Below are 72,089 nucleotides of genomic sequence, written 5' to 3' on the forward strand. Positions count from 1 at the left end.
CACACAGGCAAGGGCAGCCTAAAGCAGATCTGAAATGTGTAAAAGTTTGTTCATTTCTGAAACAAGGAAAGGGAAATGAAGAAACCACGTTGAAATGCAAATGTTGAGCAACCTGGCAAGAAGTGGTTGCTGGAATTTATAGGTCAGACTTAATGGAACTGACAAGGACGCTGCCAGAGTGTAACTTCAGGAGATAAGCATTTCTCTCCAAACTAAACAAAAAACCTGACAACAACAGTGGCATTTTGGATGCTACATTGACACAAGTTTTGGCTATGGTAAAGTGGGTGCTTTGAGCTAAAATTTTCTCTGGAAAAAATTAAATTTTTCACTCAAGTAAGGGTTGGGGACTGTCCTGCATTTTTTACTTTCTCTTCTGCAGGCCCTGAACCACATTCTTAAGAATTTTCATCTGTAGAGAGGAGATCGCACAAGTATTGGAGGACAGAAAAGGAGGCAAACCAAGGAAGACAGAAGTGGATCTACAGGATTTCAGCAGAACAAAATAAACGAAAAAATGGAGAACCCAGAAGTTTTTTCCTGTGCTGTTCTGCCACTAGTGGAAGGTGTAGGTATGGAGGAAGTAAATTGTAAAGGGCTTCTACAGCTCACAGCGTGAAGGGTGGAAGAGAAGTGAGTGGAAGCAAGCCAGAGTACACAGAGGCCATGTCCCTGCTGGAGCAGGGCTCCTCTGTGGTGTGTCACTGGATCAGGGAGACTCCAGCAACTGCCCTTGTGCAGGGATGGCACAGATGGTGCCACCTGCAATCTCCTGGTCCAGTGACAAATTGGAATCCCTCAGCTTATGTTCTTTCTTTTGAGTGGGAAACATCTGTAGTCAGCGGAGTGCTGGCAGCTCCTACACCACTCCTTGTACTCAGAGATGTGTGCCCTGGCACAAAGCAACAGCTGTGAAATCACCATACTTGTCTTTCTACTCAGACTTGTGCAACACTTGTCCTGCCTGGCCAGTGTTGAGGCTCATGGGGCAGGGAGCCCAGATGGCCACATTCCTCCCAGATACACACAGCAGAAACTGGGGGGTGGATGAAGCCAAGCATCCAAACAACCTGCCCCAGTGCACTCTCCTACATGAACTGCTGGGAAATCAGCTGCTACAGATCATAGAATCACAGAATCATAGAATCAATTGGGTTGGAAAAGACCTCCGAGATCATCAAGTCCAACCCTTGGTCCAACTCCAGTCCCTTTACCAGATCATGGCACTCAGTGCCACATCCAATCTCAGTTTCAAAACCTCCAGGGATGGGGAATCCACCCCCTCTCTGGGCAGCCCATTACAATGCTTGATTACTCTCTCTGGAAAGAATTTTTTTCTGATACCAGAAAAAAATCTGATCAGTGTGTGACAGGCAGAAGGTGGGGCTGCCTAAACCCAGGAACAGATGAGTGGTGCTCTGAAAGTGTGGAGATTCTGAGAGTTGTCTGTAACAAAATGATAAGAAATTATTTTTTAGAATAGGTCAAAAATCCATGCTAAACTGCATATGTATTCTATCATGGTCAAGGACAGCATTTACAATATAAATCCCACCCTTAAACAGGGACTTGCCTTGCTACTGTGCTTTCAGAGCTTAAAGAGATTCTTCTGTTGCTGAAGAGTGGACTCACACTAAAGGACCCTGGCAATCAAATCTAGTATTGCCATTGGTGTCACCCATCACCAAAAATATATAGCTAAATTCCTGGCATCATAAAATAATTAAAATGTTTCATAAGGGAAACAAAATTCACAGTTGCACAAAATTATAAAGGCAGTCAAATTCCACTTAATTATGCTTCAGTGCCTGAATTTATGATGACAAATTTGCATGCTCTTAATCTAGTGAGCACATGCCTTTCATTAGGCCATGGGGATAGAGCAGTGGCAAAGATTAATTCACAGTAATTTAGCTGGTGTCTTATAGCCAGAGCAGCAAAGTCACTGACTTGAACAATTTCAGTGCTGATCAACCTCCTGATCAACCCCTCTGTTTTAATTCCTTCTTTACAATGTCATGGTCAAAGCATCCAAGAAATTGATATAAAAAAATCTGCTGCAATACCTCAGTGATCAATGAGAGCATTGGGAACAGTGCAGAGCTGAATGGGAGCTCCAACCACACCCTACAGTAGCTGATCCATCAAAATCTTGACTATGATACAGCATTAGCTTGGAAAGAAAAAAGGCAGCTCTCAATGATTTCTGTCACTTTTAGTCTCTGCTGTAGCAAAGCAAAACAAAACAAAAGAGGAACAAATACATTGATGCTGTGAGAGAGACCATAAACAGGACTCCAAGCCAAGTTAATGTGGGATAAGATAAAAAGGTACATTCTTTAATGTCCAGGCTTAGGGCTTTTAGGAATACATGATGACATCTTTGTGCATCCCCCCCCAGAACACTGGTTTCCATGGCTTTTATAATATGATCCTTCCAATCATTACTTTACACATTTCTCAGTCCAGCCCCAGTCCCACCCCTGTGCCATCCCCCAGGATTTGGGCTGGGGTCACTGGGACCCTCTGTTCTTCATTTTCCTCTTCCTCGGGCTTTGGAGTTCTTCCAGTGTTCTTAGACTCAAGGTTGTTGGCTTATGTTTGGTCTTGTTCTGCAGGCCTTTCTGATAATCTTCAGCTTTTCTGCCTTGAAGAGAGCCTAAATAGCTAAAAGTATTTGAGCTACTAATCTGTGGTAGGGGTTAGGATTTATAAACAATGAACTTAGGCTGCCAGAATACTGGCACATTAAATCTACATTTGCTACAGTTACAAATACCTCTAAAATCTATAAAAATGAAAATCAGAAACCTCTTTGGCATCAACATAGAAACAGCTGTACCAATTATTTTACACGGACCTATCCCGATACTTCTGCTGTCTGACAGAGCCAAGAGGAGGCAGCCACACTCCACTGCCAGTGCCTCCTGTAGTGGAGCTGCAAACTCTGGAGCACCTCTGACTGAGGCAGCCATCCCAGGAAAATCATCAGCTCTCCAAAGAGGTGAGACTGTGTAACCTCTGCCACACTGGTGAATGTGCAGCTTTCCCCTCTGGAAATCTCGGGGAGCTGTGCCCTATGTTATGAATGTTCTTGGGAGCAGGGAGGCTCTGCTTCATGGCTGAATGTGGTTGTATTTTCCAGGGAAACCTGGTCATATGGTCATAGCTTTGGGTAACCTGACAGGAAAATGTGCTGGAAAAAGGAAGTGCCATCAGCTGTCAGTCATGCAGAGAAGCAGATGGGGTGAGGAGGCTTAAGTGGAAACAGCAAAAACTAAGACAAGCTTTCTCTATATATGAATTGGTCTTGATCTCTTTCCTGCACATTTGAACATACACACACAATGTTATATTGGTCTTTACAAATGAAACGTTGGAAGAAGTTTCCTCCCCCCATTAAAAGCACAGCTTTTAATAAAAAATGAAAATATCTTTAAATTCTTTCCATATTTTAAAGGAGACTTTAAAAACGGTATGTTCAATATTTTGTAAACAAATGAGGATTTATGATCTTAGAAGATGAAGAGGAATACATCCATCTAAAAAAATGTCCAGTAAAATCATCTGCAGGAAAACTGTGCCTATACCACTAACATCCCAAAGGTGATGCTGACTAGCACAAGCTGGCTGTGATATGTGTTCCTTCTGGAGAAAATAAAAAATAATCATCAAAAATAAGCACAAGCTAATTAGGAAAATAAGCATCATGTGCACAAATAGCACAATGGGAGCATAATGGCCTCAGTGTCAACCTGCAACACAGTGGTCAGTTTAATTTTGCCTTTGTCCCTTAACTACTGTGTTTTATCCAAGGCAATGGGAGAGACAGCACTAAAGGGAATACAGAGGGAGCCACAGGGGCCAGGCATGATATAGAAAGGAATGGGAGTCCCCAGCCCAGTGCTGCCTCCTCACGCCCTCCATGGCCCAAACGGCTGCAGAAAGCCTGAAACTTGAGAAAGTGGTTTCAGAGCAGAGCTCACCCCAAGTCTGTCTCCCCTGCAATCCCAGGGCAGAGCCAGAGTCTCCTGTTCTCCGGTGGAGCAGCTGAACTGCCAGACAAACTGCTCCATCCCGGGAACATCGCTTGGGAAAGTAGCCTCTGACATGTTGCAATAGGACTCCTGAGTCATGAGTCCAGCTTCCTGTCTTGAGCAGACTGTCCAGATTTTAACACCACAAACTGCATTTTAGTTCCTTTAGTTCATTACACTTCTCTGCTTTTCTCTTCCTCTTTTTTCCTTCTTTTTCCCCCCCCTTCTTTTCTTTCCCTGTAAACCCAGAGGTTCCCAGCTATATCAACACAGGAATCACCTTCGTTTCTTCTTTCCACCCTGATTTGGCCACTTCCACACCACAGACCTTATCCTTAACAAATCCCACAGCTGCTGAAATATTCAGATTGTTGGCAGTGGTGAAATGAGTCCTACTTGACATCATTTCCAGTCTTGTGTAGAAGTCATCGGTTACTGTAGCCTAAATTAACTATTTGGCAGAGGAGTGAAAAATCTAAAGCCTTTAAATACTATTTCCTGCCAAATTCCTTTATGAATTTCCCTGTGACATGCAGCATAACCTTAGCTGGAAAATAAACACATTTGCATTCTGAACTTCATTTTTTTCCTCCTCGAGCTCTTCTTCTCAGGTCTCTGTTAAAATGTGGTTTTGGTCATGTTTCTGTTTTTTCCAAAGCTTTGTAGCCTCTGCACTCCTTCCTTCCAAAAGTTCTTTATGATCTGCATCTCTTGCAAGCATTGGAGTAGCACAAATAGACAAAAATATTCTGGTGGAATGATGTATTACTACATAAAGTGCCTCATTTTCGTGATACCTGATGTGAAACTGTGTGTTATTAAGCCAGAAATCAACATTCCAGGCCTTGGATTCTCCTATGAACTGCAAAAAATAAAAAATAATTATTTTAAAATCTACAAATCAGGGATCTAGAAAAGACAAAGACATAGGAAACAACTGAAGCAACCAGGTTGCAGAGATGGCAGGTTGTTTAAGACCTTCCAGTGTAAAAAAAACCCACTTAGGCTGTGACTGGTCAGCTCTGGGATATCTCCATGGCTGTTGTGAAAGCAGTGGCTTGGTGAGATGTTGGCTGCAGTGTGAAAGATCCATTTCTCACCCCATCAAAATCAGACCAACGGCACAACTGGCCTGCTTTGCCACAGCACTGACCCAGCTGCCCATAGCACAAATTATTCATCATCTCATAGAATTATAGGATAATTTAGGTTGGAAAAGACCTTTAATGTCACCAAGTCCAACTGTTAACCCAGCACTGCTGAGTCCACCACTAAACTATGTTCCCAAGTGCCACATCTATACATCTTTTAAACAGCTCCAGGGATGGTGATTCCACCACTTCCAAGCCTATTCCAGTACTTGGCAACCCTTTCCATAAAGAAATTTTTCCTAATATCCAATTGAAACCTCCCCTGGCACAATTTGAAATAATTTCCTCTTGTTCTGCCATTTGTTGCCTGGGAGAAGGGACCAACCCACACTTGGCTACAACCTCCATTCAAGGAGTTGTAGAGAGCAACAAGGTCTTCACTGAGCCTCCTTTCCTCAAGGCTAAACATCCCCAGCTCCCTCAGCTGCTCCTTGTGGCATTTGTGTTCCAAGCTCCATTGCCTGGACATGTTCCAGCCCCTCAATTTTGTAATTTGCATCTGTAATTGAATGTACCATTGCACATGGAGTCCCCCTACCAGGAGAGGGGGGCAATCTCAGCTGTCCTTGCCTCAGTTTTTGGCTCCCAGGACAGCCTGAACCCTCCCTGGCAGCCCCTCTGCTGCCTGCACACCCAGGGAATGTGGGAGCAAGGCTGCTGAGCCTTGTTAGTGAATGTGGATTAGAGTAAACACTGAATAAAGTGCCATCGTATGTTTGGGATCCAGAGAAGAAAATTTCCCAAGATTGCAAAGTTTTCTTTTATACCACAGGGATGAAAAAGAAAATCAGTTTGTAGCCATATAATCAAGTTCTCCTTGAGAGCAGTGAGGCTGCCAGGAACATGAGCTGTGAGGAACATCTGCTCCACCCTGGGAAATTCCCACTACCAGGCAATTTCTGGGTGCAGGATAAGCCTATGCAATGGGTATGTGCTGGGGGGCAGTGCTGGACCACATCTTGTGTTCCATGTGAGTTCTCCCTGTTGGGAGAATAAAATTTCTGCTGTATCCAACACTGGAACATTGGAAGAATTTTTTAGTGCCAAGATACCAGGAAAACAATTTTTCATGTCAGAAACAAATTTATAAAGATAATTTCTGAAATGCAACAAAGGCCCTCAGATCAAAGTCTGTGAAATGCTGATTTTGGCAAAGGAGCACTGATGGTCAGAACAGAGAGGGATGGAGGAAGGACCATGCACAGGGGAAACACATCCTCAGGGCAGACAAGGAAAATGGAAGCATACAAAATCTTGGGTTTGAAATACTGAAAATATTCCTTCTGAAGGGATACTTCTCTGTCCCTACTGCAGTGCCAGAGAGCAAGTAACTGTGATATATTAAATAGTTATGTGAAAAATACTTATTTTCATTTTCTTATGGATCCGGGTATGTCCCAAGTAACTATGTGGTTATAAGTAGTCGTAGTAACTGAAAACCTACTACAAATTTTAGGAAAATATGTGTAATGCAGAGAAAGCTATGCTGGAGGATATTTTTCCCCAGAGAAATCAGCACTTCATTTAAAAGAACATTTCCACTGTCATAAGAATTGCAGTTTAAAAAACCTGAGAAAAAACAACAACCCCCCCACACACACACACTTGCTAAAGGTAAAATTAGATTTGTTCTATCAAATGATCTGTGGCAATAGAAGAGTGGAGGAGGAGGAGGAAATGCCATATTTGCTAAAAGCTTGTTTTTAACTCCTGATCTATGGAGGAAAACAACCCAGAGCTGTGCAGGGAGCAGGGCTGGAGGAAGCTGTGAGCCAGACAATAGCACAGACTGCTAAAAACAGAGTCTTATTTAGAGCTGGAAACTGGAGTTCTGACAGCACAGTTTTCGTAATTGCATATCCAAAATTAGAGGTCAGAAATTACCAGTATGGGCAGAGTTGGTACAACTGGATCCCAGCTATTATTTGCCTTTTTGTTTCTAAGGCTTCCACATCAGCTTCTGCTAAGACTTCAAGGTGCAAGAATGAATTGCAGACAAGGGAAAATAAATAATGACCAAATTTCTCTGTGCAAAACATTACCAAAGCAGACAAGCACAGCCACGTTTGGGATAGGGCTGCAATGCCCAGCAGGTTGGTTCACCTAAAGTAGAAATTTTGTGTGTGTGTGTATGTTAAGTATCCTTCCACCACTGAAAACCAAAGGGTTAAACACATCTTCCTTTCCCCCTGAGTTCAAAGCCACAATTTTATTTAAAGAAAAAGTATATATAATCATTCCCACAGTCAAAACATTTACAGTGTTCAAGAGGACTCTGTCCAGCTCTGTGTCCAGGCCTGTTCTTGCCAAGACAAGTCTTCTCCTGTGCTCCTTCTGGTGCCAGCCAGGAACAGACTCCCTGGGACATCTCTCCCTCAAGAGGACACATGAATTAATTTTCCAGGGCTGGCCTGTTCCTGCACAGCTCTCGAGTGTCATTTCATCAGCTTTAACCTGCCCTCTGCCAGTCCCTGCACCAGGCTGAGCCCCAGTGTTTTAGCACATGGGACACCCTGGCAAAGATTTGGAATGAGATGGAGGAGGTTACTTTTATTTATTTATTTACTTACTTATTTGAATGCTTGTGCAATTCAAATAGGGAGGAAAGTTTGGAAAAGCATGAATAATTAGAGTAGGATTTTGATCTCTTTCCTTAAAAAAACAGGTATGGAAAGCACTGAAGCAAAACAATGATGCAAGGAGAACATTTCTGTTCCCTCCCAGTTGCAGGTTGCAGAGAGGTTGTCCCAGCACCTGGACTGGGAGAGAGGCTGTGATTAAAAGAGGGAAGAAGCAGCCAGGGACTGTCCCTCTCTCCATCATGGAGGATTCTGAGCACCTCTGGGCCAGTCTGTGCTGCACTCCTCCATCCAGGTCCCTCCACTTCTCCCTCACTTCAGGATTGGTCTTCGGAGGAGCTGTGGCTGGGTGGTTTTTGTTGCTGTTCTTTTTGCAAAAGAAAGAAACAAGATGCTTCCAAAATCACAGCTTAAGAGCTGCTGCCCGATTGTGGCCCTAACTCTGCCCAAAGGGACTGGAGCACACAAACAAGCTGGGGAAAGGGCAGTTTTTATCTTGGATGCATATGAATATCACCTCATGCTCACACCTTTCTGCAGCTGACATAATCTCTGCAGTGCACCCCAAAGTGAGGATCTCCAAGAGCTTCCCTCCCTGGGGATACTGGGAGGACTTGTGAGTTTAGGCAAAAACATGTAACTTTGAGGTGCAAGCACCCAGGTTTATAACAGCATTTTACAGCGTGATTGCCTCCAATGGATCTGGGTTTGGAGGCCACTGCCAGCCCTATGTTTCTGATGGAATGCAAAGCAGAACCTTTTGTTTTACTCTTTTATAGCTGTACAAGAAATGGCATCTTCTGCAACACACAGAGTGAATCTCAGGTCTCCCTCCCATAGGCCATGAGGAAGAAGAAACACTCATTTCTGCAGGACACATCAGTTCATTGAGGTCTCCAATCCCCCAGGGAGAAGGTGAAGAGCAGCAACAGTGCCACTGCCCACAAATACCCTGCACAGTGTAGGGCTGGACAGTACTTTGTGTTATGAAAGAAAAGAGGACTCTCTGGAAATACTCTGGTCTGGATGACCTCTGTGACTTTCTGCTGATGTCTGCCCTGAGGCAGTTCTAAAAATTAAAAAGATGGAGCAGTACTGCTGCTGCTTCACTAAACTGGTCCAAAAACTTTCATCTGCCCACAGGACAGGTAAATGTGCACAACAAAACCCACATGGCTGATGGATCACCTCAGCCTTCAGTCTGGAGTCACTACCCAACCTTGAACGCCACTGATGTTTCAAGGTTGTATCATCTGAAGTAAATGACACAAACTGGAATAATCCTTTTCCATTCCAGGATGGCCAGGCTGTGCTATTTGCATGCTGCAAACAACAGCATGTTTGAAGAAAAGGTTGATTCCTTCAGACTTAAATCCTTCCCTGTTTGAGCAGGTGGCTCTTGGAGAAGAGCTGCACATGGATGGTACCACATTGTGCTAAGCTGTTCAGCAAGCAAGAGGTGGGCAGTGTGTGGGCAAACTTTGTCTTTTTAAAGCACCCACTTGCAACAAAACAAAGCAGAAAAACAAACGCAGAAGTGTGCAGAGAAAAGCAACTTAAAAATCTGATTCCAGGACTACCAAGCATGCTTTCAAAGCTAAGACAAACTCAAGCTGACTATGATCAGTTATGCATCAACTTGAGCACCTGGGGCATAGAACAGCATTCATTTATTTCTAAAGCTTGCCCTGGTCCCTGTGTGTGAGACGCCATGTGAGGAAAGGCTCTACCCAGCACAACAGTTGCTCCCATGGTAAATTCCAGCCCACAGAAATCAAAATGAATGTATTGTTTCCAAGCATCCAGAGCTACACTGAATGTGTATATTATGCCTGTACATTCAGCATGGAGCTCCGAGGGGTGAGGGACTGCACCTGCACTGTGACATGAGAGGGAAGGACCCAGCCCGGGCCCTTGGCACAAACACAGCCCTGAGATCAGCTCAGCTGGTTAGAGCATGGCACCAGTAACACCAAGGCTGTGAATTTGATCCCTCTATGGGCCATTCACTTCAGAGCTGGACTTGATGATCTCTGTGTGTGCCAACTCCGAATATTCTGTGCGTGACCCCTGACTGACTCAGCCCACACATCTCTACAGCCCTGAGCCAATTCAGCTTGTGGAGAGCTCTGTGAGAGATTGAAATGTTAATGGTTAATGACTCAAAACAATCACCCATTTGTGGAGGCATCGGGTGCTTTACTGGGGACAGGTTTTCACTCCTCGAGAAGGAGGAGGTGAGTTTTTGGGTGTGTGGTGGCAAAGCCTCTGGTCTGTATAAAACAGAGGGGGTGAACACCCACCACTGGTGGCTACAAGCTGGGCTTTGGGCCAGGTAAGGAGCACACCCTGCAGAGACAGGATGGTGCTGTTTATCATGTCAGTTGTCCTCCCTTACACCTCCCTACCCAGGGAAGGTCACGTTCAAACAGGATATTCACATTCACACACAGGCCTGAAGGTGTCCATCTCTCTGAAGGGGCATAACTGGTTTAACTTACACTGAGGTGAGAGGCAGCTGTCATGGTTTAGATGGTGTCATAAACCATCAAAGACCCCCTAAGTGACCCCAGATTCATTTCTGGGGCCATCCACCAGAGGAACGAATCCTAAAGTGTTGGAACAGATCTACAGTATATAACTCCCACCCGAGGAGAGTTTGGGTGTTCCCACCTGAGCCTGAACGTGTATTAACCCATCAGACTTTGAGTTTTGAGGGCTCCTCCTACTCCCAATGTATTAAGACTGAGACCATCACTTCAACCAACAGACATCAAAATTGCAACAATCAGGTCTCTTCACAGGATCCATGGCTGGTGGTATCTTTCTACTCTTATCCTTTCTTTCTCTTGCTTTCTTTCTTTTCCCTTTTACATATATGCATTTTTATGCTTTTATATATTACAATGGATAATAAACAAAACGGCTACATACCTCCTTTCCATTGCACCCAAATTGTTCCAAAACAAACCCTACACACATATTTGTATATGTATATGTATATTTCTAAACACTGGTCACCCAGTGTCGCTTCACTCTAATCCACCCCAAGGGATCTATTAACAAGATCCCAGGTTACCTTTGCCTTCAGGGGTGGGTCTTAACCAGCTCACTGGAGCAGTCCCGCAGAGAGCTGGGGAGCTTGCCATCCTCCCATTTTTATTTAGCAGGGCAAAGCACACCCAAACGGAGCCCACCCTTCAGAGACTCCTGCCAAGCAGAAAATTCCATAGCAGGATCACTGTGGGCCCCCCAGAGCTGCCTAGAACAAGCAAAGGTCTGCAGTTGTTTCCCCAGCCAAGTCCTGCATCGCTGCTGGAGCCCTGCGGTGGTGGAGAACACGAGAGGGGATTTTCCATGGCAGCAGCTGTTGGGAGAGCTGCTCGTATGGTGTCCTGACACCTTAGCTGAGAGCTGAAGTGGAAAACTTGAACCCGAGAGTGCAGAGTAGGTGCAAAGGGTAGAGCTGGGTTCAGAATACAGGTTAGGTCTCAGCCATGAGCTGGCAGCTCTCCACTGGGCACTGAGGTGACAGCTAAGCAGGACTCGTGACTGAGCTGGGCTCAACCAGCTGCTTCAGTGGCAGGGAGGATGTCTCAGTAGCATTTGAAGTTACACTTCCATTCCACACAGTACAGTTATAAAAACATTTTAACATAACTCAATCCCTAGGAACCAGTCAGCTTTCTAGGCTGTCCCAATAGGTACATATCCATTTTACCTTTTTTTGTCTTCAAGCTCATTGACAACACAAGTATACAAACATCTCTTTTCTTTGCATTTTCCTTGTCCTTTTGATGGGAGGGTAAAGGGTAAATGGAATTATACCAGATGTAGTCTGTCCTGCTCGCTGATGTTTACACAGATAAGCAAGTCAAAGTGTTGGCTCTTACTTCATAGCACCAGTGTGTGATAATCACAGTGTCATTCAGAGTTGTGGAGTAGCTTCTGTGGTGGTACATACACAGTGAGCAATGGGGCTTCTCAGCTGTGCATGGAAATCACAATGTGTTCGAGATTACAGCATGTCAGAAAAAAGAGACCCGATAACGAGAGTAAGGGGGAGAGGAGTGGCTGGAGAGCAGTTCTGCAGAACGGGATCTGGGAGTGCTGATGGGCAGCAGCTCATGGTGAGTCATCAGTGACAAGTGCTTCACGGCCACAGGGCTGGTTTCCAGAGAGTGGAGTAGGACTCCTCCTTTATTTTTGATCAGCTGCAGAGACCTTTAGACATCCACCAGGGACGCACATCCCCAGGTGCTGCAGAGGAGAGGGAAGGAACCCCTTCTTGCCTGAACCCCTTGTGCCCTGGGAGCTCCTTGCCCTAAAATGGGGGATGAATGTCAGCAAAACCTTTCCCCACCTCAGAACAGCCTATTCACTCACTCCTTTTTTATAGTTTTTGACAAGCTCCTCCCTCCAGACTCTGCTCTCCAAAAGAGAGTCCCAGGTGCAGATGGAACTTCCCCTGCTCCCATAGTTTCAGCCTCAGTAATGGCCTTCCAAAGCCATGTTGTGGTGGGGGATCATGGAAGGAGTAAAATCAGTCCATGACAAGCCTAAAACAGACTATTCCCCCTTGTGGAGTCATATCCCACATAGAAGAGACACATTTTCCTGCAGCACCTGCTGATGGTTGTCACTCCTGGCTGTGCATCCAGCAGTGTGAGGGGATGGTCCTCACACCTCCCAAAGGGCTCTGCCTCCATCGCCTCCAGAGGCCACTCTGAACTCCATTTCTAGGGGCAGGAATTCAGTCTGTCCAGGCCCAAGCTGCCAGAGCTTTCCGTATCCGTGCTGCTCTGCAGCTTCCAGCCAACGGAGTACAACCCTGGCCCACTCACCATCTTATCTTCCAGAGCAGCAACTGGATGTTTCCTGTCAAACTTAGTAACAGGGCTCATTTCCCAAAGAAGTTAATTACTGCTCTGGAAGGACATGAGGGACTGGGAGTACACGGGGAGAGCGTCACACAGTGAGGAGGCAGCACAGCACCTGCTTTCGGGGCATTGAGTGCTGCTGGGGCCAAAGTTAAGTCTTAAAAAGGTTCCCCAAAAATAATGATCTACCTGCTGAAAGCTAAACCACCAGCAGCTGTTGGAGCATCTCCAGAAAAGAAGGTGATTTAATCTAAATGTGAAAGTCTCAATTATCTTGGTATTACGGGGTCACACAGTGACAGCTTCGTAATTACAGTCTACGTGCTATGTACAGTTAATACCATTCAATTACAAGTTAGTTTACTGAAATACATTACCTTAAAAACACTAGGAATTTTGTGGTAGATGGAAAATTTGGGCCAGGGGAACAACTATAACCACTTGAGCTAAAATAATCAGTGTAGCACAACTACTGAAGTGACACCTTTAACAGATAAATCATAAATCTGATTAAAATGACCCAAATATTCTCCTAGTAGTCTATTTTTCATACAGAAGATTTTGCCTTAAAATGCCTGCTAACCACATTCAGTTGACAGATGAAACTCTTAGAGACAAACTGTGGCTCGTAAAGAAAAACAGCTTCTGGTTTTATGGAGCTTTGTTTTGTCTCAGCAGTTTATTATCAGAACTTGCTTACTGCAGCCTTTGCAAACTCAGTTAAATATTTGCAGTCTCAAAGGCAACCTGTGGGACCCTCAAACGTGCAAGGTTAACAAGTAATCTAAACTTAGTTTCAAATCAACCCCCCGACCTGAAACCTCACCTTGTCCGAGTGTTTGCAGGACTCAAAAGGGCTTCTCCCCTCTTTTCCATACTGAGGAAACCTTTAACAGGATCAGTATTTATTACCTGGAAAGCCTGTGGTTGCCATCTGGGATGCATTTTTGGATACCTAAAATGTATTCCCATCTGGCTAACTATCCACATGCCAGAGCTGTGGATCAGTTCAGAACTGCTATTTTTTCTCTGTATAATTCAATTGTCTCATCCTTGTCCCACAGGTGGGCTGATGAGAAACCCAGAAATACTCTAGAAATACTGCAGGATGTGGAGTCACTGCAGCACATTCAGTGAAATAAATGCACAAACAAATCTGTCATAAGGATGAAAATCTACAAACATTCCCAATGCAGCAGGTGGATACATCAACTGGCCATCAGAAAAATGGACTGAACACATGGAAAATTAAACTTAAGAATGCAGTTGTAAATACACACGAAAAATTAAAACTGCACTTGTAAATGCATACAGTCATTGCCTTGAAAGTAGTGTCTCTGGTCAGTGGTAAATGCTTCCTTTTATAGAGTAGCATTTTCCTTAAGAATTTAATTATTTAGGAGAAAGGTTTAGAATGTGGTATTAGGAGTAGTGTGTGTAACATAAAATAAAATTCGATCTTCCCATCACCTCGGGTTTGGAGTGTCACTCCATAATCCTCTGTCAGCACAAACATGTTTTGTTTTCTCTGCCCTGTGAGGAGGCCTCACCCCTCCCTTTTACTTTCAGGCTATCAGCACAGGGGATCCTTTTCCCACCACCACACTCCCCTGCTCCTCAGCACAAAGGGCAGCAGGTACTTTCCTGTGTGTCAAAAATCTGCTCTTAGGCACAGGAATGCTCAGACTGTGAATCCAAACCAGCATAACAGCCAACCCTTTTCAGACATACAAGTATCATCTGTTAATTTTAAAACATCACTTTAGTTGTGAAAAGAGAGAAATACAGACTCTTTCCAACTGAGTAGCACCAGGAACATTTAAAAACTGCAGGTTTTCACTGTGGTTTTGTATTTCAGAAGCAGAACCTGCATAACCATCAGTGAAATACATACAGGTGAGAGAAGCAGTGATACAGAATCCACACCCAAAAACACAGGTTCAAGACTGAAATCTAAAGTGGGCACCAACATAAGATGCTTTCTGATGGCAAGAGCTTTGAAAGAGACTCATTCAGAGAGAAAAAAGCACTGTGATAATTGGAGGGGCAATGGGGAAGCTTAAAGACAGCAAGGCAGACTGGAATACATCCACCAGGAGATATTTAAAATTAGTTTAAAGCATTGTTCAGCTGAGCAGGGAGCTGACAGAGTGCTGCAGAGGGAGTGAGGCACCACAGGAGAAAGCCACTCTTGCAGGAAGTCAGGAAACTTGAACTTGATAAAAATTTGAGAATACTGATCCATGAGGACAAATGGTTACATGACTGAGTAATTCCTAAAAATGGAAATTTTATTCAATTAGAAAAGCCTTCAGTGATCACTGACAAAGTTATCTATACACATCCAATTCAAAATGTTAAATGTTAGGTTGTCTCTTTTTCCTCTCCAATTTTGTGGTATGCAGTTCCAGCTCCTACCTTACCTGCCTCTACAAATAAGAATCTGTTATTCCAGATTCCATGACAGACAAAAACGTTATTTCTTCCACTAAACTGTGCTTTTGGGACATAACAGATGTAGTTCCTTGTGACTGTAAGAAATGAAGCACTGAAGTAATTACTGATTATTTGTATAACAAGGAAAATGAACAAACTCTGTTCTACTCTGACTTGGAACAAATCATATCTACAGAATAAATAAATAAATAAGGGTTTGTTTGGGGTTTTAAGCTATGATCTCGTGTGTGTGTGGAAGAAAGATCACATACAGAGATGGTCAAGTGAACACAAGATCTGGCCAGTGGCTGCAGTGGAGAGGAATAAATGTTAAGATTATACAACATCCAGTTTAAGATTTTTTAATCCAGTTTATTAAATATTGCTTTTTGGGGACATGTTTACAACAAGCCCAAATAAATTGTTTAAGGATTCAAAGCAGTCATATTAAAATACAGTTTCAATATAAAGTTTGTCACAGTTTTACAGTATTCAAAAATGACAGACCTGCCTTAAAAAAAGACTATTACACCAAAACATAAGAAAAAACAGAAAAACAAACAAGTTTGGCATTTTCATAATCTTTATAGTATAAAACAGAATATTAAATCTATTACCAGCAAGCTGATACTTCAATCTATTACCTAGTCTGAAGTGTCTCCCATTAAAACACACTATACAACAGCACTATACAAAAGTTGTGGTGATACTCATGTGATGAAAGTGCATCCCTGAAAGTTTGCCAGTTTATATTTAGCTCTTAGAAAAAAAGGTAAAATTAAAACGTCCTCTTTTAACTGAAGGCTTTATTTTTATTTTTTTAATTTTTTTTTTGCTGTTTTGTCTCACTTTCAGCCTTCTTTTAAAAGTGTCTAGGGACGCCCCCCAGGGGGCAGCGTAAGATTAACCATCAAATCACGAACGGCTGCAAATATTGTGCATTCACCTGGAACAGGGAAAAGAGACAGGTTAGCACCGCGTCCCGGACAGCCCTTCCTCGCTCTGGAACAGGGAAAAAGAGACAGGTTAGCCCCGCCCCCGACAGCCCTTCTTTGCCCTGACACACCCCGGGACCCCGCAGGGCAGGGGCTGGGGGTGCCCCACACGCGGTGGCTGTGATTCCGAAATCCCAGCTAGCCACCTCCAAGGACGTCAGGATTTGCTGAAGTAGCTCTGACTTTCCCAGCATGACCACTCTGGTTGGTCATGAAATTTCAGTAAGCTCTGAACTTGCCATTGCTTTTGAGTATTAGATTGAATTGAGGCAAGAATTTAGCTCAGTCCGAATTTTTCTGTAGGCTATTAATTAAATCCACCACATCTTGCAAAGAAAACAACCAAACTTTTTCAAGTTTTATTTCTATTGATTATGAGCAGAAACTACACATTTCAAAAGTCAAGTCAGACTTGACTTCCAGCTCAAGTCTGAAACAGCTGGAAGATGTTTTCTGTCCTTAGCCTAGTCTTGGAAATGTTACTAATTCCAAGATTGGGCAGAAGTCAGAAATCTGTTTCAACCAAATTGCTCTGGCTCTACCCTTGACATCTAAACTGCAAAATAAAATACAGAGCAAGTGGACTGTTGTTTCCAACAGCTGAGATCTAATATAGAGAGGAAAAACCAGCCACAGCTACCTCAAGTTCTGAATACCAGCACTTGTTGACAAAAACCACACACATTCTGAATAGCTTAAAGAAGTTAAAACTGACAGAAGCGAAAGGGTTTGATTAGAACAACAAAAGGTGAAGTATCAGACAGCTGTGATTTTCATCTACTGTTTCCTGGTAAAAGAATACAATTAATAGCCACTACCATACCCTGGTCACTGTGAGCTGAATTTTTCCTGCACATTGCAAGACACATCAATTAGAAAGCATTGAATTTTGCTGCTGAAGGAGCAACAGTGTGAGCAAAGATGTAAGAGCAGAGCCTGTTGGGTTGCATTAATCTTAACTGCCAAACTAGGGATTCCCAGGATTATTCTGGGCAAGTCATTATCATATCAAAGCTACAAATCTGGGCTAAACAGCATCCACTGGATCAATGAAAATCAGACTGAAAAATGTGGAGTTGTGAAGTACTTCAATAAACACCACGAGTCTCTTGAGCTCCACTCTAAGGGTCACCTCCAGCATCCTTAGGGACTTTAATTTCCTTATCAGATTGATGTCTGTTATATACTGCAGGTTGTAGACTTACAGCTCAAGTTTAAACCTATTATCCCAGGGCATTGATTCCATCTCAGTCCATACAATTATTTTCCCAAAGTTAAGTATTTTCTTCCATGGAGGCATAGGTAAAGTGACCTCAGAAAGACAGTGTACTCACAAAGAGCCAACATTTTACTGTTAAACACAGCAGAATGTGTTTGCCCACAGATCTGAAAAGAAAACTCTTCCAAGAGAACTTACTTTTCAGGCACTACCATTTTATTAAGAGGAAAATTAAGCTGAATACAAAACACTTTCTCACAAAGAGAGAAAGGTAAAAAAGATACAGCCAGAATGAGGCAACACTGATTCCAGGTTACAACAGAAGTGCCAGTAATATCGTACGTGCATGATGGGAGGCCCTGGTCCTTCCTGACTCCAACAGTGAAAAATTCCCTTAACCAAGCGGATTGCAATCAGTGCAGCAGAAGAGCTAACAGGTAGGAAAATCCTGGACACAGCACAATAGGATCAGAAGAGAAAGCATATACATCTGGGTTCTCCCGGGTACTGCTCCTATAGAAGAAGTCTCCCAGCTATCTACTTTCACCTGTTGGCTCCCCTATCAGCTTTCAATGGCCAAGAAAAGAAAGTATCTTATTCTCTTTTATCAGCTACCATAATGTATGTTTTGACAATAAGGACACAGGAAATTGCATTTCAAGTGTCCTCATGAAAGATCCTACTTTGGCTGGGTGGATGTGGAAATAAATAAATAAATCCATAGAGACTCATTCTTTCTTTTAGAAGTCAGAGGAAGGACTACAAAAAATGTCCTCTGCTGAACCAGCTGCATTCTTACTTTCCTGGATAAGGTCCTGCTTGGGGCCACAAGCTCTTTTCCTATGCGTTTTTCCCCCTGTCTATACCCTGCTCCCTGTACTGCATTCCCAAACCGCTTCAAAACTTGCACAACAAACAAAAATTGTCCATTCTGATCTATCTAATGACCATCAGAAAACATCTCACCTGGGGATCTCAAGAGCAGCTTTGACAGTTACTTGCTATGCTGTGGTACTGTGTGGAGGGTTTACTTTAAAACACAACTTAGTGCAATAACAAAAAGCAAAGCAAATATCTCCCCTTCACCATGCCAGGGGAACTCGGTGGGGAGCACCTTGCAAAAGCAACACCTGAAGTTTAGTTAACATATTTTGAAATGAAAGTGCTATACAAACAACAGCTCTGCACCACATACAGAACTCCTACAGGGAACCCTACATGCCCTCAAGGCTATTTTCTCTCCTATTTACCTACACTATTACTATATGTTAAACAGAAAAAGCTTGTTAATTTAAATCCCATCACAATTTTCAGAAATGTATGCATACCCACACCAATTTAAGATAAACATTGCTCATGTTCTAGCCATCGAAATAATCCATCAAGCAGAGTTGAAGATACCACATAATGACAAGATGAATAATGATACAGAACAGAAGTAAGAGTCAGCCTCTGGATTCACAACTTCAACCTATTCACTGGGTTATTGGAAAAAATTTGTTCTTCAGTAGAACTGAAAGTTATTGTTCTTATGAGTCATCTGTGTATTAGGACCCCAAACCACTGCTCACAGACAACATGCTGCCCAAAGAACCTGCTACTGCTGTTCAGTGTTTCAGATACTAAAAAAAATAAGGAGCATGACAAACAAGAGGGAAAGCAAAGCACGACGTTGCTCACAGTGCACTACCTACAGGCCAATGAACATTCAGAACAACCCAGCTCAAACACTTCACAGCACGTCTGGTGGACAGAACTGTACGTGCCTCTGTTAGTGGACACACTGACAAAGGAGTATACAGTCACTCCAGTTGCTTTTTAATCATTCACAGCACACAGACAAGTTCTGATAACTATTTTAACATCCCTATATATTCTACTGTTAAGCTGAATAACTTCATAATTAACCATGAAAACTGACACTTGCCCATAGCATATTTCCTGTGACTCACTCTGGGCCCATTTGTTAAAGAGTGGGACTCCTACTGAGCAACAACAGTGGGGCCAACGAGAGGTGCATTCTATCACTTGGGCAGGACAGCAAACCCCAGCCTGAATCATCAGTGCAACCTTCTGCTGTGTCGCCAGGACTTGCTACTAAGTTATGTATTGCCTGTCACATCAGGAGTTTGCAATTACTAAAGAAGTAAGATAGAAACCAAGAAGAATTCAGACTTAAGAGAGGTTTAGTTTTACACTGGAGATTTGTCACAGATGTCTGGGTGAAGAGAATATATCTACTGGACATGTACAGTACCTGGTCGTGGTGAATTCAGTTCAGCAAACCTCTTTAGAATATTGCTAACCAGCATTGGAGCAGCAACAGAAGAGTTCTGTTGCCTGGGAATGTCAGCCTGTTGCGTTGTACCCGACGCCATATCATAAATAATTGGGACAATAATACTAACAGCTTCCTGTGGGACTGTTGTTTTCTGTGTTAGCTGGAGCTGTGGGGAAAAAAAATTTCAAAAAGTGTGTTAAGTTGAATGACCACATACTTCAGTGAAACTTCTGATACAGTTAAAAGCTCCAGGCCTATAGACAGCATGTATTTCCACCTCTCAGTTTTCAGACATCAATTCTGTCACAGAGAAATTATCAATCAGGTGGAGACTACTTTCTTCTCAAAAGCACCCTACAGTGAGCATTACCTCAGAGACAACACTAATATGGATTTGTTCCAAACATCTAATTCCTGCTCTCCTCTCCCAGCACCACTAATGTGCACATCACCTAATCTAGGTGTTTAGTTAGTGCCTCAAAGAAGAACAAAACACTCAGAAGCCGAGCATTTGAAGATGCAGCCCAGAGGGAGCTGAACTTTATATATTGTCAACATCTCCCCAAGAACACAAACATGAGGAGTTGCTGTGCTTTTATGGAAAGGAGAGTATGAATACGAACTGAACTCATTACAAGAGATGCACATAAATGCAGACTTCCAAGCAGGAGAACACTTTCAGCTATTACAACTGTCAGATACAGTAGGCTTATTTTTGCTAACCTATGGTGATTGCAGAGACATGCAGCCCACAGAAGTTTAAAAGAGGTATCTCTACTTACAAAGAACAACATTTTGGATTTCAGCACAACAGCAGGTGTTCCTGGAGGTGCAATTGGAGGAGCACTGGGAGGAATTGTTAAACAAAACTGCACATTCCATTTCAGCTGACTTGCCTGGTCAGGGAACTGTTCAGAAAGAGCAGTACAGGGAAAGAACAGCAAAGGTCTCATGTCAGTGACATACATGGCTATGAACCAGGGAAACATTATAAAGCGGAATGTGCCTCTTTGGCTAAACCTGAAGATGTTGCCAAGTTTGGCAAAGTCAGAATTACTCTTAAAGAACTGAACATGGGACAAACAAGAATACAATCAGAAAGATGCCAGTCAGCCTATGCACATGCCTGTTGAGCAGTAACATGGCTGCAGATTCTCAAAATCATCAGTTTAAAGACGAAATTTTGGGAATTTACAGGAGAGCTAGCAGCAAAATGAAAACTGCTTTAAAACATTAAATAACATATATATAAATTTAGAGTAATTAATGTGTTTGTAGATAAACACACACCACCTTGAAAAAAATATAAAAATAAGGTTTTGTGAACTAAGTTAACTTACCAGCTCTAGTTTCATGATGTGTACACAGTCCCTCAGGATATGAGTGGGAGCCCCTAGTAACTTTGTGAAGGCTATCAGCGTGTTTGCTTTAAAAGGGGGTCCTGCAACCTAAAGAAAAACACTGTTTAGTAGTGCCTATTTAGGTAATAGCTACATCATTTAGTATGTAACAGCACAGCTGTTGATTTTATATTTTGCAGGCCTTACACATGCCAGTGATCAGCAGTACCACTCAAAACACCACCAGAGATTAAAAGCAATGCACAAAAATTTAAACATTCGTGATTTGGATACATACCCTTGTTTCAAAGAACTTTTCCAACACTTGCAACTCTTCTGATTTCCACTGTCCTGTGTTTTCAGGTGTTACTTTCAGTTGCAAGGTCTGGTTGGTTTTAGGATTGAGAGCTACCCTGCACTTCAGTGCCTCCGTCTTAAACATAATTACACCTGGTTCATTGGAGTTTATTAACTGTAGCTGCATAAAAAGAAGAATTAGTCAATTAGTCACTCAGTAAATAATATGAACTCACACACACACTCTCTCACTCCCTCCCCAGAGTGCAGCAATCAACCTCTCTTTCCAGAAAGAAACACATGATATTTGTATACAGGTAAAACTACCTTGAGAATTAAGCTTATTCAAGATTTGGCTTCTTCCTCTGTCACTGAATCCATGCCAAAGAAGTGAAGAGGCACACACTGTCTGTCCCAAATCCTAAAGCAACATTCCTGACTGAGTAGTTCAGTTAATGTCAAGTAGTAACTGATTTCTTAGGCAATCCTGCCAAGCAGTGGCTTCCATAGTAACCCTGTGGCTGTTCCAGTTACCTCCCAATGGACAGGCTAAACTCACAGAAGCCATGGCATCTGAAAATCTGCTCACACTCTTGCCATCATACCAGTTAGCAAATTTCACGTCACCAAACAGGTTTTCCACTTCTAATTTGTGTGGAAAAAAAGCAGAACTAATTTATTTTTCTAAATTTTGACCTTTTAGATGGCAAAATTCAGAAGTATAGCACAAGTCTAACAGTAAATAATTATTATGTTTGACACATTTCAGTTTGTGCCCAATTTGAAACACATAGAGTACAGAAGCACAAAAAAGAACAATTGGGAAGTCACACTCACAGGTCGATATAGAACTTCAACCATACCGTTTCCTGTTGTATGATCCTCTGAAGATGCCGCCTCATAATAACTGATCCAAGGAACCGCTCGAGAGGGGAGCAAAGATAGCTGCCAGCTAGTCCTGGCACAAGCCCAGGGGTAGGAGAGGGCAAGAGCAGAATATTCAAGGCACTGTGGGTGAGGATTGTAGGAATGGATGCAGCCCAGGAGCGCTGAGGTAGTTTCCGAGGTGGAGGCATGCTCGTTGGCATGGCTTGGGAACCTGCTGGAGCACAGAAAGTACTTGCAGTAAGGAGGGATTTAAGCTGAAACACAAGACATGTGTTCACTTAAATTGGTGTCACTATACATCAGTGAGTTCTCTGGGCCAAAGCTTAATAATTTAAGAATTTGGCAGCCTAGTGATACGCATCAGATAGACAAAGAGTTAGTTTTGACCCTCCACCCATGCAAACCATCTCAGTAACACTGAAACCCTAAACTCTACTCCCCTTTCCTCTCTCTGCAGCATGCCAGCAGACAGCAGGTTGGCACAACAAACTCAGTGAGATGTAAAGATGGCTAAATCAGTCGTGCAAAAGCAGCATTACAAATCAATGATGTGCAAAGTTAGTATTTGGGTTGGCAAATGTGCCTTATCATTGCTTTCACTCTGAAGACTTCTCTCTAAGTCACAGAGATCAATAGTTTCAGATTTCTGCACTGCAACAAGAGGCTTAATTTCCTTAGATATTTTAATGCACAAGGGGCTGTTAGGCTCACACACAACTACCAAAAGGAACAGAAATAGAAACGTTAAACATGAGCGTTTCAGGGTTATAACACTGATAAAGAAGCCTACTTGTTCCAGCTCGTGGGGAATGAGAGGCATCAGGGACAGGTGAGTGAAGGGAAGGGTTGGCTGGTGACATTCCAGGCATCCGTGCTGCTGGTGATGGACCAGAGACCTGGGGAGATCCTGGCCAATTCCCTGCACGCTGACTGGGTGACATCATGGTGTATGGTGAGCTTGGGTCTATGGTACCTACAGATGTTACAAGACCATTATTATTTCTTTAAAAAGTAAAACAGAGAAATCTAAAAAAGCTCTTACCAAAATCTGTAAAGTATGAAAGTGCCTGGAAGCTTTTAGACTACATTTTACAACCATATAAAAAACATTAGTGGGGGGAAGGGAGTAAAAATCAAGGTACAGACTCAAGTATTTTCAGGTTGATTTTATAAAAAAGTAAATTACAACTGAATCTTAAGGAAAATTGTCATGTTCAACATTGAACAGTTTCTGAACTAAAAGGAGCTCTTGCCTACAGACTTGGACTTCTACTGCTCCTTAGCAAATGGAAGCCTCAGCTAGACTGTTCCTCATTTATTCAGTATCTTGCAGTTATCTCTGCATAAGCATCTTTGGTTTTGTATTCTGCTATAGAGACTGATCAGAACAAGCTCCTTAAACAGTCTGCTGTAAATCTATCTCACCTTGTTAATTTTAACAGTTAAACTGGTGTGCCAAAATTACCATGTGAACTGTTCACTTATTGTGATCTATAGAACAGTTTCCAGTGCACTGTGATTACACAAACAATTGTTTTGGCAGCTTTCCAAAAAAACAACTTAATTAATAAAGGAAACAACCAAAAGGCATGTTGCTTACATATACGTATGTCAAACCAGCCAGACTTTTGACAATGTTTTCAAATTGCAAGTATTGAAATTTCTAACCTGTTCCAGTTATTTTCCAGGAAATGTAAGCAGTGCAAATCCAGGAACTAATCTAACAAGAGACAATGCTCATTAAAAGCTGCAGCCACTGTTCTGCTACAAGACCACATGGAATTTCCCCACATTAGTAAGCAGAAAGGAGTGACTGATTGTCAATTTTTAAACATTAGGAACACCTCGACATGCCATGCAGCTTCTTTTGACTACTGTTAAGAGTTACACCCACATATATGAAAAGAGCTACTTGAGCCAGTTACAAAACACGAATTTTTCTCAATTAACTTAAATCTGCCTGAGATTTCAAGTAGCAAATCTGCCCTTCCTGTAACTGCATATACACCTGTTAGTAAAGAACTCACCATGTGGGCTGGCAAAGTTAGCTGTTTGTCCCATTGTGATTCCAAGAGAGGAAGGTGAAGGAGTTGGACCAAAGGATGCTGGTGATGGTGCTCTTAAAGCCCCGCTAGGTGAGCTTGCAGCATGCAAATTTCCTGATCAAAGACATCATGTCACTTGACATACACATTTCCCACCCTTCTGTTCTAGTTTTTTCCATCAACTGCTCCCTCCATTTTAGGAAGACAGCAAACAAGATTCAAGAGAATTTGTTTTTACAAAGGTTTTATTTTGCACATGCATGAGTGTCATCTTTTTCAGACTGGTTTACCACACAAAGGAAACTTTCCAAAGTATTTGAGTTGAAGAATGGCATTTCCCCACTGCCCAGGCCTTCCCCAAATTTAAATAATTTTCAGGTGTTGTGCTACAACAGCTGGAAGCAGAAAGCAAAGCTTTGGTGATGAAAAGCTTCTCTGAAGAAGCAGGTATTGAAAATTAACAGATTTATAAGATGTAAGAACAAAACAGTCCCAAGTATTACACAGCTAAAGATGACAGTTTCACTTAATGGGGTATTTTTAGCTTCAAAATGTACTTTCCAAAACATGCATGGCAGGACTTCGGTTTTTTTATTTTGCAATGTAAGGTGCATTTTCTTGGCTACCCTGGGGCTAAACACAGCTCAAATAATAGAAAAAACATGCACGCACAGAAACCTGCAGGTGTATTTCTAGCACATGATTAGCACACAGACCCCCAGCCATCCTACCTGGTGACTGGGTGTGCATCATGGATGGGGACGGCGTCACTGTGTTGTGGTAGGAGGTGGGTGGTGAAGTGAGAGGATACGCTCCCGATGCTCCTGCCTGTTTTGCAAATGGCTGAAATTGTCAACACAGGACAATGAAAATTTTGGATCAGTCTGTACTAAAACTGAAGTTAAGCATGTGCAAGAGAAGACTAACGAGAGCTGGATCTTACAGGTCCATCAATACAATTGTTTGATTTTCTGTATCACCTTGTTCACTGCTTGCTATTATTTTCAGTTTCTTCTCAAGACATAACACGTCTGTACCTCATTCCTTTTAACTGCAACCCTATAACAGCAAAGCCCCCTGATTCCCCCTCCCATCTTTTATCTTAGACAGTTTTTTCCCTCCCTCAGTCCTTTGCTTCTAGGCAGGGAGTCTCATGTGACCTTCCAAAGCTGCTGTTCAAATGCTATGGGCTGTTTACACTGGAATGAGAAATGGCAAAATAAATTAATACGTTTTGCCCGAAGCGGAATTTCACAGCAGAGCAGGTTTATAGTCTCCCTTTCCATTCTGTTACTGCTAATCCTTTTAGAACATAAAGTTCTTAGAAACATACTGTTGTGGAAGACAATAAACATGTATTTTGCCTGAAGGGTACCTGTTGTTGTGGTTGCTGTGGTGGTTGCTGTGGTTGAAGTTGTGATATCAAAGAATCCATCATGTCTCCTCCGATAGGAGAAGGTGGGTTATCGTCTTCATTTACAGATCTCCTCCGTGCATCCTGATTGCTGTCCACAAACATGTTCAGGAATGTCTGTGGAAAAGGCAGTCTTGTTAGCAATTTCCCTGGTTAAAATTTATTACATGAATGAACACAGTATTTGCTGGGCTTTAACAGTACCTTTATTAGCTACAGCACAGAAGAGACAGTCAGGTCTCTGAACTAACTCCTAGAGGGCATTCATTAATTACAGTATAATTAGTTTGCAAAATGTATCAATTCATAATAGAGATACCTTGCTCATTAATATGAAGTATCTCCAGAAAATTGAAATACTAACATTTTTCTTTTCTTCCTAAAAGTAAGGAAGACCCTACACCTGGAAACAGCTGTTCCAGAACTCATCAGTATCCAAACCCTTCTGTATCACATCTACAACTGCCCTGTTTGGGAAAGAAGACCCAGGTCACCTCCTCTACAGCATTCTCAACCCAGAGGAACTTGCCAACTCTCTTGAATTACTCCTCCTCTCCCTTTCCAATTTAATTCTCTTATACTTTCCACTGGTATCTACAATCACCTTCCTCTTCCTATTAGCCTTCCACTTGGAATTCATGAAAAAGACAGATGTTCAGAACCAGTTAAATGCAGTGCCAGAGAATAAGTATTCAGTTACAACTGTCAGAGGAAAAAAATCAGCAAAATAACCTGTTTCTCAATGTGTGCCACTTTCCACTATTTCAGGACAACAAGCACTGGTACAAGTTGCCCTCAGGTATTTTGTCACTGTGCACAGATTCATTTTTCAGGAAGAGCAGACCAGGACTGTATTTAGAAGCAAAGCCAGAGGCTCCTGACACACACTGATGGGCACTATTTTAAAAGAGAAGTTTTTGTCTAGAATCATCGGTCATGGAGCACTGTCTCATCTGCAAATACGAGCACTGTACTGCCACACCTCACAGTCTGTGAGGAACAGCCTCTGGTAATCCTGGAGAACACACAGAGCCTAGTCACAAAGCTCTATCAAGTTTTAACAAAAGGATGCCTGAAGCAGTTTCTAAGTTATTTTATTACACAGATAAGAAAAAAAACCCTTAAACCCTAGCACTTGATGTTAGTTTTCTGAGAGGAAGTATTTTAATTCAAACTAATTAACAAATCTAGTGATAAATCAGAAATTTTCTTCTGTGCTCAGAATTTTGGACGGACAGCAGCTCTTCACAAAACAAGCTTCACAAAGCTCTTCACACCAGACCCATACTTGAAGTTAGAAGCGCACATATTTACAACATGCCAAAAAACAGAGAAACAGCCACCTTTAGTCCAGGTGCAGGGTAAAAGCCTTCAACTATTTTGCTGTTGTCAAAGAGGCTGTAGGCCCCGTCCCGTATGGCCACCACGCCGCGGCTCCGGCAGTAGATGTCGATGCAGTACATGTTCCTAAAAGCCAGCCTGATGTGTGTGGGGGACTGTGGCAGGATGGAGAAACACTGATAGGCAGTGTTGGTGCGTTGAGTCAGCCCCAGCATGGGCACAGTTGGAAGTTTGTTGATGGCATTTAATGGAGCCTGAGTGTCAAACAAAACCTGAGGGAGAACAGATATTGAGAGATCAGGCAGCTTTACCTAAAAGCAAAGGTCAGGGAAAACAATCTTATCCAAGACATCTTCTGGCAATGAGATCCATGAACAATCATAACACACATGTAATTCCAAAGAGAACAGTTTAATCAGAAGTCAGCTCTTAAATATCTTGCAATTTGCTTGAGAGAAGTATTTTAGAACTTTACCTGTAACAACTGCACCACATTTGGCGTCTTATTAAACATCTCCTGGAGCTGGTGCAGAATTGTGTTGTGACAGTTACTGCAACCTGAGTTTGGGCCAACAGTTCCAAGTGAAATGTGGAACTTCTGGAGTATGGAGTTCCACTGAATGCTGATCTGCAATGTCATGAACATAAAATGGTCTTGGGAGCTTGAACAACTCGGTTGTAATAACAAGAGTTTATAACAAGAGATTGTAACAAGAAAGCTGGTCTGATTTAATTCTTTCCCCAATTTTTCATCAAACCTCAACAGGTTTCTAATTCGCCTTCCTTAAAAGTTGCTGAGGTTGTGAAGATGAAAAGGCACTGTTAGCTTTAACATCCATTTAGCCAGCTGGACTGTTGGCAACCACAGAAATAGGCAATTATATTAGCAAGTCAAGCAAAAAGAAAAAAAGTCTTTTCTCCCAAAGGTGAGATGGAGAAAATTAAACTTGAGAGATTTGTGCTGTAGAGAACTGATTAATAAGTTGCTGGAGGTGGACTGGCTTTCTTACATCATATCACTCAAAAAATGAGGATTGGGCATACTACTATGTAAGGAAATTACCTGCAAAATCCACACTGCTGCTCTGGCTACTTAGATATATATGTGTCTGTGTGTGTGTACATATATATATAAAAAAAAATATATCTAAAAATATATTAAAAATTATATAAAGAAACAAACAAACAAATAAATAAGTATATATACTTTTATATATATATATATATATATATATATACACACATACATACATACACATACACTTCCCAATTAAAAATTCAGCTTAGAACACGAACACAGAAACCTTCCAGGAAGGAAATTTCAAATGCATCAGCTACTTTGCATCACTTGCACACAAAATAAGTCTGTAATAAATGTGTACTTACTTCCTCCTCTACCTTGCATTTAAGGCAAGGGTGTGAGCAAGTAGTCAGTTATCAAAATAATTAATAATCTGTAAATTCAAATACTACAGAGGAAGCTAGACTTCTGAACAAAGGAACAGCACTGCTACAAGATAATGCAGTACTGTGCTTTCAAATGAGGTGGTCCTTAATTTAAAACTTTGTTAGAGCCCTCTCTTCTAAGGCAGAACTGAGCACTCAGCTTACACATATCCATATATCCCAGTAACACAGTGACCAGTAGCAATACTTACAATAAAAAAGCTGCCACACCAGCTTTCACAATCAGAAGCACATAGCTGTCCCTCCCACAACATAAAGCATCTTACAGAAATTCTCAAAAACTTTGAACTTCTAGCAACCCAGCAAATTAGCAATGCAACATCTTCTATTTCAGTCTTCATTCATCCATATTAATTCCATAATAATGTAAAACAAGGGAATATTCTGCAGCAACATTCTGAGAACTCTAAGCCTACTCATTCTGTTTTCAAACATACATTTAAAGTGCACTTAGCAGTTACTTACTGAGCTCCCCTTGGTAGTTCCATAACAAAGGATAAGTTTTCGGTAATTGTAGATACGAACTTCTGAAAAAATGTTTAAGTGGTTGGGTATGTCTTTGAAGAGAAAATGGAAAGCAGAGTGAGAAAACCACAGTAATCTGCAAACTGTCATTTTTAAAAAAGGAGGTGGTTTCTGTACCTGGTAAGGACCGTGCAAACTCCAGGACACACTCGTACAGCCGAGCAATGCTGTTCCAGTCATTAAGGAACATCTCGACAACTTTGCGACCTCCAACAGGTTCAGACAACTGGTTTTCATACGTCAGGTAAACGTGACGGGTAGGCCCTGCAGTGTTAGAAGATGGGAAATACTGATCAAACTACTGGTTCCTGAACTGTGGTTTACAAGCTATGAGTGAACTGTAGGTACACTTAAATAACAGAAATGCATCAAGTCAGCAGTCAAAATTCTGATTCGGGTACACTGTGGATCAGAAATCTTAGGAGCAGACAGCTGTCAATGAACTCCAAGACATTAAAACTACTGGAATAGACAATGCAAAGCACAAAGAAACAAAAATTACCAGACTCCTAAATAAAACTTGCCTTGCTCCCTGGATGAAGTGCTATTAAGCGGGCAGTTTGCGAACACCAGCTCAGCCACCCATGTGCGATTATTTCTACCTTGTAATCGGAAAGTGCAATCAAGAAGAGATCGGTCCAGAGCCTTCTGTGTTTCCTCATTTACACCTTTACAGGGAGGAATTCTACACAAGATAAAAAACAAAACCTCAGTTATACACAGTACAGCTCCAAAAGTAACAATAGTACCTTCTAATATTTCCTAAAGGACTTCCAAGTCTGGACATGAAAGAATTAACAAATCAACAGTAATGAAAACTGGACTGCACAGTGAGATACCCTACTCCTCTTCAAGGACTGTACTAAGTCTGTCACAAAAGTACTCTTGAGTTAGTCCAATTTTTATATGGATTCAACACCTACAAATTATAAACTGTTAAGGGATCTGTTGAACTGCCCTTATCTCCTTATTTCTTTGTATAAGAGCTTCACTTTAGTGATAAGCCAAAAAAAGATGAAAATCAGTAAGTTCTGTGGCAACTTGAATTCATTAGCCTTCCAGAACAAGCTTGCTCTAAATGCATTGAACAACCTGACAGTTCTTCCTCCTATGCAAAGTTAAAAAGGGAGGACTTGATGCATTTAGGGAGTGTTGCCTTTATGTCACTAGACATTTCTGCAGCATAAAAGGAGTTACGAAGGTTTTACTCCAAGAGGTGTCTCTGGGGTTTGTGGATTTTTGTTTTAAACTGATTTGTTGCAGGTACAGTTAGTGGCTGGCTGTGGCTGGCATTCCTCAGCACTAACAGAGGACAATATTATTGGCTACTATTAGAAATTTCAGTATAACAATTTCAATAGCCTACATGATACAAAGGAATAGCAAGTTTGTAGATGACGCCAAACTGAAGGAGCTGGAGGACAGAGCTGCCATCCAAATGAAGGTTGGGAAATGCAGCTGATCAGCTCTGATCTGAGCAGAAGGTTGGAGCAGATGACCTCCACAGGTCCCTTCCACTCTTAAATTACTGTGTGGTTCTCATATGTTTCCTCTACAAGTTGTTTATCATGCAATTGCCTTTTCTGGGATTCCTTGCATTTTTCTCTGCAGTATCACATAATGGTCAAATAACATATGGAGTATTATGTAGGCCTCTGATCTGATCTAAAATTGCATGTTCATGAATCATCACTGTATATTCCTTAGCACTGCCTGGATTTTAGGATTGAGGACTGTCATTCATAGTGTTTTCAGAGCTCCCCAGTTTAGGCTAACAAAAGAAACAACTGCAGTTGGCTCTCTGTCTACTCTTATTTTCCTCTGTCTACAGCCTTACTTAGATGCAAGAAATTAAATAAATAAGTAAAAAACTCCCAAACAAACCACAAAACCCAAACAAACATAAACCCTCCACAAAAATCCCACCCTAGCTCTCATACTTTTAGTGTTACTCTCCAGACAAGCCATTTCTTCTCTCATGTACTGTATGTACAGTAATAAAAAAAAACACAGAGGGATAATCCTCTTACTTTAATAAACGTATTGCATGGCTGAAGCCATCTCCTTCTACTTGTACTCCCTGGTGAGGAATGTCCATATTAGATAACTAGGAATGAACAAGAAAAATGTTATCTCAAGTAAAAAGTCAAGCAAAAAACCAGCGACTTGTTTAAGGATTTTTTTCCCCCCAAGGATGACAGATGTTTCACATCCTCAAGCACAGGAAAGCCAAAAAACCAGTCTGTATAAATCTGGTATGAAGTTGTCTCCCAGACCCACCCACAAGTGCGTCTTTCATCCTCATTTTCCCTTTTCTCTCAACTTCTCAAGCTTTTTGCAATGCTTGGTATTAGGGAACCAGCTCTAATAAGACTAGAGCAATCCAGTGTAGAACACTGAGTCACCCAAGCTCAGCTGGCGGGGGAACTCCAGAGTGAGCACATGACCACCAGTTGGCCAAATAGTCAGGTCTAGACACAAGAATCAGAGCAGCAGAGGAGGAAGGAAACAAAATATTTTTAACACCTACCTCTATCCGAAGCCCTATAAATGGCATATTTGTATCACACATGGCTACAATATGAGCTAGCACTTTATTGAAGGCACAGATTTCTCCCGACCGTTTTGGTTTCTTGGGTTCTACAGAACATGGATCTCCAGATAACTAGAATTAGAATAAAGACAAAAGTACTCACATATCTGGAGTAAACACTTTGAAGAGATGTCAGAGAATAACCTCATTCATCTGAGTTACAAATGAATTACACCCTGAGCACAAACTCCTGAAAAGATCTGGTCCACTTCAGGACTGAAGCAACTCAGTTACAGACTGTCCTTAAAACAGTACTTAAGTGTCACTAAGCCATTTCAGCCTGGCCCCAAGAAGTAAAAGTAACTCTTAACAGCCCCTGCAAGTCTTTCAAAGACTACATATGGCACAAAGTGTATCACACTCTGCATGTTCAAGCCACTATAGCTGCCTCTGCTCAGAGCTTTGCCTTTGGCACAGTAGAGCAGCAGAGAATTAAAAGACAACTGTTGCAAAAGTTTCCCAGCATCTCTTAGGGAAGAATTCCAGAGAAACAACACAAGTCAACTGTCATCCATACAAACTTTGAAAACAATGCTACTAATGCAGGTATTGATGCTCAGAACACATGTTAAGCCTCCATGCACCTTCACTACCCCCGTGGCTTTTGAAGCACGTACCTTGCGCTTGACACCACTTTTCATTTGTTTCCCACTTTTTGTGTCTAGTACCAACTCTTCAATGTTTGGTTTGAACTGCTGCAGTAAAAGTGCAGTAGCAGGGCTGTCATCTCCTTCAGCATAGCTCACAGACAGGAAATGGTACTTGTACTCTAGTTCTGTGGGGTTGCCAGGAACGTCAAACATCTCTACAACCTGTATTTAAACAAAACAACGAATTGAGATGATTCTCAAGGTAATAGTATGCCTAATTCAGTTTATATCCTCTCCTCCAAATAAAAGACATAGTCTTTTTCAATATAGTAGTACTATAGCTAGGAAAGGGATCCAAGAAGAGAAGGAAGATCAAACCTTTCAGGCAACATAGAGAATGAACCTGCATGTGTTCTCTATAAGCCTGAGAGCTTGACAAACCCAATGAACGGGACAAGAGAGGAAGAGGGGAGAGTTGAGGATTACATTAATCACTTGCTTCCTAAAGTTAAGAGTTAATAGTATAACAAACTGTCTGAGACAATCATGACTGGGAACAAAAGACAGAAGCAATTTTCAGTTACTTACAATGTAGTACTGCGGAAGGCGAGTGAGTTTGATAAACAGTTTGTGTTTGGAAAGGTTTCCCACTGGATGGCTGGCATAATTAGCTAGTTGAAGAGTCTCACTGCTCACTGTAGGCAGATGCTTTATAGACTGTTTGCAACGTTGCTGTCCAAGCCAGAACCTTACATTGAAATAAAGTTATTAGTACCTTGAGGCTAGTTTACATTATTCAAGTATAGTGCTGTGTATGAAGAGTATCAGTGTCAAATTCAGTGTCAGTCATATTCTAAGCCAACATCCATCATTGCTGCACAAGTTATACATAGGAAATTACACAGAAAACTTCATTACTTTATATTTCTTTATTACTATCTTTGCATCTTGTCTTCATTGTAACAGAAAGCTGTTAATTCAAAAAGAAAAGCCCTGAAATTATTCGCTGGATAAATGTTATATACTACAATATGAAATGACAACATAAAACAAGGAAGGAAAACATTAAAAAACATGCAGATTGCAGTTATTTTACAATCTGGAATCTTCAATTACATTTTGGTATAGAAAAGAAAATCTTTGCTCCCATATGCTGGTAGGCATTCCAATAAAAATGTCATTAAAGCCAGATGTCACTCTGGATTATGTCCTAAACAAACTCATTCACCTGAATAGATCTGGACATGAAGAATCACATGCAAGACATCACATCTATTTGTATGTTTAGAATTAAACTTTGTCCTACTTCAATGGATTTTGGCTATGGTGAAAGCCAGAAAGACTAGCTAGGATTGAAAGGGGCTCAGAAATGCATGGCTTGTTTTTTTGGTCAAACTTCCACTGACGACAGCAGTGAAAAGTGTGGGTGCTCAGCTCCATCACATCATACCACATTTTTCCTCACAGACACCTCAGATACAGCTGTTCTAAGAGACATTTTGTGGACTGCTGAGCTTCCTCCAAAACTGCAGCACTACCCAAGCCATTATCTCAAGTACATTATTTATAACTAAGGGAGGTTGATTGGTTTCTCCAGGATGCCAGTGCTTCATGCATCATCAAGCTTCTTTTAGAAGCAGAATTCCTCAAATAGAGATTTCACCCTGCAATTAACTCAGAATACTGGGAATTTCCAAAACGACAGAGCAGGTGGAACTCAGTTTTCATGGAGATGCAAACTATGTATTAGTTGCTACAACCTCTTATGGCAGTTAAATATATCTTGTGCTTAAATCTCAGGGCTTTATGGAAGGAAGATTAGAGGCTTAAACCAGCAAGGGCTGAAGTGTTAGAAGACAAACAGGTATTATTTAAATCATCCTAGGCCACTTCCTGGTTTTCCTCCTGTATTGTGATAAGGGAGATCATTCTTGCTGAGAAACAAGCAGTTCAGCTATGGAAATTGAGTGGAATGAAGGAGATAGAAAATGAACATCAAGTAAGATCCTCAGGAAGCAAGTGGTCTGCTGCTGACTTCATGCAGAGTGTGCACATAGCAAAGCATGGGGTACATGTAAGGGGGAAAACTAAAGCAGGAGTATGGAATCAATTCCAAGCAAAACCAGAATTTCCTCCACTGTTCAGAGGAGATGGCAAATACTCCAGGCTGCTTAGAACAGTGAGAAAGTATAACCCCTACTGTGGTAAAACCCAAAGCTATGCAAGTGTGATCATCCAAGATACAAATGTGGTGATTCATTCTGTGCAACCAAGTGAATCATTCAAGTCACTTACTTGAGCTGCTGGAGCCAAGGAATGATACGCTTCATGTCATCATTAACGGACTTCTCTATGTCATCGAGTGTCAGTTGATCTGCAAGAATATTAGGGGAGTGAATGGTCTTAACATCTGTCCTTCAAACAAAATGTCAAACTTACGTTCAAAGTGCCTCATGATTAATCTCAGAATCACATAACAGCCCAGGGTGGGGCTCAAAATGGGACCTTGAAAGATCATCTGGTACAACATTTTGTGGGAAAAGGAGCACAGATGAGATTATCTAACACCCTGTTCAACTGCACCTTGAAAATCTCCAGTGATGGAGACTCCACCAAATCTGAGTGGGCTGTTCCAGGGATCGACTCTTTACACTGTAAAAAATTGGTTTCTTATATTGAGATGAAACTTCTCCTGGTGCAACTTCTGATTGTTGCCCCTTGCCTTCTCCATGAGGCTCATTGTGAAGAGAGAAATGAAGGTACACAACAGATGATCCATATTGCTTGTAAGACCACAGCAGTATGTTATTAAGCAAATAAACTAAAAGAACTCTCTTAAATAACCTGAAACCTGAAGTTCAGAGTTGAACAGTAGTAACTCAAGATGTAAAACGTCATTTAAATACAATTCTCAATCATGTCCATATGAAATGATCACATCCATTAACAGCACAAGCCAGGAATCATGTGTCATAAAGAATATGCATCGCATTGCATTGACCCCTAATAATAATAAGTGTGTTGTCCTCTTTAAACATACTTAACTGAACTGTGACACTGAAGCTCCAAGAGCCTCTTCTCCATTCCTCAGACTCAAATACCTCAAGTGTGGTGTTTATTTGCTCACATAACTTTGCAGATTTGACAGAATTGTTCACAGAAAATTAACTCATAATGCACGGTTCTTGCAAGATATTAAATACATCCTGGTTTTGCATCTACTTACCAACACCATACAGCATCAGCTGAAACATGCCAGAGTGGAGATCAACAAATACATGCAGGCACTCTGATCGACCACATGGTTCCAAAATTGGAATGACAAGAGTTGGAAGAGCCGTCTCAATGAATGCTAAAGAAAATCCATGTTGTTAATGTCACAGAAAATCCAAGTTATCATATTAAAACCCTCTATGCTTTTATATAGAAGCAATCTTCACTTGCACATTATTAGACTGTTAACATAAAGAGGGAACTGAATATAATTTCTCTGTGAAAACAGTGACAAACCAATGAGAAAAGACCAAATTTGAAGGACATTATTAATCTTTGAGTAACTTTTAACTCTCTACTTCATGATTATAAGATCACTTCAAATCTCAAAACTTTCAACAGCAGTTTAAGGAAAGTCTCATTCAAAAATAGTTCATAACAGTGCAAAATTTGCCTTCAAATCTGAACATGTAAAAGTTTTACAGCAGACAAATTTTAACCCTTCAATCCAGACTGTAATGCTTTACCAGCCTTACCTATTATACTGCACTTACAGCTTATGAGTATTTTACAACTATCAATGCAGAACAACTTAAAGCCAAGTTTTGTTAGTTCTGAAAACATGTCCTGTAATACTTAAGTTAATGAAAAAAAGAATCACCAAGAAAAAAGGAAACCATTCCTAGACACAAATGGAAATTAACTTGAAAAACTTCAGCAGGAAACACATACAATTGTCATTAACATTGTAGCTCTTCAGAATGGCTTTCAGCTCCTGGAGTTTTTGATGAGATCTTGCATGGACACTGTCTATTAGGAGTTTTTCTATTGATAGGTGGTCAATCTGTAAAAAAGAAATGTAGCTGATATTCAATGTGTGGATTTTCTGCATTAGCACATTGGAACGAAACTACTTAATAAAAGCCACTTCAGAAATAATTTGTTTCAAACTGTGGTGAGCCAAATGAACTATTAACTTGAGTATTTGGATCACTATAAAATAGAACAAGCTAACATGAGCTTCTGACTGTGCAGCAGGCAGTGGGAGGGGGTTTTGAGCTAAGATGAGAAGAAGATGTAAAAGAAGTTTCACAAACTACATTTTTACCACTCCCTGTGCAGACTTGTCCTGGACTGAGGTTGGGGTATTTTCAGCTTAGTTTGCAGCCATTTCTAACTTGCTTAAGCCAAGAAAAAAAAAAAACCAACACAACCTCCCTTAAAAGCAACACTTTATTAGGACATGGTTGACTCTACACAAACACATGTGCACCTGTCACAGAAATCCAACACACTGGTTTTAGTCCTGCCAACAGGGTAGCAATGCAGTGGCAGACACGGAATAGGAGTGAACCTACTGAACTCAGGAGTATCTCAGGGCTTGCACCTACATCCTGTAGCACTGCTGGTGCTGAAGCTCATGCCTTGACTTGTATTCACTGTATCTTACTTGTGCAATCTAAATTACAGCATTTGCATTTATATCCACTCACATTACAGCCATATTATTTACCTATTTTGTATAAGCAAAGCTATAGATTACTGCAAAACCTTTGTCTAGTTAATCTCACATTGCTCTGAAAACTGTTCAAGCTGAATTAAACTCAAATTTTAGTCCAGCATAAGAGATAAATGCACAAGTTGTTTCATACCAGCACAGAATTATACTGAATCTCAGTATGTGCCTTCATATATACCAGAATGACCTTCTCCTAAAGACTGGCTTTCCAAGACAAGGCCTTAAAAATCAAGTGTTTATCCATCCACAAGTGCATTTCAACTCAGCAGCTGCAATGGGTTAAATCTTCCTCACTAAAAAGTGACTACATGTTCTATAGCTTCATCCAATTTTCAATAGGCTAATGCAGAATAACCTGCTTAAACAAACATATTTGTTTGTGCCACTGTTTTATAAAGTATCTTAAACAAACAGGATCACAGTGTACCATCTACGTCATTACAGCTGAGATCACTATTCAAACACTACCACAGCAGTATATGTACCATAGCTGATCAATTTTTAAGCTTAGAGCAAGTAGCTACAAAGGGATTTAGCATTAACTTTGATAAATCTCAAATTTACAGTGGCCTTGTATCTTAATCTACAGACTGCAGACTTGATTCAGTGAGCTTAGACTGCGTCAGCTCCAGTGGATCTTCAGCAGATGTTCTACATAAAGAGCATTTTCCTGGTATCTTCATTATATCCTACAATATCTTCGCTAAATTAACTATATATTTAGTAGCCTAAATATGCTGATTTAGGCTGGTAAATGAGTAAATGTCGTATACATTTACTATACTAGTAGGATTTCTACTCTAGAAGCAGAGTAGAAGGCTACTATGCTTCACTAGGTTTCCCACACTCCTCTGTACTTAAACGATGGGTAGCTCTTGACATTCACCACACAGAGACTTGTCTGTCAGCCTTGGTAGACAAGATGGACCAGGAGGATCAAAGTAAGTACAGGAGGTGAAGGCTACCAGAAGTAGAAAGTTCTGTGAGACATGTGAAGAATCTGAGCTGGGGAGTTTTCCCCTGTGGAAAAACCATACTGGAAGTGTGAAGACTACACCATTCACTCCAGTTTATTAACTCTCTTAAACCGAAACACTGTAAGAAATAATGAACAGACATCCTGATAAGACATCACAGCCAGATTTGCTGGTGTTATGGGTTCACCTAGGTGAACCCATAACACAGAGGAGTTATATAACCCAGAACTCAGCTTCTTCTCTTAGCTATCATTAACTAAGATCTAGAACCAGTGAAGCCTTATCCAAGTAGGAAGCTGACTGCAGTGACTCATCCTGGATAATTTCAACAAACCCACTTTTAAAATATAGGAACTTGAACATTCAAATAGGCCATGATATAATCTGGTTAGTGATAATGTAAAAGTAAGCTTCACCTAACACTTGTAACAAGCAAACCACACGAGCTCTTAGCACAAGATTTCCAAATCATAATGTAAGATTTTCTCAAGTGGACAGCACTGCTGGGCAGCCAACTCAAGTGACATGGAGAAGCTGATTTTCAGAGGAAGTTTACACAGCATCTCCAAGACAAGAAAGGGAAGAACTTTCTCTGTAACGCATTTCAAGCCAAACGCTAGTAAGTGAAACTTGGCTGTTGTTTCTCCTTTGGGTATATAATGCACTGTGAAGCAGGTGTAATTTTTAAGATGAAGGGAAGGACAGTAACTTGTAACAATTTGAGGTCCCAACACAAACACAACTAGAAATAACACAACTGCTCACTAGAAATCTTAAAAACAATCCTTTAAATAGAATCAAAGAGAAACAAACTGACAATGCAAAGCACTTCAGTTTTTGATGCCTGCTGCAAAGCAAACCTTTACCTTCATGGCTCTTTCCATCAGTTTTGAATCACAGGCTGGCAGTGGAGGCTCATGAGATATTTGTAAGGGTTTTGAGACATCAGTCTCATCAATTTTAATAGTGACCTTATGAACAGACGCAGTCCCCGTTTTCCTGCCAAGCACCTGTTGACTTAAAATAAAGAGAATAATTAAACCATGCAATTGGGATAGCGGAAAATCTGTTTTTCAGGACCTAATCCTTGACTCTGAGCGTTCTGATTAAAAATAACATTGTCAGCTGAACTAAAAAAAGCATTTATTTTAGTTTTCATTTCAATGCAGAACGGTTGATAAACTATAACTACATTAAGAAGTTTGAGATGACTGTAAATTCAACACAATCAGAAGAGCATTTGTATTGCTCTTAAAAATTATCTAGTGCAATTCAAGCAATAAGTACAGTCAAAGACAAAGAACTAATTAATTTTTAGATATCAGTGTAAATACCAATTGATTTATATCTGCATCCTGTACCCTGCTCTCCTGTACATTAATGTACAACCCTTACTCCTTTGCAAATCAAGTAATATGTTTATGTACTTATTTACAAGAATTTATGAGTCTTACATCAAAAAGCATGGACAATTTTGAAAATTGTGGCTCAAGCTTGGTAAACATAATCCCACCTGTTAGTTCATTTATTATTGTTAACAGTCCTTTTGAAATTAACTTACTTCCAAACAGAGAGTGAGAGACATTTCCCTGCATGGTATCGCTCCACCTGCACGAGGTCACCCCAGCGCTCTCGAATCAGCATCAGTGTTTGTGAATGGAGGACTTCCAGCTGAAGGGCTAAGCAGAAGGAGTCTAACGCATGGAGTTAAGAAAATATAACATCTCCAGAAAGTCTGGGTACTATATAAACCCATTTCTGCATGCTACATAAATCCATTTGTCACCTAAGTCAAACAAGTTATAGGCAGGTGGGAGTTGGTCTCTTCTCCCAGGCACTCAGCAATAGGACAAGGGGGCACAGGCTCAAGCTCTGCCAGGGGAAATTGAAGTGGGAGATCAGAAAAAAATTCTTTCCAGAGAGAGTAAACGGGCATTGGTATGGGCTGCCCAGAGAGGGGGTGGATCAACCATCTCTGGAGGTTTTTCAACTGAGATTGGACATGGCACTAGTGCCATGATCTGGTAAAGGGACTGGAGTTGGACTTGATGATCTCGGAGGTTTTTTTCCAACCCAACTGATTCTATGATTCTATGAAGATGCTGCCTGAAAACACACTACTGTACTAATCCAGAGATAAAGACATAAATGGATCCAAGTATTTCTCAAAGGGGTTTTTTTTTCCTTATTATAAAATCTTATCTAGGGCAGGTTGTTGGACAAGAGAGTCACAGTAGCTTTGCTTTATAGATTTTGAGCTGTCAGCATCTTTTAGTGAAAAGATGATTATTAACAAAGAAATTCTACTCACCCTATAGTTACCACTAAACCCATCTCCCATGGTCACCCTAAAATAACATGATTCTCCTTGTTTCTGCACAAACTGTTTCACTGGAAACCATTTCACACTGTCAAATGATTTGCCCTTTGCAAGTAGAAAGTCACTGCACATGCTGTATCTCTTCTCATTGTTCACACAGGTACAATACAGTTAACACACCCCCATCAACTGCACTTTACTGCAGTTCTTGGTAAGCAAGAACTGTCACCTCCCAGAGCTTCCAAGTCAGCTCTGTATTCCACATCCCAAACTAGCAGGTGTAACCAGCTGCTGCTGCTGCACTGACTTGCCACACAATCTGCTGTCTTGAGTATCTCATCTTGACCTTTGCTGATTTAGTGTGTACAATCATTTTACGTACAGGCACCAGAGAATTATTCTTTCCAAGGCCATCATTTTCACTTCATATCCAGACACTTCCCACAAGCTTAACAAGGGAATCCATCTTTCCTGACCTCCAGCTACTAGGAAGACCAAGGCCACACTAAACAGCTTATTCAGAAGCAACTTTCAGAAGGATACGCAGGCAGTTATACATGTCCTGAAGAGGCTTTTCATCAGCAAACAGCCGGGACTGGACCAGCTGATGGATGAAGTTGATCTGCATGCTGTGAACCAAGGCTCGACCATCTTTTGAAAATGAAAAATAATTCACATTACACATTAGGAAATGAGGTATTTAAACCAATTAATTAATACATTAAAAATAAAGAGATACAACTGTACCGAGCAATTTCCATACCACATTTTCTAACAAAACAACAAAATCCTTGATTTACTCGGGAAATTTCAGTCTATTACACTGTGTACCAGTATAGCATTAGTAAGGTACTAAAAGCATATAAAGCAAGGTCAAAACAGGACAAGTGTATATAACTTCATTCTCTTAAGTTGTGACATGCAAAAGACCCAGTAGAAACAAGACTTACACAGTGTCAGAGGCAAACATCATGTTAAAAATAAAGTATAAAGGTTTGAGCTTTTTCTTTACCACCAGTTTCCTTGTCTTCAACCAAAATTTCCAGCTTGAGAAGGCGCCAGGGGATATCAGGATCATCACCCATCACTGTCAGAGTGGCCTCAAACTCACCCTCAACTCGGAATTTCACACGTCCATTGGCTAAGGAAGACAAGAATATTTTATTTCACTCAGTCTCCTAAAATGCCTCAAAATATCAGTGTGGTAGTCCCTGGCACTCACAATGGATTATTTGCCTAATGTTTCTGCTCTGTTGCACATGTTTCTGTGCACCTGAAGACTTCTCAGTTGCTTCTCAACACTCAGTGTCAATAAGCAGCATGGACAGAGGCATCAAACTGTCCTAAGTTTACTTTTTAACTTTAATAACTTGTTAACATATTATAACTCCATTTACATGTGATGAAGATAATCTCTGCTTGTGTGCTTATATATAAACCATGCAAAATATTATGCACCCTATTTAGGGAATTGACATACACATCCTCACACTTTTGTGAACACTGGTATCAGTTTCAAGAACTGGGAGCTAGCAAGGACATAAAGAAACTGAGTGGCAGAGCAAACAATTTAGTAAAGTCCTTACTATAACCCAGGGGTCAATCTACTTCTTAATCTACTTAGCAAACTATGTCATATCTATTTACAATTACAGACATATAGAAATATTCCTATAAATACAAATATTCCTAGAAATATTCCTATAAAAATTTTAACCATTTGATCTATTGTTTCATTTTCAAGAGCATCCCAAACAGGTGCTTAAAACAAACCACACTCCAAAACAGAAACTGATTGCCACTGAAATGTTTAATTAACTGAAGAACATCCAGAGCTCAGACATATATCTGTTTATACTTCTATTAGACCAAAAATGTCTCTAATACAGATATTTGCAAGCATTCACTCAGGGATTAGAGAAAACTAGTCCTAAGATTTTCAGAAACATTTTTGATCTATGTCTGTGGGGTAGGGTTACACATGGCTAACCCTCTCTTAGTTAAAAGCACAAACTACGTCCATTCCTCCCTATTCTCTGTGATTCTGCAATAACCTAGTCCAGTTTATAGACTTCCTTCCTGTAAAAAAGGTGGTCTTAATGTTTAGCACTACTTGGGCTAAATGAAAACAGAGATTTCAAAACAGATCAAGAGATCTGGCTCTGCAGTGGTCACAGAAAAAAAAGCCATGTATAAACATGAACAAATTCTATGCTTGAACATGAATATCAAAACAAATTAAAAAAACAACATTAGAGTGACTTGTTTAAACTAAAGGTCAAAGAGTTTCTACAAAAAGACCTAACAGTAATTAAGTTGCATTTTTAAATGAAATTAAGGTAAAGTAGTCCTAAGACTCTTTCATAATACATTTGCTGAAAGAGCAAGACAATGTCTACAACCTTTTGCCATTACTTGCACATCGTTTCTTCTTGAAAGCAAATGATATTTCAGCAATATTACCACTGCCTTACTTTTTCAAAAGGAGAATATTTTGATGTCAAAGACAGGATCCCAGTTTTAATGGATGAAGCATCCTTAACAGTCTCACTTCAGCAATCTTTTAGCTTTGCTTTAGTACTAAAGCAACAACTTTAAATCAGCCAGTAATAATGTATTCTTCAAAAAGCAATTCCAGTTCTTACCAACTGTAAGGTTTGCCAGCTGTGGAGGGAGATCTGTAGTCACCAATCGATGGCGAAGAATCTGGTTCAGTTGATGAAGTGTGGTTTGCTTCTCACTCTTTGTTATTGGGTCAGGAGGGATTATTTTATCCTGTTAAAATAAACACAAACAAGTCTACATATCTCAAGCATGTATAACACACTGACAGCAGAAACTGTGAAAACTAACAAGACCAGAAGTCTGAAAATGTAAATACCACAAGCCATTACACAGCAAAGTTTTATATCTTACACTCAGATTTGGACTCTGGTTGATTACATTTTACCCAAGACTGACCACTGAATAAAATAACTAAATTTGGCTCAATTAAATAAATGGAGGGAAAATGTAATTTGTTCAAATAGGAAGTGTTCTGCACGAGAAACTGACGCTGCAGAGACTGGGCACTGGGTCTTTATTTGAACTGTAGTTCCATTTGCACAAGGACAATTAGTTTCATTCAGGTGCACTGAGGCTGCACAGGGGATTCCCCAGCCCACCTCCCGCATCGCAGTGTTCTTTACAGTGTTCTTTACCCGAATGCAGGTGGGCAGCCGTGGGTACGATCCGGTTGTCAGAACATCAATAGCATAGGGGATAGCGAAACTGGGCAGTCGGGCATGAACCAAAGCGTCTCTAGCGAGTGATGCCAGACGATCCGCAGTGTCCACAAAAAGGATGGCCTGCTGATCCAAAAAACTGGATATCATCTGCAGAGGACAAGGAGGAGAAGGAAAAAAAAAAGAGAATGTGTTCAAAAACCGCACAAATCAATGCCCCTTTATATTCAGTTTATCTGTCACTTCCAATTCAAGTAGCTACATTTACAAAACAAAGAAAGAATGAATATTCTGGCCATGTCTTGCACTCACGTGCAAGGACAATTTAAATCCACGTGCCATTCCTGGTGCTGTGGGGGATCTGTACAGCCTCACAGCTCTTTATCTGCTGATTGCCACTGGAATGCAACCATACTTGTTTGTGATCACCAGGGGCTTGTTTTTCTGTAACATTCTGGACTTTATTCTTATTTAATCAAGTGTAGGATGAAAGTGATAATAAGAACTAACACACTCAGATCACCATCTTCCCTCTCCTCTTACCTTACCCTAAAGCATTCCTGAAACTATGTGCAGACAAGCCTTTCATTTTCTGCCACTGCTGAGTTTTTGGAAATATGAACAGTTAAAAGGCAAGATTTCTAAATAGCAAGAAATTGGTTATAATTGAATATTCATTTGTCTATGAAATGTTTTTTAAAAAAAAATTTTATAGTAAGAAGTAGTCAGGGTGAACCAAGATCCCATATCCCTTAGAGGTTGTTTCATACCAAACTGTCAGTAACTTACTGCACACTTCTCCACCTTTCCAGCATTATTAGCCCATTTGACTAAGGCCAACAAACGAACAAACAGCTGACGAGTCCGACTTGCAAACTGCACTATTTCTATTTTTCTGGAAAAAAACAAAAAAGGCACATTAAGACAGCGCTCAAACAAATTCTAAAGCTGCAATTTAACTGTGTGCCAATTAAAAAAAAAAGCTGCAATGATAACTTCTAACTGTGTTAATGGAGGCATCAGTAATATGTGTCTTGTTTGATTAAAACAAGGGGGGAAAAAGGGCTTAGTGTTGTGACTATCTAAATGCTAAGCAAGATACATGGATTCTAACCAGTCAAGACTGTCTGGGGAAACAAAGAAACGTATTCATATGAATTTATCACTCATTTTAAGAGAAACAGTTCCACAGTGTACTTTTTATACTTTTTACAGGATTTCCCCAAGGCCTATGATTAAGTTTAAAGCAGGCAACATACCCAAGGGTTACAGGACCTAACAGTAACATTACTGACATTCACTATCAATAAATAAATAGGTCAGATGTTAAAAAAATCACTTCAGCAATTTTACATCTTTACGTATGTATGTTCAACATGCTATCATTTTGCCAGGAAATTGGGCAATGGTAGGGAAGACCACAAAACCCCACCCCCCCCTTCAATTTTCCTCTCCATTCCTGCCTTGCAAAGAAATTGAAACAAGAAGAACTTACTGTCAATATTCCTCCCACCAGTCTTTGTATGAGATAGGCAAAATGAAGGAGTGTATTGTTTGCATGTCTTAAGAGTTGTTTTTTTAAAGGAGACCATATTAGGGGCACACACAGATTTTCAGCCTTTGCTACAGATTATGTTGCAGATGTATTAGATTTACAACATGAATCTGTAATACTGAACACCCTGAGATACCATTTCATCTACCAATTATAGAAGGTTTTCTCCCTTTCTACATGTTCAATTACTAATTCCATGATGCTTTTCTAGTTACTTTGAAAAAAACTCCAAACCTAAGCTGTTTTCCTGATACAGTTTTCCAAGATAACAAAAGCATTTGGACAAAAAGAACATTAATCAGTGCAACAGATATTTGTCTCTACCAAACAGAAGCTGCAAATTCTTCTGATCCCAATCTCTAAAACACACAACATAGACAGAACTCATAGCTAGAACCTGTTTCTGCCAGAAGTGCTGGGGTAGGGAGGCTGACTCTTTTGTGCAAGAAGCATAATCTGCTTGTAGCAGATGAACATGTAAGGCCAGAAGCACAACTAATACCATCTGCTCCTGTTCCTGCCATCACACACCACATACCTCATCCAAGAACTTGGGCATTAAGCCAAGAGCTTCTCTGTGTTCTAGAGCTAATGTTGTGCAGTAGCAATCAGACTAACACCAAGATTTCAAGTGGTGGACAAGCCACTGTATGCACAAACTGCTATAACAGTAACTACCTATGAAAACAAGATGTTGAGAATTTTGAAAGATTCAGAAAAACTTCATGAGATTTGAAAGATGACTATGGTGAGACTTCAGACAGGCAGTAATCTCTCAGAGAAACTCCATACAGAAGTTGCCAAAATCCAATAGTTATGTCAAACATCTGTGGTGAAAACCACATGATAGCAAGAAAAATTCAGATTAGTGTTCTATGACCAAAAAGCAAAGTTAGACACACCCTTCCAAAAAACACCCAAAACACACCCCAAAAAGATATGGCAATTTAGTAATGAAAATTACTGATAAATCTAGAGGCAGTGTTCTAGTAACTTTTCCATTAATACAACATGCATAAAGTTAGAAAGAAGACTTGTTATTTCTATTTGATGGAACCTTCCTCCCAGAACCACCACCACCATCCCTGAATGACAACTGTGTTGGGAATCTACTTCTCTAATAAAAACCAAAGGCTTTCAATTTGCTGCATTCCCTCGTCCTTCATTATAAGTTCAGGACCTTATGTTGGGCTGCACAAAAAAATTACTCTTGCTTATCATAAAGAACAACAATGTGATAAGGGAAATAATTCTTTGCTGAGATGATGATTTGCAAGCAAAGGAATCTGGAAACCATAGAGAAGAGTGAGAGGGCAGGTGAAAAAAAGGCATATTTCTTGAGGAGTAGAAAGGGCTGGGTAAGTATCTAACAAAGAGAGGAAGAGCCTGGGACAAGAGACCTGGCAAAGAACATCATGGCAGTATTTCATTGGTAGCTGTGCAGACCTGCTGTCTCAGTCAAGGATGGACAGAAAGGCTGACCAGTGGAACTGCTGGGGATGGTTCAGTGCAGACTGAACAAAAAAAATGAGAGTGCCACAGAAAGATGGAACTTCAGGAATGAGTTTATTTACAAGGCCTTTAAAAACAAGGCATGACACATTAAAAATATTTTCAACACCCAATGGCACTCACTACTTTCTTTACTCTGGTCTTCACTGATAAGGTTGGATCTCGAGTTTCAGATCCTTCAGATTACTGGCTGAGTCTGGGGGAGTGAAGCATTGGCTACAGTAGAAAAAACCAATCTAAGGACCCCCTAAGCAAGGCTGAGACACAAAAGTACATTGGAGTGGATGGGATGCATCCCAGGGTGCTGGGAAGCTGATCCCAACTGTAAAGCTGCTCTCTATCATTTCCAAAAGGCCACAGTGATTAAAGGTCTTGATGACTGCAAAAAGGCAAACCTCATGATCTTCTTCAAGAAGGCCAAGAAGAATCAAGGGACCTACAGGTCAGGTGGCCCAAGTTCGGCTTAGAAGAATTCACAGAATTAATCCTTCCATAAATTATGTCCAGCTGAATGATGAGCATGAAAGTAGCCTGGAAAAAAACAGCACAAGGACAAACCCTTCCTGATCAACAAACTGCCTTCTACAGAGTGGCTGATCTGTGATAAAGGGGAGATCAGACGATGAATTTACACTGACTTTGGCACAGCTTTCATGAAGGTTTCCCACAGCCAATCTGATGAGACATGGCATGGGTAGGTGGACTGAGAGGGGTGAAAAATTGCTAGGAATAAAAGGCTACAGCTGGATTATTTTAATGCTGGTTTCTTGTGGTGTCCCTTAGGGGTCAATAGTGGTGCCAAAACAATTGAACACCTCCACCAACAATGGCATGATGAGAAGAATGCACTGAGGAACTTTGCCAGTGATACCAAACTAGTGGGAGCAAGCAGAGGGACCTCAAGGTGACTGGAGGAACTGGATGATAGGAACTTAAATTGTATTAGAAGATAATACTATCACATCTTCACCAAAGTATATCTGCCATATCACCAGGCTCCTGCTTCATAAAACAGAGCTCAAAGCCCAACAGCTGCTGCCATTATTATGGCTCTCAAAGCTAGAAAACATATGGATAATTAAACTAAATTCCTTAATGATTTCCTCCAAGAGGTGAAAAGCCATTTCCCCAAGAAGAGTTGTAAGTCAAAGCTTAACAAGAATGTGAACACTTAATTTCAAGACAATTTCAACTGTAGGACATTCTTTGTAACCACTGAAGGCCATCTTGTTTTCTTTTATCTAAAATCCATTAGGACTTAAGTTGTTGCTTCAGATGCATGTGCTCCACCAAGTACATTCCAGCTTTACCAGGAAATGCTAAACATCATGATGGGAAAAGCCCTCTCCCCAGTACAAGGGAGCTCTGGACCTAAGCTGAATGTAATTTCCTCACTGTGATAACTAAAAAAACCCAACGAAACAAAACCCAATCAAAACCCACATTATTTCTCTGAGTAATAACATGTATAAGAAAAAAGGTCATAAGGAATCATTCCAGGTTATGATTTATAGAAAATGGGATCAATTCCATGACACGTTATCAGAGTTTGGGAAGATTTGAGGTAACAATTAATGATCATCCTGGTACACAAGAATTCTTAATTAACATTCTTAGGAGTATCACAGCTGCTCTATGCCTTTAAAGAAATTTAGGTCAATTAACATGTCAACACAAATAGAGGGAACAATTTTCTGAGAACTTTCATAAAATTTATTCAGAGAAATAAAAAATTAAATGGATTTTTTCCATCCTGGCAAAGGGGCTGTTCTGGTTCTTACATTTGTCCTCTAACCATCTTCACACTTTGAAAACACACAGAACAGGAGCAGAAAACAGTGCTCATGATAGGAAAGATCAGAACAAATCAGAAAAGAGGTTTTTATCTTGTTTTCACTGTTGAATTGCTTCTTCTGAACAAAACATTTCTCCATTACACTAACTAGAATCTATTCAAATTCTCCAGTTCCCTTTCACATCAGCTTTACTGTCACTTCATTGCTTCAAGATTCATGAAGAGAAAATTGCCCTTAACAGAGTTCACCTACTAAAATAGCAACAAAAAAGCCCAAACAACTATAAAATCAAACACCAACAAACCCCAATATTGTCATTAATGCTGAGAAAATTTTTGAAACAGCAAGACAGACATAGCTTCCTTTCTTGCATAAAATATAAAATTAGGAGAAAAATGTTTTAAACAGCTGAATATTCATCTTAACATCTAAGCAAAGTTCTGTATTTTAACATGCATTACAGATTCTCTTATCATAACTCACCTTTCCATATCAGTCTTTCTTGGTAACCTTTATGAAAGAAGAGGGGAAAAAAAGCCATGTTATATATTGTTCTATTACATTTCAGACAACTAGAATTTTGTCACCAACCTTCAAGTACCAGAACTTCTACACACCTACAAAGCATAAAATAAATAGCACGACAGGTCATCTCACACTACCCTGTACAAGGGAATCAGGAATTGGCCAAATTAATTTAAAAGCTTGATGAAGGGTAGTGAAATTGCAAAAATTTCTGCTAATCTAGTGAGCCACACTGTATATCAATGGCTGTGCTTTGTAACTGCTGACTCCTGCTAAGCATCCATGATTAGAGATAATTAATTCCTAACTGCAATCCCAGAACATCTGCAGCAGGTATAAAAATCGGCTGTTACCTGACCTGCCTGCAGTGAGTTTCTCTTTCTGTTTCACTCATCTAAAAGTGGAGAAATGCCACATTCCAGAGTTTTATCAGTGACCTGCATGCCAGATATGGCTGCAGAGAGGGTCCTGTATTTCTCTGATGTCATACAGGTATCACAGGCATCTCATTTAGAAAGTTATTTTTTTATTCCAGGATGAGGCTGGTGCTTTTATTGGGGGGAAGGAGAATACCTTCCAGCTGGGCTTTCTGCGAGTCCAATCCACACTTCATGGTGAAAATACAGTGAAGAATCTACCTCACTGCTCTTGGAGGGGACATCACACAGCTTAGAAACTACTTGGAATCACTGAGTACCAAAAGCATTGCCCTTGTGATGTTCACATCACTCATTTTGTTTTGTACATTAATTATGCACTTAGGTGAAAAGGACCTGTCCTACACCTTGGAAAAAGATTAAAAGTTATCAGCACCTGCTCCTACAAGAACACACACAGTGTTAGTTACTGTCTACACACATTAAATATACAGAAAAGACTTCTTGACTGACATTTTGGAAGTTCTTCCAAAGCAAACTAAACCTCTAAAATTCCGTGTCCTTTCCCGAGTTTGAACACTTTTAATCCCAAGTTAAGCAAACCTCCTTTTGCACACTCACCAGACACGGTACTCTACAAGAGCTACACCTATTTTTTCCCATTTGTTGTGTCTGTCACTTCTGAAAACACACCAGCTTCCCCATAAGAACCTCTACGGTTAAACAAAGTAAAAGGGAAACAGGTTTATTCAGTGCCCAAACGCTTTCAAGAAAGTTTTTCTTGGCCCAAGAATTTTCCTTTGTTGTGCCACTTCAAACACAACAACATCAGCAGAGCAGACCGTAAAGTAAATGTAAATAATCCTTTTTCAAAAATAATCAAATGGTATATTAAAAAGTACAGAGGTAAGTCAAGGAGTTGTAGCATCTGAAAAAAATCTGTTTGACACGTTTCAGTTTCACGTATTTTGTTATCAGTACCAGCCACAGATGGGGCATTTTGGCAGTAACTCAGGGGCAAACTTAAGCATTTTAGCAGCTCATCTGCAGCTACTCCCACTTCTCACGGTCATTTTCTCCCTTTGTGACAGATCGTTCAGCAGCTTTCCTTGCACCCCAACACAGACCAAAGCAGAGGCATTCCCGGGGATGGGAGCACGGGAAAGGCTATTTACAAGAGTACACAGTAAGAGAAAAAGGCTGAATGGGTTAAAATTAAAAGAGAGCAGGTTTACATTAGACGTTCGGAAAAAATTCTTCCCTGTGAGGGAGGTGAGGCCCTAGCACAGGGTGCCCAGAGAACCTGTGGATGCCCCATCCCTGGGAATGTCCAAGGCCAGGTTGTATAGGGCTTGAAGCAACCTGGTGAAAGGTGTCCTTGCCCATGGCAGGGTTTTGGAACTGGATGATCTTTAAAAGTCCCTTCCAGCCCAAACCAGAGCCAGGCTGGACGGAGCTCTGACAACCTGGCATAGTGGAAGGTGTCCCTGCCCACGGCAGGAGGGCTGGAACGGGCTGATCTTTCAACTCACTTCCAACCCAAATCATTCTATGATTCCATAACTGGGAAGGACCGACCACCCCCCGCTACTGCAGCCCGGGATGAGCTCCAGGCCGGATCCCCGGCGAGGCCCCGCATCCCGCCGGGATGCTCCGGGAGCAGGCGCGGGGCTTGCGGCACTCACAGGTCGGCCAGCACGGTGAGCTCGGCGTAGGTGCGGTGCAGGAGGAAGTCGATGAGGGTGCTGAGGCGGTACCCGGGGCTGGCGGCGGCTGTCACGGCGCCGGGGGCCGGCGGGGCCGGGGCTGACGCGGGGCCGGCCGGCACCAGCTGGGCGCTCTCCAGCTGCACCGGCGCCATGGCGGAGGCGGCGGCGGAGGCGCCTCGGCCCCGGGCAGTCCCCGGTCGGCAGCGCGGGCAGCGCGCCCGGCTCGCCCCGCGGGAAGGGGCGCGGAGGGCGGCGGGTCCGGGGCGGCTCCGCGGCGCTCACAGCCCGCCGGGCGCGGGGGCCGCCGCCATGATGGCGCGCGCGACCGGAAGCGAACGCGGAGCCGTTCCGGGAGCCGCGGAGGGGGCGGTGCTGCCGAGGGGCCCGCCCGGGACTCGGGGAGGGCTGGGACGGCCGCGGGTGATGTGGGGCCCGGGGAGTGCTGGGTCGGCCGCGGGTGATGTGGGGCCCGGGGAGTGCTGGGGCGGCCGCGGGTGATGTGGGGCCCGGGGAGTGCTGGGGTGGCCGGAGGTGATGTGGGGCCCGGGGAGAGCTGGGGCGGCCGCGGGTGATGTGGGGCCCGGGGAGTGCTGGGGCGGCCGGGGGTGCTGTGGGACTCGGGGAGTGCTGGGGCGGCCGGGGGCTGTTTTGGGGCTGCCGTAGGGCACGGGGGACACTGAGGATGCCGGGGACTGCCATGGGTCACGGAGGGCGCTGGGGACGGCGCTGGGTCTGCCATGGGGCACGGGGGACGCCGGGTGGCTGCTGGAGACTGCTGTGGGGCACGTGCAGCGGGGCCGCTGGAGGGGCTGCTGTGGGGCACGGGGGGCTGCTGTAATTGCTGCTGTGGGGCACGGGGGCGGGGGCTGCCGTGGGGTTGCTGTGGGGCACGGGGAGCGAGGGGTGGTGGTGGCCTGCCTGGGGCTGCCGTGGGGTACGGGGAGTGGGGGGGTGCTGTGGGGTTCCTGTGGGGCCACGGGAGAGTTCCTGTGGGGCTGCCGTGGGGCCGCCGTGCCGCTGCTGTGCCATCTCCTGTCATCCCGCAGCACTCAGCACAGGAATCCCTCCAGACAGCTCTGGAATATCCCTAGTGAGGGAAACTCCACAGCCTCTCTGGGCAGCCCGTCCCAGTGCACGGGAAAGAAGTTCTTCCTCATGTTCAGGTGGAATTTCCTGTGCATCAGTTTCTGCCCGATGCCTCTTATCCTGTTGCTCGGCACCACCGAGCGCAGCCTGGTCCATCCTCTGACACCTCCCTGCAGACACTGACATACATTGATGGGTTCCGCTCTCTATCCCTTCTCAAGTCTGAACAGGCCCAGCTTCCTCAGCCTTTCCTCATCACTGAGGTGCTCCAGTCCCTTAATCATCTTTGTCACCCTCCACTGTACCAGCTCCAGGAGCTCCACGTCTCTCTTGTCCTGAGGAGCCCAGAACTGGATACAGCACTCCAGGTGATCCTCACCAGGGCTGAGAGGCAGGATCACCTCCCTGCCCATGCCCTTGTCCATGTTACTGCAATCCAGGGTGTAGGACTACCAGGTTACAGACCTGGCACCTCAAAAAGCCTTTGATGCAGTTCTTCAGGCTGTCAAGGAAATGGGGCTGTGTTGGGAGCTGGGCTGTCTTAACAATCCCATCCTAACAACTTGGGAAATGCAAGGCATTTGTGCAGGGTGCACAGCAGTGTGGGTTATCCAGGTGTACATCCTCCTTCAAGGTTAAAGAGAGAAAAAGGAATGATGAGTAGCAGAGTGGTCAGTGGGATTGGGTGATAAACACAGAACATTGGGAGCTTTTTCATATTTCCGTCTTCCAGATTAACTGGCGCCTCTGAAAAGACAGAGGGAGAGGGAAGGTCTCTAAATAGCCAAAGGGGGATGTTCTGGACACTGGTTTCCAAAGGGGACTCTAGAAGGAAACTATAAATCCTGGGTGTTTTGTATTATGATTCACTCAGATGTTAAATCATAAATTCTTTCCTTACAATTCCAAAGAAATCCCTGAAATACACACATTGCAGGCAATAAATACCCAAACTCCTCAAAAGTTTAATGAAAAGAAGGAAAGTACCTGTTTTGGTTTGTAGTGCAGACTTTTAAAAACCTCATATCTTTCCAAAGGGAAAGTGAAAAAATAAACATTTTTCAACCTGAGAAGTGTGCAATCAGTTTAATGATAATAATAACTATAACAATAAGCCACCCAGGCAGGAAGGGCAGGATTGCTGCAGCTGTGAGCCATCCCAGCTCTCAGGTTTGTGGGGTGCTTCAGCAACAGTGAAGTGAACTGGTGAGCCTTAAGAGTGGAGGGTGGATGATGATGGTTGGCTGGAAATTTTTTACTGCTAAAATCCCCAAAATGTCTTAGTATACCTAAGTTTTGATTCCCCCTTCTTTTAGGTTAACTGAAGTTTTTTCCAGTACAGGTGGAAGACTTTGTGCTGTTTAGAAAAATTAATCTATAAAGGATAGAAGGGCACTTGGTGTGTTCAGCTAGAGAAGAGGAGACTGAGGGGAGACCTCATTGCAGTTACAACTTCCTTGTGAGGGGAAGGGGAAGGGCAGGTACTGACCTCTGCTCTGTGGGGACCAGGGACAGGACTCAAGGGAATGGCCTGAAACTGAGTCAGAGAAGGTTAAGGTTGGGTATGAGAAAAAAGTTCTTCACCCAGAGGGTGGTTGGGCACTGGAAGAGTCTCCCCAGGGAAGTGGTCACAGCACCAAAACCTGACAGAGCTCAAGAAGCGTTTGGACAATACTCTCAGGAACATGGTGTGACTCTTGGGGTGTCCTGTGTAGGGCCAGGAGTTGGACTTGATGATCCTGATGTGTCCCTTCCAACTCTGCATATTCTGTGATCCCCCAGTTGTGGTCACTGCACCCCTCTGAATGTGAAAAGCCCTAATGGGGAGCCCAGGAGCCTGATTTGGTGGGTCGTCAAAACCTGTTTCTATTTAGCTGTGGAGCTGACAGGGTTATAGAGCTAATGGGAAGGACAGCAGATGACTTTGTTTCCAGAGAAGTTAAACATTTACTGCTGTTTGGAACTGTGGGCCAAATATTCACTGGGAGGAAGGCAAACCATATCACATTCTACCAGGCAGTCTCCTGCCTGTCCTGTATTGGTGTACTTTAAAGCTTTGCCATTCCATTTCTCTGCCAGGCTTTTTAATCAGGGAAACATTTAGTCAACACAGGTAGGTACCTCCTGGACTTGACATTTAAGCATTTTTTAATAATAAAAAATAATAACACACAAATACAGTGCAAAGATTTCTTGTTAATCACTTGATTCAGACTGTTGAAACATTTAGCAATGTTGTATCCAAATGCCTATATAAATTATGAGTAATAAGAGTTTGATATCTTTCATTCTTTTTAGAAGATGTCAGAGAATTGGATATAGTGTGGGAGAGTTCCCACATATAATATTAGTAATTGCAGTGCTGCATATTATAAACTTATAAAGCTTACAATTCAATGAAAGCCAAGATACCTGTTTAAGTTTTAATGAGATAACATGTATCAATATTAGATCAAACACATAATAGTACCGAAAAAAGATTAAACTTTTCCATTGTAGCACTTGCATGAATATAAGACATTATGCTGAAAGTCAGTGGAAAAATATCAATGACCTTTTAATCACAAATGATTTTATGGCCTGCATCTTTATTAGAGAGTAATTATTTGTTGACAGTTCAGCACTTCATGACACAAGTCACTATTTTGTGAATAGTACAGGGCTATTGCACCTAAAATAGAATGTTCTTTGCAAAATTGTGTATGTGGCAGGGGAAGAGGCTTTGTAGCTGGTTACTGCACATGTGCTCTGCTTCTTTTCTGTTTATTAAAAGGGTCACAAAAGGAACCAAATAAAAAACCTTCATCATAAAAGCTTTAAAATTTTAAGTCTCTGTTTTGATCCCCTGTATTTGTAGGATTAAGTTTGTCATTTTTTTGAATTGTAGAAAACCTGTAGAACAGATTGAGAGTTCTCTTGTCAGTCACTGTGGTCTGTGGGACTGTGAGACAGAGAATCTCTTGTGTGGCACGTAGTAAAGTACACCATAGTTCCAATTATATGTTGTGAACAACTTAAGAAAAGAAACATTCTCCAAGTCATAAAATAGAATCTTTGATTTTATTTGAATTTACAAAAGTCCCCTTTCTTATAATAATGCAAAATGGTTGGGTTTTTTTAATGCTGAACATAGCTGTGTTAGTCTGAGCTTCTTTTTGGGCTTCCTTACTAACAATGTTGATATCCACTGTAAGTTTTAAATTAATTTGTCTCTGTCAGACTGGAGCTGGAGCTAGCTAAAGGCCTTGCTGTCCTCAAGAGGCTGTATTTTCATTATTATTGAAATTAAGTTAATTACAACTCAATTTACTATTTTAACCATACAAGCTGCATTTTTTCTGTGTGCAAAAAAATTGTTTGCAAGTAATTCAGAAATGTGAGCAAATCCCCACATCTCTGAAAAGCTAACAAAGGAGAAAGCCCCTGATCTGGCACATGGCAAGGAAGTGATGAATTGCACTGTTCAGTCATTGAGTTGATCAACTTGACAGTACCATCCATACCCTGTGATTTCTCCCTGTCTAACTGTCCCTGGATATTACACAGAATTTGAAAAAATACAAGTATGCTGAAAAAAAACCACTAAGCAAGCTTTTATTTCAACATGAAAGTACTCTTGGCTGAAAGGATTTAACTGTGCAAACACCTAAAGAGATGGAGAGAATATCAGGGAAGTAGATCTGATTAGTCATACCCAGTGGGAGAAGGACTGCAGCTGTGAAGTATTCTGTGCTGACCTTAGGAGCAGACAGCTCGATTGTGTTTAGCTGCTGCTGGCTAATACATTCAGACAGTGCAAACTCCTCTAAAGACAAGGGTGGGTACCAGAACATGCTTAATTGCAAACTCTTTGTAGATCTCAGCTGTGGTCAGTTAATGTTTCAGTGCTGACCCTCGCTCTCAGAAGCGTGAACACACAGAATTGTGCTTGAGCTGCTGTTCTCCACCCAGGCTTTGGATGTGAAGGAAGATGCTATCTGAGAAATTTCCTTCTTGCACAGCTTTTAGATTGGGATGGGTTCTTTTTCCAGAAGGGATAAACCCGCAATTTTTGCAGCAGTTTGGAGAAACCTGTCTAAACTCCGCCTGTGTCACAAAGCTGCAAGATGTCAGCTCTGACAATAGGGAATGCCAGAACAGGTTTGGATCCGGGGCTGAAGAGCTGATTACATGCTTAACTGAGTGACTGCAAACTTAGTTGACTTGGTGAACTCCAGCAGTTACTCACTGTCCCTCAAAACTGAGGAGCACAGTAAAAAGGCAAAATGTCACATCTGTAACAGTGCAGGAATCTGTGCATTACAGGATATTTTGCTTATGGGCAAGAGAAGCAGATTACTGTCAGATGTCACAGGGGCATCCACACAGGCAGCAATTCCAGCCAGGGTCAGTTTTGGAAGACCAGAAAATGCAGGTTGAGAGTGGAATCACCTCTCTGCAAGGATTGTATTTCTCCTGGAAGCACAAATGTCTTACAGCCAGAGTGACATGAAGTGCTTTGTGTGGGGTCAGGCAGCACCAGGTTAAGAGTTGTTTAGAGATTTTTGTGGGGCACAGACCACATCCTGAGATCTGTATGTAGCCCACAATTAATGCAGTTACCATTTAGCTTAGAAGGTTCCCAGCCCCACTGATTGCAGAGGTGAGTAACAGCCTGTGGCTTGTTGCACTGCTGTGAAAAATGCTAAAAATTGTTACCTTTCTGCACAGCTGTGGAACGCAGAGGACACAGCAGAATCCCAGTAAATCCTAACAACATTTCATTTACAGTTGACATTCAGCCAGGAAAGCTGTAGCCCCTTCTGTCCGTTGTTTGTTTGGTTTTCAGAAAATGACCTGATCATGAAAATGGGCACTTCTTGTGAAAATACCCTTTCTGCAGAAAGCACAGCACTGCCCAGGGGTGCTGTAGTGCACACTGAATAAATCAGATGGGGAAGTGACTGAGCTTCACCTCTGTACATTACGCACTGAAACTGGTTCCTTCAGGCTTGAGAGCAAGACTGGAAAGAAGAGCAGCAACACAGCAATCTCTCTCCCTCTAGTGCCTAAAGAGCCAGACTTTTCAGAGTATGGCAGCTCCAAGAAAGGCTGAGATTCCACAAAAAAAAACCAACCAAACAAACAAAAAAAAACCCCAAACTGTCTTTTTACAGTGCATTTAGGACAAGCAAAACCACATTCACAGCTAATTTTAAGCAGCCTTCAGAACGGCAGTACAACACCTTATTAACTCACTTGTACTTAATCCTTGAATTCTGGTATGTTTAGAAGCCATCATGAGTTTCAGCAGCAGTTTCAACCCATGTTTTCTTTGTAATGGATGACACCACTCTATTTCCCATTGTAATTTAGAATTAGCTTTCCGACAATAATCCTTGCTCACATAGCACATACTGATTTAACTAAATTAGTTTAGAAAGGAAATTAGTTGCACATGCATGCTCTTCTTTCTCCTCCTGCCTGAGGTGGCCTTCTTACTCTGGCTACAGAGTGCCCTTTGTCTCTCTGTAGGTGGAACTGGTAAAGGCCTCCCTTCACCCCTTGTCCCTCTGATTCTGTGGAGTGGAAGGAGAGTTCAGTCACATTGACCTTATTGCAATCTGAAACTGCAGGAGGGTAAAGTCACCTTCATAGATTTAGGGTGTTTTGCTAGAGAGCTGCCTCTCTTGGCCAGTTTCATAGTGCAAGAACCCCAGCAAGTACTGGACTGCAACAACTTGAATGGGTAAGGTCTGAGGCTTTTGAAGATGCTGTTCTTCCTTCAGTGGCTTATTATTTTTTGATCACGTGGGAACTCAGGCTATGGCTGTATCAAGTGTAAATAGTCCTATTTTGTCTGTGTCTGGTTTTATCTGAATCCAGTATCTCCCAGCCAGGAGGCTTAGGTTAGCTCTGGGCTGCCTCTAATGAGCTGCAAATGAAAACAAAGTCCTGTAACCCATGGTTTCTCTCTGTTATGTCTTATCTAATCAGGGCTCTCCAAAACAGCCCTTTGGAAACCTCTTCTCAGCACAAGCATATGAACTAGACTTAATAGTTAGTGCCAAGGCTGCTCTGGAGCAGAGAGAAATTTATAGAGGTATTTTTGATTTTTTTTTCTCTACAGCTATAATATGCTTTCATACAAAGATACACACAAAAAATCTTCCTTCTCTTTAGCATCTTGTAGAGCACTAGTTAGAGGTACTGTATGTAAAATACTATGACAGCAAGAGATAAGAATGGAACATTTTCTGGTAGAAAACAAGGGATGGAAACCAAAACAAATTCCTCTTCCTTTTGATTTGTTAGAATGTAGATAAAAAGCTTCTGGAAATCAATGAAGATATGTACTTAAAAGCTGATTATTCTGCACCTTTCCCTGCATAGGTCCTTTCATACTGTGCAAAAAGTGTCCTTCTGCAGTGCAGATTAGTCTGTTTCTAAAAGGTGAAAAGAGACCAAATGGTCTTGTATTGCAAAATACGGAATTTGGAATAGCTAGTCAGACCCATTTCGCCGAGCAAAGAAGTTCTAGCTTAATTGCAATTAATCCAGCCAGATAAAAGCAACAAATCTCCATGCAGAAGACGTGTTTATCAGTCTAAAATGTGACAAGAAAACAACAATAATTTCCCCAGAGATTGCTGAGTCTGAATTCTTATCTGGAGCTGTCCTTCATTTTACCCCAAAGTTTGTTGAAGAGATTCACAACTTATGTTTGTATTGTGTCACTTCTGTTTTGGTAACATTACATTGCACAAGGAAATTGTTTCTAGGACTTCACTGTGACCATGAATTGTATTACCCACATCTTGGAGAGGGGAGTGAGTGATACCACAAGTGTTTATCAAGTGTAAGTACTTTATTTGGGTGCCTGAGCATGGGGGAACTTCGCCTTCACATGCTCTAACCTGCATCTACCCTTGGAGCCAAAGGAGTTGATGTGAAGGAAGCCCAGGCACAGGCTGTGGAGGTGTGTCTGTGTTCACAGCACACAGCAGCAAGTAGGGATCATTCCGGCCAGAGTGTTACTCTCTCCTATGCTGAGTAATAAACTGCAATATTCAGGATGTGCAGAAGTAGCAAAGAGCACTGAAGATGGGGGCTGACATCGTCCCTACCCTCCCCCAGTAGAAAAACTTGTCTTCTAGCCCACAACAATTTCACTCAATAGTCTGTTTAGTCCTTCCTTTCAAAGCACAGCCTCATATTCAAACACAAAACTCTCAAACTATCTTGAAATCTTGAAATGTTTAACACCCCTAAGCAGAGCAACATACTAATGATATTTCTCTCCTCTGACTTCAGCACCTCAGTATGTCAGAAGACTTTCCCTGCTCTCCCAATTTTTTAGGGAATCATCTATGCCCTTTCTTTTGAGGACTGATAATCTTCTACAACCTAAAAATAACTCTCCTTAAAATGGGTCCATCTCAGAACAGATGTGGTTTTCCTTAACGTGTGTGATGCTGCAACAGGAAACCAACTTGCCACAGAGCCAGAGTCACCATTTGCAGTAGTTCTGGACCATGAGTAGAAATATGTGACAAATTTCAACTCAGAAAAAAGATATGTTAGTCATAGAAAAGAGGCAGAAAGAGAAATGTAGGAAGTCAGAGGAAGCTTTTAAATTAAGGTAGGAGAAATGTGATCCATAACTTGTCATGAATGATGGGAATGAGAGTTAACTAGGATACTTATTAGGCTTCTGGAGCACTCTGAGGCAAGGAGTATTATGAAAAGGTGCCTATTGATAGAGCAGACACCCACCTTTTCAATATTTGTAATTCAGACTATATTTGTCTGCATTCATTCTGAATGTAAAAAGTTATGAAGATGGGAAATGAATATGTTTCTGCTTAACTGATGAAGGAGCCTTGCTGAAATTAAGTATCTCCCACAAATATTGCAATCAGAATAGGGATTACATTTTGAGGGAACTTGAAGATCTCCACATAGTATGTAATCTTGCCCCCTTTAGAGTGTTCACTTTGCTTGTACTTCCTTCACAGCCAGAGCATAAAAGGTCAGGACAGAGTTCCTATTTCCTTATGTCATGGGAGAAGCAGAAATGACAACAGCATTTCCAGAACATCACTAAGAGTATACTGAGATGGCACATGTACAGTCAAAAATTACTCTTCCAAACAGAGAGCACATCTCCAGTTTCTGTAATTGCTAGTTTGGTGCTCGTGTCCACAGATTAAAAGAAAGGGAGTTCTACTCCTGTTAGGATAAGGATGGGGGTATGAGTAGGTGAAGGACATCGGGAGAAGTCCTTTTTCAGTTTGGAAGAACAATGGGAATTGGTTGTGCCCATTAACCAAAAAGTCTTGCTTTAGTATCTTTTGTTCCCCTTTGTGAATTGGTGCTTTGTAGATTTATGGAATATAAGATTACCTCCTTTGACCTCCTGAACCTTCAGTTTCACTGACCCAACCCTATTACTGAGCATAACAAGTTCAATGAACGTGTTATGTACCTCATCTTTGACATGGTGTATCTTGAAGTGCCCAGGCTGAAGATGCCAAAAGATGGAGCAGTCAAGGTTCCATTTCACTGTCACAGTTTGACCTTTGCTATTTGACAACTGTCCTGCCCTTATGTGCTTCTCCACTAGACTCCATAACAGGGCAGGTCATAGGTGATCCTTAATGGTTTTCAGTGTTTCAAAATGGTTTTCAGTGTTTCAGTGTTTTGGAAAACATCCCTAGGGACAGATTTGCTAAGCAGGATAGAGCTGCTGTGCTTGGAAGGGGTCTCTGTAACACTCTCAGGCTATGAATTGTGGTTGAACATGCCAGCTGAGCATAGAAGGGAAAGGAAATGAAATATAAATTCATTACTGAGAGATAGAGCAGCAAGGATAAATTCCTTCTATTTCCAGGCATCTACTTTATATTTCCAACTAAGGATACCATTACTGGAGACAAACTGAGCTCTTTTGATCACTTTCTGCTGTGAAAAGGGTCAATTCTCTTTGCTCTTCACACTCCCTCCTACATGGTCCTGACTCACCCTTGGGCTGACTTTCATATTCACTGAGCTGATGCAGCTCATTAACCCATCAGAAAACTGTCCTTTTTTAACTTCCCTGGAATTATTTTGTGTTAGTTCAGTGAGCTAAATCAGCTCTGCAAGGGGTCAGGTGAGTGCCAAAAGTACTGTGAGGAAGTATGGGTGGAAAACAGAGGTGGAATTAGGGGAAGGAAGAGGAAAAAGACATGAAAAAGCAAGCAAGGTAAAGGAACAAGACTGCCTCTTTCAATGATAGAAAGCCTTAAGATCAGCAGATCTCACCTGGTCTGATTACATCTCTAGGAAAATTATTTCCTTAGAGTTCCTGTGGGGTCATTGTAGAAAAGGGAGTTTCTTTAGAGCATGGCTAAAAAGAAAATAAAGGGAAGAAATCTTAATTTAGACACATGGGTTAGACAATGTAAATAGGCCTGTTCTTTACTGCAAAGACCCCTGTGGATTAAAGCTTTAAACCACAGTTAATCACTAAACGACTAAATGCCTGGAAGACCAAAATAATGGTCTCTAAATGCAGAATTCATCTTCAGAGGGCTCTGAAAGGCCTGGAGTACAATCAGAAACCATACAAGCCCAGCAAGCAGAGCATGAGCACCAGGTGAATGGCTGTGTGAAGTCACTGTCCAGCAGACAGTGGGGAAGCTGATGTCGCTTGGAATTTGCTCAGGATCTGCCTGAGGAGAAAAGCAGGAACAGTCCTCCAGCATACATCTTATTTTCGGCAGAATTTCCCCTGCCATTCCCTCTGTGCCACCACACAAAGTCCCTAACTTTGTTTCTCTTCTCCTTGTTGCTTCCGCCATTATTTGTAAAACTACTACTGAAAATGACCTACATAAATAAATAAACTGAATGAATAAATCATGAGGGAGAGAGTGAATGTGTGAGTGTGTGTAGGTGGATGACACAGAGAGCCAGGCTGGTGGGAGCAGCAGGAGCCATCAGTTCATTTGCTGTCTGGCAGAGCCCCAGGGAGGGTAAGGACTTTAAGCACCTGATTGTACAAGGTGCGAGTGCCTTCACCTTCTGTAATTTTGGAGAGAATCACAAGCATTTCCAGACCTTGCCAGTAGAGGCTAAAAGGAAGGAAGAAGGCAGAAGTCTAAAACTGGGATTTTCAGCATTTTTATTTTTTTTTAAGTCCCTAAGCATTTCTCCCCCATAACGAATTTTTTCATAATTATCCTTCATGGAGCCTTTTAAAAAAAATCAGTGGATCAATTGGAATTCAACTGATTGCAGAAGGGCATTTGCAATATTAAGTGGATAAATATAGGAGAAAAAGTGGTTTAGTTAACAATGGGGTCTGCAATAAGTACTTAGTAATCCTGACACTGCAGCAGTCCTTTTTTTCTGAAGTTGAATATAAAGTTGTATTATCATTACAGGTAGATTGAGCAGCTTTTTAAAGAATGCTCAGAAATATGTGTCCATACCTGTATATTTTGTATGTGTACAATTTCTTCTCTCCTTTCTTAAGTATGTGGCTCTTTAGCACTCATCACACAAGTCTAGGTATCACTCACAAATGGTGTGTAGTTGGGTTAGAACTGAAGAAATTGTCCTGAATTTCCCTTCAAAACAAATGTAGCTTGTTCCTGTTCACTACTGAAAGATCCAGTTGTTGCCCTGACACAAATTCTCTCTTTACAGCTGTCCACAGGAGCAGTTGTGGGAGATCCAAATGCAGTCAGCCCTTGGATAGATTATGCACTCCCCTGGAGAGCTGTGGAATGGAAAATAGGATTTTTTCAACTTTTTTCACTTTTCAGGGTAGCAGCAGTGGTGAGAACAGGATATAAAGGATGAGGTATTGTTGGTTGCAGGCTGTGCCTTTCAGATGTGACATTCTGAATTGATTTTCACTTTAAGCTTGGCAATTGTATATGCAGGAATAGGGAATTACAATAACAAAGTTCGGAATTTATAAGTACTGTTACAACTCTGGCCAAGTGCAAATCCCTCAGGTGGTAAGAATAGGCACAGTCTGCCTATCAGTCACAGGTAGGACAGTCTCCACAGATTGCTCTACAGAGATTGCTCTTAATCAACCGTTTATTCAGCTGTGAGATGCTGCTCACATATAAAGTAGGCCAGGCTGTCATCTGACTGTTATTGACAGCCAGTCCAGTGATTGAGTCTAGACCTTGTTGCAGTTGTGTGTGTGAGCCCAAGCCTAAGTCAATGCAAGAATTAAAAGGAGAACTCAGGCAGTTGCACCAGAAACCTCATTGTCATGAATCTGGAAACTCCAGACTGACTTGTGAACATCCCTGCCAGGTCAACCACCATCCACTCCTGCAGAAAAGACTGACCTGATGGGTCAACATCACTGGCAAACTGCATGAGCTCGCTCTGTGCTGCACAGCCTGGTCAGCCCTTTCACACAGTTTTGAGCAGGTGACTGTGGGCCACGACCAGGACTGATGCAGGAGCTGTGCTCCTCGCTGCCCTGGCCATGGCACCACCTTCCTGTATCCTTCCTTGCCTTGGACATCTTCTGTCCTTCCTCACAGCATAAAGTCTTGAGGTTGTGATAACTTTGACCCAGGCTCCCCTTAGTAACCAGTTGTAACTAGGGAAGTGGCCTTTACCCAGGTATTCCACACTTGTTTTTTACCATGTAACAAGGGAAGATAACTAAGAGAGAGATAAGAAGTTTCTGGCCTTCTTCTTGTGGCGAGGCTTGGGAGCAGAGAGTCCAGGGTCAGTCTCTTATTGAAGCCACACACGCGATTGTGAGAAAGAGAGAGTGAGAGGGAGATAGTTTTCTTTTGAGAGTTGTTGGTGAGCTTGTATTTTGCCAGGGGTTTTTTAGGAGTTTTTGATTGTCTGTTTTGTTTCTGTTTTGTCCCTCCTTTGTCCCTGTTTCCCCTTCCCTTTTCTTTTTAACCTGAGAGCTCCTGACATGTACAAATTGTACACGTAGTTGGAAATGTTAGAAAATATATATATTCTAATTTAATTCAGTTTCATTCAAGTTCTCAGTTTCTTTACAGGTTTTTATCCCTTTTCTTTTTTCCCTTGGCTTAGAAGAGCAAAAGAAAGAAGAAAAAAAAGCAGTTTAAGCTTAGGAAGAAAGCCAAGTCAAACTGAGACAAGGCAATGGGTGAGGAAGGGAGTCTTGGCCATAGGCTGATGTGGGTGGCCATAAAAGTGCTGCCCTGCCAGAGATTCTGCACCTTATCTTCAATCTGATCTCTTTTTTGGATGGCTGAAAACAAGAGAAATAAGAAAAACGTATTTACATGTTGCAGAATCCTCCATCCCATTTTCTGAGGGAACTGAGCCACCAAAGTACATAAGGCCTCGCTGCCATCAGTGGGCTGGGTCTTATGGAATGTAAGGTGGAAGAACAAACACTGTACCTGGTGGGATTTCTGGAATTTCATTACTTAAGGTTCACACTAATTTAAGATTAGGTGCCTAACTGCATAAGCACATTTATAAACCTATCAAGTGGGCATTTGTATGTGTAGATGTCTAAATATTTACTTTTGTATGGCACTTAGTAACTCTGTAATAAGGCTCACTGTCCAGCTACAGTCTAGAAGCCTGTACAGTCATGAAAACATGGCCCTGCCTCTCAGCAAGAGGTTTTAAATCTGGTACCACGTGGATCTAGCTCAGACATTTGGCTTCTCAACAAGAACTGCACTTGGATGCTTCTAAAAATGCTACCTTATTCAGCCAGAGCAAAAGAAATGGACTTCACACACCCCCCTGTCAGTGCCCTCCTCTCCTTTGGGTGGGGATTTTCTTTCTGGCTCTGTGTGGAATGCAGCATCCATGAGAAACAACAGAGGTAGCTGCTCTGAACTCTTTCCAGGTACATCACCAGCTTCCTGGTATGTTCCTCAATACTCCAATCTAAAAAAGCTATTAAAAAATCTTAAAAGGATCAGAGAAAACATTTACTTGCTATTTACACACCTATTCGAAGTCAAATAATTCACACTGCCTCAGCCATCTTGCCTGATAATCAGAACAGCATATGGAATAATATGTGCTTCTCCCTTTCACCTCTACTCTCTCCATCACTGCTGCACTCCAATACCTAGAGCACTGTCCTGAATACAAATTTTCTTTCTCCTGCTCTACTTCTTTCCTTTAAGGCATTTCTTTCCCTTCTTGTGGATTGACAGACTTACGAACACTAGGCTAAGATTAATTTCATATGCCTAACATATGCCAAACAGTATCCTGTCCTGTCCCTCCTTATTCTTTTCTCAGAAAGAAATGGTTTTAGCTGCAATTATTTGCATTATCTGCTTAAATATTTAGCAAATGCAATAATTTGGTAGGTGGGTGTTGCTGTGACCTATTCTGAATTATAAATCTGTAAGCCAGTTCCACAGCTGCCTGCTTGGATTTTTGTTTTGCTTTTCCTCCTGGATATGATGAAATAATATCCCCAGGAAGCAGGAAAACATCAGAACCTGGGGCTGGATGCTGCACTCCCAGTGCCTGCAGCTCTGGCAGAAATGTAGAGGGGGATCCACACGCAGCAGACCTGCAGAATTAATCCCAGATGCCAAATGTGATCAGTATCGCATGGCAAGGCTTTGAATTTCCATTTTTCATTCATTAAAAGGCAGTCAGAAAGAAAGAAGCTCGGTTCTCACCCTCCTAATGCTGTAACCCTCACTCACATGCTCACATATACTGCTGCCTTTACAGTTAGTATCAAGGGATATAATGGCACAGCAGGCAGAGAACTGTACCAGATTTTCTTGGATTATGGAGTATATTTTTATGGATCCTGTTGCAAAAGGATTGTAGCTATTTTATTTTTATTTTCTTTTTAGGTTTTAGTATTTTGCAAAAATATTTCTTTTTCTCTGTACATTTTAAAATCTCCTCTGGCTTTAGGCAAAATGTTTCTTTTATTAATCCCCATTGATATGGTCCTAGTTTGCTGCACATTCTCTACGGGTGTCCTGGATTTCCCCCCATATCATCACATACTCTTACTCTGAATGTGCTTATCTACCTGTAGGAATTAGGCTACCACAGCCTTCCTGTGGACATGACTCAGTCGGAGGAGCAGCTGTCCCTCAGCAGCACTTCAGAGACATCCCTTTAATCTGAGCTCACACGCCACTTTCAAGTGCTGGTGGACAGAGTGCAGGAGAGACTGTCAGAGGTGCCAGCTGAATGCAGAACAGTCACATGGATATCACCTCTGGGTGATAACAGCAGAGGGAAAAATGTCTTTACTCACTGTAAAGACCATGGCAAGGCTTGCCCAACTCACCCACAGTCCTGAAATCGAATGAAGAACCAGAAAGACTTGCATATCTCTCTCCTTGCTGTTTATGAAACTGTGTCTAACACTCTCCAAGGCTCCATGTTCCATTTCTGATAGATATGCAAAAGCCTGCAAAAGGTGACTGACCAGCATTCAAGCTAACAGAGGGCCATGTCTGGGACATCCTGGGGGCTATGCCCTTGATATTGCTCCATCAGAGTATGTGACATCAGAAAATATCCTGCCAGCAACTTCCCAAAGTTACTAGAAAGGCTTTTGTGGGAGAATATATATTTTTACAGTGTGTCATTGATAGGCAGTGGTGACACTGTCACTCACAGGGAAGTGACAGTGTTTCTACCTCATCAGCATGTTCACTTGGGGGTATGTGTTCTGACTTTAAAGTTTAGAAAAGTACATTAAAGAAATTCTTTAGTGTATAACTGACAGTGGCACATCAAGGACACAATTAACATTCTGCTCATGTGGAAGGGAAAGGTTAAAAAATTACCCTTCAGCTCATTCCTAGTATATTTTATTTATCATTCACAAAATGTACACTCTTATACTTGTCTAAATATAGTATGGGGTTTTTTGTTTTAAAGTGAGTTTTTTTTCTCCATTAGCATATTCCCATTTACAAATAAACTTTGTTTCACTCCTGGGAAGATGATGCCATTGTCAGTATGTACCTCATTCATGAAAGCAGCAGTCTCAGGTCTCAGGGACAGCCCCCTCTCTGCCACTAAACAAATGGCTTGGGAAAGTCCCCAGCCAAGGCAAGTCACTTAGGAGCACTCCTTGAACATTTGGAGTTATGGAGCAGCATTCACCTTTGTGATAGTTTTGACCCAGGCCTTCCCAAGTAACCAGGTGTAACTAGGGAAAGGCCCATTTCCCAGGTATTCCACACTTGTATTTTTTCCTTCCACGTGACAAGGGAGTATAACTAAGAGAGAGATAGGAAGTTGCCGCTCTTCTGACGAAGGTTGAGAGCAGGGAGTTTGCTGGTTTGGTCCCTTGTTGGAGCCACGCAGGAGATCAGAGAGAGAATGTGAGAGGGAGAGAGAGAGCATTAGAGGATCTGGCCTTCTTTTGAGGGTTGTTGGTAGGATTGTGTTGTACTGGTTTTTTTGGGGGGTGGGTGGAGGTGTCTGATTATACCTATTTGTTCTGTTTTGTCCCTCTGTTGTCCCTGTTTTCACCTTCCCTTTCCTTTCCCTTTTCTTTTTCCCTTGGGAGTTTTCTATTGTGTGTGCAGATTGTTTATATATAATTGTAAATGTTTGGAAATATACCTATATACTCTGATTTAATTCAGTTTCTTTCAAGTTTCCCTCCCCCTCCTCGTTTTTCCCCCTCCCCTCTGCTTTAAGGAGCAGAAGGAGAAGGAGGGGCAGCTTGGGGTTGGGAAGCCAAACAAAACCTAGACAACCTTCCTGGCAAAAGCTGTCTCCGATCTCCAGGACAGCATGTGAAAGTGCTTACAAGGCAAAAGCAAGGAGCAACTCTAGTCCTTGTAGTTTGCAGGCAGTTACTTGTCCCTTGTTAAAAAAAAACAAACCCAACATGCTCGTGCTATGGGAAAGCTGTCCCAGAAACCTAAGAACAGGCAAATCCTTGAGCTATAGACTTCTAGAGACTGGGAAATGTAGGGAATATACTTGCCCTCTTCTTCTAAACTCTCCTAGGCACCTGGGTTTGGGCATTATTGAAGAAAGGGATGCTGGGCTAGGTAAACTATAGGTCTATCGCACTGAGTGGGATATTTGTTATTAGAAGAGGTGATATTTGTTACTATTCTGATATATGATATATTAGGTGATATTATTGTTAGAAGTGGTTAATGCCCGAATGAACCAAGTGATCACAAAACCCATTTTCTGTGCATTTTTTGCACCTCCATTGGCTTCAGCTGAGATGATGGGTCTCAGATCAGAATGGAGCCAATGGCTGAGCAGTGTTTTTCCAGTACAAGCAAGAATTTTCTGTTCTTTTTTCAAGCTGTATGAGTCCACTGAACAGCCTCTGTAACCTATTTCCCATTGAGAAGCAAGTGTAAACACATACTAGGGATGACATATTCTATCGTGGCCAAAGGGTGGCAGATGGAAATGAAAGCTGATTAAGTAAACAATTAGGAGAAGGTGCTTGTCATATAACAAACAGAAATTACTCGTGCAATGTCCCCTTTCTGCTACAGTCACTACATGAATCACCTCACCTGTGTCCAAGGAAAGGTCAATTCACTTTCTCAGTTCTTGGAAGTGTTTTCAATTTAAAAGCACTGCAGGATCAGGACATTCTCTAGTGTGAAGAGTTGTATGATTTCTTATCCAGTTTAGCCTGGGACTACAGTACAATTCTATTAGAACTCTGTCTCATACACACTCAGTGTGATAAACATACATCTTGACTAGCTCTCACTGCCAACGCAGATGTTCCTCTTCCATTTGTTGCTCTCTCTTGCACTGCCATTATTTTTAATTGTTTGGCTTAGAAACAAGGAGAGGATGGAGGAAACTACACTTTTGCTGAAGGAAGAAGCACAAACTCTTTTTAAGAGGGCCAAGGAATTGGGATTAATAAAGAGTTATTCTTCGTGATATCAGTTGCAAACCCATCCCAACTAGGCTAGGGGGGAATTCACTTTTCTTTGTCTTTTGCTCATATTTGGGCTCTACTGGCCTCTTCTCTGTGTCATTCAGAACTTAAGGGAGAATAAGTGCTGGTCTGGAAAACTTCAACTTGTCAGAAGTGTCATGGTGTTGGTACCAAGAAGGCTTCCTTCATCCCATCACCTGGCTTTTCCATGACTCTCCTCCTGCTCCCAGACCCATCTGTCTCTGTAGTACATGCTTGTTACCAGAGTCGGGAAGAAATTGAGCCTAGTATGGATTTCTTTCAGTGCACATTTCTCTCCCATTTTGGCTTCATCTTCTGTTAGCTGCCAAAAGATAAAATCAGGCAGCTTGACATCTTTATTGTGTTTTCCACAGAAGGTTGGGTTAACTTATGTGGGATTCTTGTATGTAACTCACCCAGCTAATTTATGTGGAAAACACCAACTCTCTTGCTGTAGCTTGGATTTGAGTTTGACTCAGCATAAGAGGAAAATTCATTTCAAAATGAAGGCATGCTTTTTCCCCATCTGATTCATTTGTCTTCCTGCATAGATGTAATATAAAGGAACACATATATCTTTCTGCTGTTTCATTTCCTTCTTTTCAATTGTACACTCAAAAAACAGGGGGTGAATGAAAAAGACATATCCTGGAAAATCTGGTCACTGCCATTGCCATACCTGCCAAATTAATTAGGAGGCAGTCAGCCTTATAAAATAAGAAGTTTAGATTCTATACATAGGATTGTGCATGACATTTTATAAAAAAATCCACCTATTTCTGTCTGCATCCCATGCAAGACTGCACACATCTTGGGAAAATCAATAGAAGGGTTTCTGTGTTATGAAACATAGGCAGTTTTTCTAAAATTATTGCACTAAGCTTAAGGCTATGCTTCTCTGTGACTGGCTAACCTGGATCTGCTATAACTCCACTACAACTTAGAATTCAACAGCTTTCGCAGTTTTCATCACACTGAATTGTTATTGGAAATGCTTGTGCTGAGTCTGACTTCAAATACAACGGAAACAACCTGAATGTAGCTTTTCCTATTGATTATTTAGCCCAAATAAAAATTAATAAGGATGTAATCTTCCATCTTTGTGCTTAAAAAATAACTTATTTGCTTGTTTGGAGGAGCCAGAAAGTAAATTGTGGTGAATGACATGGAAAGAGCACTTTTGCTCACTGGACTAGTGGCTTGAGGTTGAACAAAATTGTTGACAGCTTTACCAGAGAGGGTTTGAAGATGCCCATCAAAATGTCTGTACCCAGACTGGCCCTGCAGCACAGGAGCAGCAGAATGCACTACCCCAAGGGAGATCTGTCTAGGTATTTATATCATGCTCATTGCCATGGTAACAGAAAGTCTTATGAAATGCAGACATTACATACAGAGGTGTTTGTGCTTTCCTGCCTCTCTCACACTCATTCTTTCCTTCCTCCCAATGCTGGGGCTTTTATGGATGCTTTTATAGTGAGGAGGCCCAGTGTCAGAGAGCAACTTGCACTGATTCCCAGAACCTTGGGATCCCTGGGCCAGACTGGTCCAATATCTCTGTGCCCTTCAGCACTGGCTCCTGGAGTCCTGCAGCCACCCACCCACCACAGGTGTTCCTGAGCCACTTAGATGTGCCTGGTGACCTCAGTGTGTGGTTACAAGTCCTCCAACAGTACCTGTGGAGAAGGGTCACCAAGGCTTAACTCACAGTGTGTCTCCTGCCTCTCCAGGGATGCAGGGAATGGCAGCCATGGGGCAGGATGCCCCAACCCCAGAGTTTGGTGATGGGCTGTTTGCCAGGTCCGTGGAGCACAGGAGTAATGTCCTCACTCCTGTACTGTGAGGAAACACTGATGTAACACCATGCTGCTCTATGAGCCCCTAAATGGTTTAGAGCATGGATGTGCCCACCCTACTCAGCTGAGAGTGGTTTCCAAACTCTGCACCAGCAAGCACCATGGATCCCCCACTTCCTTACTGAAAACATCTTCTGTTTAAGCAGCCTCATCCCAAATCATTCAGGATGGGAGCCCTTCCTGTGGTCATTTCTGGCACTGACTGTGTGAATTTTAGGTGGGTATGAATCGTGCTTTTGCACCTCCATACCTCACTGGCATGTCGTGACCTTTTTTTCATCAGTATCACTGTGACGTGCCTGGGAGCTTATCAAGTAAAGCCCATACCAATAAAAGTGTCCTAACTGACTTTAAAAATAAATTAGTCTTTTTCTGCTTCTGCCTATACAAGAGATCCACCCTAAGAGTTGAGTAATTGGTAAGTTCAGGCCCTCTTAACCCATGTCTATATAATTTGCAAAGCTGGGTTTAACATGATGCTTCAAGTCAATATGCTGACACAACCTAATTTTCTGAAGAAAAGGGCTGACTACAGGTCTTCAGAAATTCTTAGAACTGTTCTGCTTAGTTTATGGCAGTCTGTTGTACTAGCCAGGAAAAATACAAGGCCAAATTTTGTGTATTTTGGAGGATTTAAGGGTTAGAAGTGCTGTAGAAGGAGAGTGATGTTACCTCTTGCTTCCTGTAAGAATCTTCTCCATGCTATAAAATATTGCTGTGACAGGTTTCAAAAAATTATACCTCACTCTCCTTGGCCAGATGAAGAATTTATAAATGGCAGGGAAATTAAGAATCCAGGGGATTCTTGAATTGATAAATTTTGATGCCTAAAGCCAGTGGAACAGTGCTTAGCAATTACAATATATTGCTGCTTTTATGAATATGTCAGTTTGTTGGGTTTAGAAAGGGGGGTATTGTTAACATAGTACTTCTTTTGCTGTAGCTACACACTTAGGTAGGCAGGATACAACACCCAAAATTGCTGCCTAGAGGTATGGTATTTGGTACACAGTATGATTTCTAATTGCTTGAATAATACTACACAATGGAATAATTTCTTCCTCTGTGAGAGCTGTTTCTCACTGCTTGAGATATAAAAACCTCTTGGGAAGTCACGGAGCTGCAAACTATAATGATCTATATAGAGCATTTTTGCTCAGTCTGTACCCTTAAAATGCTCAGCATTCACTGAAAAATGAATCAGGAGAAGCTGGTAAAGTAAGCTGCAGCAACTGAATGAGATTGCTCTTCAGAATTATATATAGAATCCTTTTTTAGACACCCACATCCCCTATATTAAAAACAGTGATTCAGAAAATCAGCCAGCAATTCCTGAACCAAAGAATTGTGTGTGATTTTTGCAGTCCACATTAAAAGAGATACATTGTTTACAAGAATGAAATGAGCATTACAAGGCACTTTTGCAATAAAGCTATTTTGTAGTG

The 72,089-nt window shown here is 41.7% G+C and overlaps 1 protein-coding gene across 3 annotated transcripts; it reads right to left on the minus strand.

Annotated features, from left to right (window-relative positions):
* Nucleotides 1-15,398: 15,398 nt before the first annotated feature.
* MED14 (mediator complex subunit 14) lies at nt 15,399-51,123 on the minus strand. Of its 3 annotated transcripts, none has more exons than XM_071565577.1 (31): nt 50,782-51,123; nt 48,678-48,704; nt 44,121-44,226; nt 43,308-43,481; nt 42,753-42,882; nt 41,120-41,248; nt 40,651-40,758; nt 39,349-39,481; nt 38,654-38,804; nt 36,024-36,135; nt 35,305-35,430; nt 34,374-34,452; nt 32,667-32,826; nt 32,106-32,300; nt 31,426-31,560; nt 30,926-31,002; nt 29,420-29,580; nt 29,013-29,159; nt 28,836-28,927; nt 27,379-27,531; nt 26,906-27,175; nt 25,524-25,679; nt 24,880-24,991; nt 24,131-24,262; nt 22,894-23,076; nt 22,079-22,314; nt 21,217-21,396; nt 20,919-21,026; nt 20,361-20,486; nt 19,555-19,744; nt 15,399-16,029 (listed from the first exon to the last, which is right to left on the minus strand). In XM_071565577.1, the coding sequence occupies exons 1-31, from the start codon at nt 50,955-50,957 to the stop codon at nt 15,956-15,958; spliced, it is 4,338 nt and encodes a 1,445-aa protein (XP_071421678.1). In that variant the 5' UTR covers nt 50,958-51,123; the 3' UTR covers nt 15,399-15,955. The 3 variants fall into 3 exon arrangements, with proteins under 3 accessions (XP_071421678.1, XP_071421670.1, XP_071421687.1); XM_071565569.1 differs by having other exon boundaries at nt 22,079-22,317; XM_071565586.1 differs by lacking the exon at nt 22,894-23,076.
* Nucleotides 51,124-72,089: the final 20,966 nt, after the last annotated feature.

The sequence above is a fragment of the Pithys albifrons genome, chromosome 1 (assembly GCF_047495875.1).
Source record: "Pithys albifrons albifrons isolate INPA30051 chromosome 1, PitAlb_v1, whole genome shotgun sequence".
NCBI lineage: Eukaryota > Metazoa > Chordata > Aves > Passeriformes > Thamnophilidae > Pithys > Pithys albifrons.

What these genes read in the sequence shown, in the direction of transcription:
- MED14 (XM_071565569.1), bottom strand. Translation starts at nt 50,957, where the DNA reads ATGGCGCCGGTGCAGCTGGAGAGCGCCCAGCTGGTGCCGGCCGGCCCC. An exon ending in GAACTACCAAGGGGAGCTCA is followed by an intron (nt 27,532 to 28,835) that starts GTAAGTAACTGC and finishes ATGACATTGCAG; the next exon opens with ATCAGCATTCAGTGGAACTC. An exon ending in TAACTTTGCCAGCCCACATG is followed by an intron (nt 23,077 to 24,130) that starts GTGAGTTCTTTA and finishes TAACATCTGTAG; the next exon opens with GTACCATAGACCCAAGCTCA.